The 72,089-nt window shown below is 30.4% G+C and overlaps 3 protein-coding genes and 3 long non-coding RNA genes across 14 annotated transcripts; 1 reads left to right on the forward strand and 5 right to left on the reverse strand.

Moving 5' to 3' along the window:
• Positions 1-18,704: 18,704 nt before the first annotated feature.
• On the reverse strand, positions 18,705-19,930 carry LOC121216265 (uncharacterized). The gene is made up of 2 exons (XR_005912360.1): positions 19,368-19,930; positions 18,705-19,089 (listed from the first exon to the last, which is right to left on the reverse strand). It is a non-coding gene; the product is annotated as an uncharacterized lncRNA (long non-coding RNA).
• Positions 19,931-23,056: 3,126 nt separating this feature from the next.
• LOC121216266 (uncharacterized) lies at positions 23,057-25,509 on the reverse strand. Of its 5 annotated transcripts, XR_005912365.1 has the most exons (6): positions 25,495-25,509; positions 25,379-25,419; positions 24,852-25,164; positions 24,633-24,723; positions 23,408-23,551; positions 23,057-23,338 (listed from the first exon to the last, which is right to left on the reverse strand). It is a non-coding gene; the product is annotated as an uncharacterized lncRNA (long non-coding RNA). The 5 variants fall into 5 exon arrangements; XR_005912364.1 differs by lacking the exon at positions 25,495-25,509 and having other exon boundaries at positions 25,379-25,431; XR_005912363.1 differs by lacking the exons at positions 25,379-25,419; positions 25,495-25,509 and having other exon boundaries at positions 23,057-23,083; positions 23,121-23,338; positions 24,852-25,285.
• Positions 24,653-25,420, forward strand: LOC121216267 (uncharacterized). The gene is made up of 2 exons (XR_005912366.1): positions 24,653-24,779; positions 25,363-25,420. It is a non-coding gene; the product is annotated as an uncharacterized lncRNA (long non-coding RNA).
• Positions 25,510-35,303: 9,794 nt separating the features above from the next.
• Positions 35,304-36,226, reverse strand: LOC121215890 (ABC transporter I family member 10-like). The gene is made up of 3 exons (XM_041090694.1): positions 36,209-36,226; positions 35,993-36,115; positions 35,304-35,510 (listed from the first exon to the last, which is right to left on the reverse strand). Exons 1-3 carry the CDS (start codon positions 36,224-36,226, stop codon positions 35,304-35,306), a joined length of 348 nt encoding a protein of 115 aa, XP_040946628.1.
• Positions 36,227-37,270: 1,044 nt separating this feature from the next.
• LOC121216268 (ABC transporter I family member 10-like) lies at positions 37,271-37,818 on the reverse strand. Its single transcript, XM_041091750.1, has 2 exons — positions 37,720-37,818; positions 37,271-37,581 (listed from the first exon to the last, which is right to left on the reverse strand). Exons 1-2 carry the CDS (start codon positions 37,803-37,805, stop codon positions 37,374-37,376), a joined length of 294 nt encoding a protein of 97 aa, XP_040947684.1. The 5' UTR covers positions 37,806-37,818; the 3' UTR covers positions 37,271-37,373.
• A 2,553-nt stretch (positions 37,819-40,371) lies between these two features.
• On the reverse strand, positions 40,372-43,604 carry LOC121203467 (uncharacterized). 5 transcript variants are annotated; one of them, XM_041091754.1, is made up of 11 exons: positions 43,423-43,565; positions 43,268-43,329; positions 43,044-43,109; positions 42,663-42,971; positions 42,351-42,587; positions 42,230-42,275; positions 42,045-42,143; positions 41,726-41,785; positions 41,435-41,619; positions 41,119-41,327; positions 40,393-40,545 (listed from the first exon to the last, which is right to left on the reverse strand). In XM_041091754.1, the coding sequence occupies exons 4-11, from the start codon at positions 42,674-42,676 to the stop codon at positions 40,436-40,438; spliced, it is 960 nt and encodes a 319-aa protein (XP_040947688.1). In that variant the 5' UTR covers positions 42,677-42,971; positions 43,044-43,109; positions 43,268-43,329; positions 43,423-43,565; the 3' UTR covers positions 40,393-40,435. The 5 variants fall into 5 exon arrangements, with proteins under 5 accessions (XP_040947685.1, XP_040947688.1, XP_040947686.1 ...); XM_041091751.1 differs by having other exon boundaries at positions 40,372-40,545; positions 42,351-42,971; XM_041091752.1 differs by having other exon boundaries at positions 42,351-42,971; positions 43,551-43,604.
• Positions 43,605-72,089: the final 28,485 nt, after the last annotated feature.

Here is a 72,089-nt window from a genome sequence, read left to right on the forward strand (position 1 = left end):
TTTGAGTTCTGTAGCTCAAGATATAAATAATTTAGTGATTATGACTCAAGTGGACAGCTTTGAATGAATATATAAGTAATTGGTGAAATTATAGATAATGTTACCTATAAGCATGTTATATACATTAAGGATGTGGAATGGAGAGGATGAGTAGGAAAATATATGATTATTCAACTAGCATGAGTTTTTATTAAAAATGACCAATTTATATATTTCAGGGACTAAATTGAACAAATGTTAAAATTTAAGGGTAAATTTGTAAAAATGTCAAAAAGTGATCAAATTGCATTAAATGAATTGTTTTATTATTTAAATTAGTAAATTGAAGGAAATCTTAATTTAGATCAAGATTGGATGGAAATTCGAGAAAAAATAGAAAATTTCCAAAATGTCCCTGGATTTTGGTATTTCTGCAATTTAACCTGGTAAGTTTGTATGAACTATATTCTGTATAATTTTAATTAAAGCGAATGTTATTTGATGATGAATACTATATAGATATGTGTTTTATTATTGAAATTGAATTATTATTGGTAATATATACAATTATTAGATGTAGTGAGATGATTATATGAAGCTCGATTCTGGTTGGTAAGAAATGTTGTATTATTTATATTATGAAGAATTATAAAAGCATGTTAATAATTTGAAAGTTTTAATCATTTATGGAATTTTATAACTCGGTTCAATACGTTTACAAGTGTATGTATTCTGGTAATGCCTCGTACTCTATTCCGATGTCGAATATGGGTAAGGGGTGTTACATTGAATCTCTTATTTCCAGTGTCAACATTTTTATATGTAACCAAATAACTGTTCAGAAAGTAAATGAAATGGAAAGTATGCATGGTTGAAGAATTGTCAGAAAATTCCATTGTTTTTCAAAGATGATTAGGCTAAGAAGTATGTGAAGCAAAGATGGATTGAGAAGGTAGCTTTATGGATGGCATTTCATTGCAATTTCTTTCACCTCACCATCAGACATTGCTTTGGTTTTTATTCAAAACATTTTTAATTTTTCCTAACAGTTCTAAACTTTTTATTACAAGCTTTAAAAAAACATATTTTAAAAATAATTCTATGATTTTATTTATGTAAAAACTGTTTGATATTTATATAAGAAAATAGTTGTCAAGTATAATTCAGATTAAGTAAAAATACATTAAAATATTAAAATATTTTTAAAAAAATCATGTTTAGGAAATAAGGGATTATTTGTAAATGTTGGGACTCGCATTTTTATATGTAACCCATTAATTGTTTAGAAAAATAAATTAGAAAAGTATGTGTATATAAAATATTATTAATTAGTTTAAATATTTTGTTATGATTAAAATATTAATGTGAATTTTTACCCAAGTTGAATAAATAGTAGTAAAATAGTGGAAAACACCAGCAAAACTATAATAATTTTTTTTTTTTACAAATTTGGGCCAAGTTGAGACAAAAAAAAATTTCTTACTCAAGACTCGGGCTGTTTTCTAAACGAAGCTTAAATCTCTTCATTTGTTATCGTTTTTATCTATAATATCAAAAAAATTTAAGGTATCAAAGTCATAAAAAATATAAATAAATAAATGAAAAAATATAATATCTTTTGTCAAAGCCGGAATCTAGCTAGGATGTGATGCTTCTGAGGTTAGTCATCAAATTCCGTACGTATCTGAGGCTTATGAGCTTTGAAATTTTAAAAATGTATTGCCAAAGTAGATGTATGTGACATAAAAGTAGAAAAATCAAAAATCAATAGCACCACTTGGTGTTCACCTAAAGCAAAAAAATAATTAAAGAAACAAAAAATGGATTGATAGGGTAGATTTATGTGGAAATTATGGATTGTCACCAGCTCATACCTCATGAGTCAGGTGCCTGTCCATAGTATCTTTGGGATTGGAATCAAGGTTGAGTCATGGACAGGAATGTGGGACTTACTATTCTTATTTATTAAATTATTGATTATTGTCTTAATAAAGAAGGTAATTAAGTAAAAACTATGTCACATAGCCAGTGGATACGTTAGAACAAAATATAATTCCCTCGAGGCCATTTCAAATATAAAAATAACTTTAAAATTATAATTACGTTATTTGAGATAAATATAAAATATTATACTACCAAGGCACAAACGTGGTTTTATTTAGAGGCAAGAATCAGATAGCGCGAGCCAAATTAGGTGGGAATATACAGGAAGTATCAAGACCAGTCATCCAGTGACCAAAAATCTGCTTGGCTAATACAGTATTTGTAACTCATGGTGAGTCAGAACCAAATGATACCGTATTGGGATCATTTTAATGGGTGAGATTCCACCTTTGAGGACAGTTTCACAATCTCTCATAGTTGAGCTTCTCTGACTGAAAGCAAGCAATTTGCTAAATTTTGTAATTGCGACTATCAATAACATGCAGGGATTACAATATCAATTTTTTGTTACATTATTGTTAAGTGAGTTTTTTTTTTTTGCTTAATATATTATTCCATACCGCTATCAAACATGGGTTGTTCTGTGTTTTATAACCCATTAACCGAGTGTCGGGCAGGGGTCGTGTATATCTCTCGAACAACAGTCGCAAGTGCATCATTTGGCAACGTAATATTTCATATATATGTGACTAAAATATAACATGAGGTAAACAAAAGTGACTATTTTGATAGTTTACATTTCTTTTCCAATTTTATTATTAAATTTTAATTATATTTAAAAAGTTAACCTATTAAAATCAACGGTCAAAGGACTTTTTTAATGCATTTTGACGGTTCAAGTACTCAATTGAGTGTAAAAAATAAAAAAAATGCTAAAGCTCAATTGCTTTTTTGAAAAAATTTAAGGGCCTTTTTGATACATTTTGAATGTTTAAGTACTTAGTGAGTAAAAAAAGAAGAAGCTTAATTGGTTTTTTTTTTTTAAATTTGAGAGCTTTTTATATCCTTAAGTCTAAAATTAATTAAATATATATGATATAATAATATAAATTGTTAACTAAATTATATTTATATGCAAGTTAATTTAAAATTTTTTTAAAGAAATAATTTTAGAGGTTAACAATTATTAACATAAATATTTTAATTAAAATATTTTAATTATATAAAATATATCAAATTCTTGTATATTCTGTACTTGGGTTCATTGAGAGTGAAACAATCTTGACATGGGATACCATTGCCAAGTGTCAACCATCCAACCTGTAAAATGGCTGGGCATACACTCATGCTTATCCTTAATCAATCTTCGAACACTAAGCACCCAAATTTCAAAGGAAAAAGAAGCTTCAAATAGATTCACACACGTGACTTGGTCCACTCTTTTCACTTTATTACATCAATAATCAATAATTTAATAAAATAATATACCATTTTTATTGCATCATAGAACCAAGCACGAAGTCTTACATATATATATAAAAAATAAAAAATAAAAAAATAAAAAATAAAAAACCAATCGCAACTTTACTCCTATGACCACAGCTACTGTCCAACCGCCCGACGGGGAGAGATCTGCAGATATTGAAAAAAAAATTAATTTTTATAATAAAAATGAATTAATATTACTGAACAGTAACAACTCATTGAAATTTCATTTAGAGCCTATAATGAGTTTTTGAATGGATGAATATCGAGGCAGATTCAAGAGCTCTGAAGTCTGATAAACCCAACCCAAGCATGAAAAATAAAATCTACACAAATCACAGTGTGTGCTAATTTTAATTAAATGATGATGGGGATGCAGCTACGGCGTGCTTTGGGGAAGATCAAACCCAGTTCCCATCAAGCAATCTTTTTGCAGCGGCGGGTGATGGAATATGGGACAGCGGAGCATCTTGTGGAAGACAATACCTGGTGAGATGCATAAGCTAGAAAGGGAAGAGAAATGAAGGTTTTACCATCAAACTTATTCATTAATCTCGGGAAGTTCTACATCAACTTCGACCTCCCCAGAGATAGTAGCAAGATGAAATCAAGTGTCACTTTTCAATTCTTTAGATTTTGCTTTTTCTTTGTTAACCATTATTAATCCCAAATTTCAAAGGAAAAATAAGATTAAAAAGTATTAGAGTCACACGCGTGGCGTACTGGCGTTGTGAATGAAGCTAACCAATTGCATTATAGGACGAAGCATGAAGTCTTTCATAGAACACGATCAGCTAAAGCAAGAGAAGAAGAAAGACAATTGCAGCAAAAGGACCCAACATTATTCTATCATTTAACATCAACTCCGACGACCAGAGCTACCATACCAACCGCCCGATGGGGAGTGATATACAGATAAATACATTACTGAAAAAACTTATTTTTCTATAATAGAAAACTTACAAGTCATTAAACTCTCCCGACCGAAGCTACATCACCACCCGGCCGACGGCGAGAGATCTGCAAATAAATACAGTATATTGTAAATATTGTGATCATTGTGATTTAACCATCTTAAAATATATTTGATTAAACAGCAACAATTATTGCCTCCCGCAGGCTGCTGTATTGTCCCATATCTCATCAAAGTAAAAAGAAAAAAAAAAAAAGAACAATGCTAAACATGTTCGAGAAATTCGTCTGTTTTATAAAAATAAAAATCCCAAGATTATATGCTTTATACAAAAGCTGGAAGGGAAGAGAAATGAACGTTTTATCACGATACCTAGGGAAGTTCTACATCAACCTCGGCTTCCCCAGAGATGCTAGCAAGATGATTTGAAGCGGTAGTGACACGTCTTCGTCGTTCGATGCAAACTAGCACTAGCTTGAACAGAAAAATAGCAGAGATGCCGGTAATCTGGAACAGTGCCATGATTTTTGTGTCACACTTTATGTTAATGTCCCAGGAGAAACCCAACGAAAATGTTGATGATGAAGAGTTGTGAGAAAATTCCATTGTTTTTCAGAGATTATTAGCCTAAGAAGAAGTTAGCCAAGAAGAAGTATGTCAGGCGTTGATGGAATGGCAACAAATCCTGCTTTTATAATCGTTGTTACTGTTCATTAAAATTATAAAAAACACCAAGTGGAAACTAAAATTCTTTGCCACAGTGGAAAATAAAATACTCTCTCAGACACATATTCGACGAAACACGTCTTCTCAAACATGTTTTTCACTTTCAAAACTAACCGACTTTGCAATTTATATTATTATATCATATTTAAATTTACTTCTTCTTGAGATAAATAAAAGCATCTATTTTGGTAGTTTCCTTTATATAATTAAATTTTAGTTATATTTAAAAAAAGTTTTTTCATTTAATTTAGATTAAATAACTTTTTTTTGATTAAATAATTTAGATTAAATTATTTGGAATGTCATATATTCTGTGATAATTGGGATATAATAAGTCTCTTGTTAAAAAAAAAAAAAAAAGATAATTCCATAGGCTTAAATTTTGTAAAAAAACCCTCCATTTGGTATTTGGCCCCACCCCCCATGCCGCCAAAAAAATAAAATACTCTTTCTGGCTGTGTGGCTTGTGCTTTGCAAATTTTTTCTTTCTTTTTCGGTTGGCACTGCTGTCTTTTTTTTTTTTTTTTTTTGGGCAGAACCACTGCCTTTCTTTTGTTCTTTTTTGGGGGGTTGGGGGGTTGATGAATCAAATGTAGACCGCAACAGTAGCGAGTTAAATCCGAAGAATAAGTATGAGTTTAGATGAGTGATTGGGTGCGGTGTGGTGCGGTATAGTGCGTTTAACTTATTTTTTGTCTCACACTATAGTATCACTACAATATTTAATCTTACGGTTACCGCTATTTTTACACTAACCGCAGGTAAAAACACTGCCCATCCAAACCCACCCTAAAACTATAATTATTCTTTTCTAAATTAACTAGTCTCCTAACTGGGGTGCACAGACTGGGACTATTGGTTCCAAGTTCTTACTGAATTATTTGTAGAACATAAATATTTCCTCAACTTCTGCACAAAATATTTTTTTGTATGCTATAAATATGGGTAAAAAGTAAAAATGAGATTGAGAGATTGAAAGTTCAAGTAGCTACATTACTCTAAATGCAAAAACGAAAACAGAAGTCTAAGTGCAATTTGATATATCAAATAATATTAATTTTAAAAGTTGAAGGAATCTTGGAGGTGAAATTTAATTCCTTCTGTGTACATCCATTTGCCCCACCCTCCAGGCCGCCAAAAAAATGGGAAATGATTGGTATTATTCTGCCCCATAAAGAACATAAATAAAAATTAGTTTTAAATAACAAGACGACAAGGATGGTTCTTTGTGTGACCAAGCAAGGTGTGTGGATGGTATAATCTAACAAAGCTGACTTTATATAGGCAAGGTAATTCACAGAAAAAGACATTTTCTTCAAAGACTGCAGCTTCCTTATATAAATAAAAACTATTACAAAATATCTTTAAAAACCATTTTTGGTATTTATTCTTATTTAACATTTTATTTTTTTCCTGACAATTCTAAGCTTTCTATTACAAGCTTTAAAAAACATATTTTTAAAATTTTTATTTATGTAAGAAAACGGTCGATATTTATTTGAGAAAATAGTTTTGTAAGTATAATTCAAATTAAGTAAATATACATTAATAAATTTTGATTTAAAATTTTTTATTGTTAAAATGTTAGAAAAATAATCGATTATTTGTTAAATTCTTGGAGTCAAATTTTTATATGTTACCAGATGATTGTTTAGAAAATACAAAAAACGAAAAACTGTTTTATGATGTGTGTATATAAATACTTATTTTTATAATATTATTATATAGTTAACTGTTAAAATTTTCTGTTAAATTCATATCCATTACAATATCAATATTTTTTGCTTATATCATTGTTAAGCGAGTTTTTTTTCAAGCTTAATATCTTATTTAGTATCTGAGTTTGACACATTTTCTAATGTCATGCATGTGTTATTTATTGATCCAATCTAGTACTTGTATTTGACAAAATACATTTTACTGAAATAATATTTTCATTAAGACCATATTTATTTTGACCTAGAAGATGTTAGAATTCCCTTCAAAATCAAAGATGATGTCGATGATGTTGATTTCCAGTAAAATGTAATATGAGATGAACAAAAGTGTTTGTTTTAGTAGTTTCATTTTTTTATAATTTATTAAATAATTTAGATTAAATTATTTGGAATCTCATATATTCTGTGATAATTGGGATATAATAAGTCTCTTGTTGAAAAAGAAAAGAAAAGATAATCCCATAGGTTAAAATTTTTGTTTTTCGATCTTTTAAAAAATAAAAGATTTCATTTTATAATGGACGGCTAATTTAAGGCTTAATTACAATCAACCCTTTTTATACAATCTCATTTATATGTATAAATTTTGTTAGAGAAGTGGTTGTCGTACACAAATAACATATTGTTATAAAGAGATAATCATTGTAAATTTATCATAAAATTACATGGTTCTCTTTCAAATAATTAAAGGAATAGATGAATGTATTGTTACTTTTATACATATTTTATTTTATGTTATTTCACATAATTAATTATAAAATTTATAAATATAACAAGTTTAATTAATCAGTATAAACTATTAAATTAAATTAATCAATTTAGTAAATTTATGATATTTCAAATTCATAATAAAATATTTAATTATGGAATTTAATGGTTACGTGAATTCCAGAATTTCAAATTGGCCTCTGCAAAAAGGAAGGATTTACGACTGTCTAGACTTTTTAGTGATAAGCATTAGTATTTGTTGAAGCAATTAAGGAAGCTGGAAGTATATGTATCTATCAGTTTTTTTCTATGTAATTTAGTATATAATAATATCTTTTCATTCGGGCAAAAAAAGAAGAAGAGAGAGAACGAGATTTTGTTTTCTTTTACAATTCAAAGAAAATGGAGTCGGTCATTCTGTTTCGTGTTTTCTTTTATGTAAAAGTTCACAAAAGAGGACAATGGGTGCTTGCACTATCTCTCACACATTGCCTAACATATATAGAGCACTTTACACTTTCAGAAAACTTTTTATTTGTTTTTTTTTTTAATTTTAAATTTTAAATTAGTTAGTAGTAGTAAAATTATATTTTAACCCTCTTAGAAATATAAAAATTAAATTTAATTATTCAAAAATTATAAAAATATAAATTATTAAAATGATAAAATTTAATTTAATTAATTAATTTTTAGTTTTGGTTTTTGTAATAATTGAAGGTTAAATTTTAAAAGTTGAAGGGTACAGATATTTTACAGCATACAAAATATTTTGTGGAAATATTTGGGTTCTACAAATAATTCATTATTATCTAGATCTAGTCACCACCAGTTACCTTTCGTGTCGTCAACCCACTTTATGAGACAATGAGTACAGAAAACAATGATTATCAACTATTCTTCTCAGTCTCCCAAAGAAAGAGATCTAGAAAGAAAAACCGCCGACTTATAATGATTATTTACAGAAGGCAAATGTTTAACAGCATATGCCTTTGGGAATTCATATGCCACCTATGAACGCACCATTAGGCACAGTATAGACTAAAAACACCATATTCCTTTTACTTTTAATTAACTTTCTGTGACTTCATAATCATACGAGGGAAACAACGATGAACCCAAACTCTTCATTTGGTCCCTATCTACATAACTGATTCTAATCTACTCTCATGGTACAATGGGGTCACTGTTGAACAGATATTCTTTCTCTTCAAAATATTAAGGGTGTATTATTTGTGATTATACACTTAAACTTTTATACTACAAGAAATACAAACAAGGGGCAGGGGAAACCATTCATTTTTTCTTAAATTTGGTTTTTATGCTTACCATCTTAAATGCCTTTATTAAAACATTAGAAAATAAATACATACAACTTTTTTATGGTGTGTGATATAAAGACTTATTTTATTATTTTTTATAATATTATTGGTGAGTTTAAATATTTTATTATGATTAAAATATTAATGTGAAGTTTTAGTACCGTTAAAATTCTCTATTAAATTCATTTTCATTACAATATCAATTTTTTGTTACATTATTGTTAAGTGAGTCTTTTTTTTTTTTTGCTTAATATATTATTCAGTGTCCGAGTTTGACACTTTCTAGTCTAGTGCATGTGTTATTTGTTGGTCCAATCTAATACTTGTATATAGCAACAATTATAAATTTTGGTACCCAAAAGTAATGATATTAATTTTTTATTATCTAATTCGAGTATTAATACCGATTTAATAAAATTGGTACCAAATTAATTCTGTAATGTCTTGGTGTCGAAAATTTGAAAAGATTTTAAAAGAAAACTTTTCATTCCATGAATGAATCAAAATAGTAAGACATTCTTATTTCAAAGAAATAAAACACCACACCCAGTGAGTTAGGGCACAATATTTTTAAATCTTCAAAATACCAGAATATTGCATTTTGCTTTTGAAAATTCTTATTTCGAGAAGTCAAAATATCAGGACCAGTAAGTTAGGACCCAACATTTTTGAACTCCAAGAATAAGCTTTTATTTAAAATTTACGAATTTAATGCAAAATGAATACTTAGCGTTCTAAATTCATCGAAGAATAATCACAATCCAGTAAGTTAGGACACGGTCTTTCTCGAGAATCATGAATGCCAAATACTTTGAAAATTTATAAAATATGATGATTTTAATGTTTTGACAAAACCAAAATATATTTCCCGAAAGGTATGTTAAAAGTTAATGTATAATATGAAACAAACTTTAATTTAAGACCAATATGAATAAATATTTACAAATATATATATAAGTACAATATACAAGTAAATTTGCAAACAAAAAGAAGGAACGAAATACATCAAACCAAAAAAACTAATAAAAAAATGTATGTTTATAAATATGAAAATAGTAAAAAAGGAGTATGCATATAAAAATAAAATGCATAAGTATATATGTGAAATAAAAAGTATGTGAAGATTTAAAAAAACTATATATATAAAAAAAATGCGAATGCATGTACTTATAAAGTTTAATATATATTAAATATGCATATATACTATGTAGAATGTGCGTACGTATATATATAGAAAAATATAATAATAGTAATAAATAATAATATAATAATAATAATAATAATGATAATAATAATAATAACAGAAAATCGTCGTAAAAGAATGATTAAAATGGCAAAAAAAACTTAATTTGAACTTTAAAAGAAAAATAATGGGTAAATTCCAAGCTGGAATGAAATCTTCATTTGTTATCGTTTTTATCTATAATATCAAAATAAATTAAAGTATCAAAGTCGTAAAGAATATAAATAAATAAATGAAAAATATAATGAAATCTTTTATCAAAGCTGGAATTTAGTCATCAAATTACGTGGAAATGGTGAGTGAGGCTTATGAGCTTCTTTATGAAATTAAATAATTCCCTCACGAAGGGTGACTCTTCATCGTCATTTTAAAAATGGATTGACAACGTAGATTTATGTGGACATAAAAGTAGGAAAAACAAAAATCAATAGCACCACTTAGTGTTCACCAAAAGCAAAAAAATAATAAAAATGGATTGATGGGGTAGATTTATGTGGAAATGGATTGTCACCGGCTCATAAGCCCCACATACTACGTAATTTGACCAAGCTCAGAAGCCTCACGTGCCTGTCCCGTAGTATCTTCGGGATTCGTAAGTGGGAATCAAGGTAGAGTTACGGAAAGGTATGTGGGATTTTTTGTTATTATTATTAAATTATTGATTATTGTCTTAATAAAGTAATTAAGTAAAAACTCTGCCACATAGGTAGTGGAGGGAAATGGACCAATCGGCTAGGAGAATAGCAATATGTGAAAGATTCTAGCTTTGATAAAACATTATATTATTTCTTTAATTATTAATTTTCTTTTTATGATTTTGATAGTTTAGTTGATTTAGATGTCATACATAACTACGGTCAAATGACTTTTTTAATGCATTTTGACTACGGTAGTTTACATTTTTTTTCTAATTTTATTATTAAATTTTAATTATATTTAAAAAAGTTAACCTATTAAAATCAACGGTCAAAGGACTTTTTCAATGCATTTTGACGGTTCAAGTACTCATTTGAGTGTAAAAAATAAAAAAAAATGCTAGAGCTCAATTGCTTTTTTGAAAACATTTAAGGGCCATTTTTGTACATTTTGAATGTTTAAGTACTTAGTGAGTAAAAAAAGAAGAAGCTTAATTGGTTTTTTTTTTTTAAATTTGAGAGCTTTTTATATCCTTAAGTCTAAAATTAATTAAATATATATGATATAATAATATAAATTGTTAACTAAATTATATTTATATGCAAGTTAATTTTAAATTTTTTTTAAAGAAATAATTTTAGAGGTTAACAATTATTAACATAAATATTTTAATTAAAATATTTTAATTATATAAAATATATCAAATTCTTGAATATTCTGTACTTGGGTTCATTGAGAGTGAAACAATCTTGACATGGGATACCATTGCCAAGTGTCAACCATCCAACCTGTAAAGTGGCTGGGCATACACTCATGCTTATCCTTAATCAATCTTCGAACACTAAGCACCCAAATTTCAAAGGAAAAGAAGCTTCAAATAGATTCACACACGTGACTTGGTCCACTCTTTTCACTTTATTACATCAATAATCAATAATTTAATAAAATAATATACCATTTTCATTGCATCATAGAACCAAGCACGAAGTCTTACATATATATATAAAAAATAAAAAATAAAAAAATAAAAAATAAAAAACCAATCGCAACTTTACTCCTATGACCACAGCTACTGTCCAACCGCCCGACGGGGAGAGATCTGCAGATATTGAAAAAAAAATTAATTTTTATAATAAAAATGAATTAATATTACTGAACAGTAACAACTCATTGAAATTTCATTTAGAGCCTATAATGAGTTTTTGAATGGATGAATATCGAGGCAGATTCAAGAGCTCTGAAGTCTGATAAACCCAACCCAAGCATGAAAAATAAAATCTACACAAATCACAGTGTGTGCTAATTTTAATTAAATGATGATGGGGATGCAGCTACGGCGTGCTTTGGGAAGATCAAACCCAGTTCCCATCAAGCAATCTTTTTGCAGCGGCGGGTGATGGAAGATGGGACAGCGGAGCATCTTGTGGAAGACAATACCTGGTGAGATGCATAAGCTAGAAAGGGAAGAGAAATGAAGGTTTTACCATCAAACTTATTCATTAATCTCGGGAAGTTCTACATCAACTTCGACCTCCCCAGAGATAGTAGCAAGATGAAATCAAGTTGTCACTTTTCAATTCTTTAGATTTTGCTTTTTCTTTGTTAACCATTATTAATCCCAAATTTCGAAGGAAAAATAAGATTAAAAAGTATTAGAGTCACACGCGTGGCGCACTGGCGTTGTGAATGAAGCTAACCAATTGCATTATAGGACGAAGCATGAAGTCTTTCATAGAACACGATCAACTAAAGCAAGAGAAGAAGAAAGACAATTGCAGCAAAAGGACCCGACATTATTCTATCATTTAACATCAACTCCTCCGACCAGAGCTACCATACCAACCGCCCGATGGGGAGTGATATACAGATAAATACATTAGTGAAAAAACTTGTTTTTCTATAATAAAAAACTTATACAATTCATTAAACTCTCCCGACCGAAGCTACATCACCACCCGGCCGACGGCGGGAGATTTGCAAATAAATACAGTATATTGTAAATATTGTGATCATCTTGATTTAACCATCTTAAAATATATTTGATTAAACAGCAACAATTATTGCCTCCCGCAGGCTGCTCCATTGTCCCATATCTCATCAAAGTAAAAAAAAAAAAAAAAAAAAAAAAAAAAACAATGCTAAACATGTTTGAGAAATTCGTTTGTTTTATAAAAATAAAAATCCCAAGATTATATGCTTTATACAAAAGCTAGAAAGGGAAGAGAAATGAACGTTTTACCTTGATACCTAGGGAACGTCTGCATCAACCTCGGCTTCCCCAGAGATGCTAGCAAGATGACTTGAAGCGGTAGTGACACGTATTCGTCGTTTGATGCAAACTAACACGAGCTTGAACAGAAAAATAGCAGAGATGCCGGTAAGCTGGAACAGTGCCATGATTTTTGTGTCACACTTTATGTTAATGTCCCCGGAGAAAACCAAAGAAAATGTTGAGGATGAAGAGTTGCCAGAAAATTCCATTGGTTTTCAGAGATTATTAGCCTAAGAAGAAGTTAGCCAAGAAGAAGTATGTGAAGCAAAGATGGATTGGCAAGTTAGCCAAGAAGCAGTATGCGAAGCAAGGCAAGTTAGCCAAGAAGCAGAATGTGAAGCAAAGATCGATTGGCAAGGCCAGATTTTATAAGTGTGCCCACCGCGTTTCTTTCTTTATCTTTTTTTTGGTGGGGGAGAGGTGGGGGTGGGGGGTTGATGCATCAAATGACGACAGCGACAGTAGCGGGCTAAATCCGAAGAATAAGGGTGGGTTTGGATGGGGGCGATTGGTTGCGGTGCGGTGCTTTTAGTTTATTTTTTGTCTCACACTATAGTATCATTTCAGTATTTAATCTCACCGTCACCGCTGTTTTTACAATAACCGCAGATAAACACACCATCCATCCAAACCCACCCTAAAACTATAATTATTCTTTTCTAAATTAACTAGTCTCCTAACCGGGGTGTACAGACTGGGACTATTGGTTCCAAGTTCTTACTGAATTATTTGTAGAACACAAATATTTCCTCAACTTCTGCACAAAATATTTTGTATGCTAGCTGTAAAATATGGGTAAAATGTAAAAATGAGATTGAGAGATTGAAAGTTCAAGTATCTGCGTTCTGCGTATATTCTAATTGCAATTTGATATATTAATTATATCAGATTGTAGTATATTCTATCAAATAATATTAATTTTAAAGGTTGAAGCATTTTGGGAGGTGGAGTTTAATTCCTTCTGCGTACATCCATTTGGCCCTCAGCCGCGGCCAAAAAAATGGGAAATGATTGGTTAGGATATTTTTATTCTTTCCCAGAAGTTGATGCCAGATGGTAGTAAACTAACAAAGCTGGTTTTAGGTAGGCAAGGTAATGCAGAGAAAAAGGCAACGTCGGATGTAGCTTTTGTTCAAAGGCTGCAGCTTTCTTATATATATAAATAAAAATTATTACGAAATATCTTTAAAAACCATTTTGGGTATTTATTTTTATTTAAAACATTTTAATTTTTTCCTGACAATTCTAAGCTTTCTATTACAAGCTTTTAAAAAACAAATTTTTAAAATTTTTATTTATGTAAAAAAAGGTTCGATATTTATTTGAGAAAATAGTTTTTTAAGTATAATTCAAATTAAGTAAATGTACATTAATAAATTTGATTTAAAAGTTTTTATTGTTATCATCTTAAAAACATGAATTAAAATATTAGAAAAAAAATCGATTATTTGTAAAATTTTTGGAGTCACATTTTTATATGTAACCAGATAATTGTTTAGAAAATACAAAATACAAAAAACGAAAAACTGTTTTATGATGTGTGTATATAAATACTTATTTTTTATAATATCATTATATAGTTAATTTTTTTTTTGTTTACATTATTGTTAAGTGAATTTTTTTTCAAGCTTAATATATTATTTAGTATCTGAGTTTGACACTTTTTCTAATGTCGGGCATGTGTTTTTTATTGATCTAATATAGTACTTTGTATTTGACAAAATACATTTTATTGGAGTAATATTTTCATTTTTGACCTAGAAGATGTTAGAATTCTCTTCAAAATCAAAGATGATGTGGTTGATGTTGATTTCCAGTAAGACTCATTCTTCTTTGCAACTAACTAAATTGCCTTTGTATTTTTCTAACACAAGTGTTAAAGAGGTGTCAGGGGCCATACTGTTGCGAATGGGTTGAATGTTGAGGAAGGAGAAACAATATGAAGAGGAAACGTAAAAAAGAAATGGAAAAGAATAAAAAATGAAACTTGAAGAGTTAAACATGCAGTATCACCGTTCATGTTGATGTCCCCGGAAAACCCCCATGAAAATGATGAGTTGTTTCAAAATTCCACTGTTTTATTAGGTTAAGAAGAAATAGGTGAAGCTTGCAAGGATAAATTTTTACGTAAGCGACGAAGGACTAACAAGGTAGTTTTTTAGGAAAGGTAGTGAACACTGTACACGTCATATATAAATAAAAATTATTACAAAATAGTTTTAAAAAACATTTTTCAGTAATTATTTTTAAATTTTCCTCACAGTTCTAAACTTTTTATTACAAGCTTTTAAAAAAGACAGTTTTAAAATAATTCTATGATTTTATTTATGTAAGAAACGTCGGATATTTATTTAGAATTAAGTAAATATACATTAACAAATTTTGATTTAGAATTTTTTATGCTTAGCATCTTAAAAACATTAATTAAAATATTATAAAAAATTTTAGAAATTAAACACAAAAACTGTTTTATTATATGGAATTTTATAATTTCTTACGATATCATCAGTTATTCTAAATATTTTATTATGATTAAAATATTGATGTGAAATTTTAAGACCGTAAAATTTCAGTTAAATTCATATCCATTACAATATCATTTTCTTGTTACATCATTGTTAAGTGAGTGTTTTTTAAGGCTTAATATATTATTTAGTATCTGAGTTTGATACTTTATTTGTTGGTCCAATCTAGTATTTGTATTTGACAAAAGTTGTAAATTTTGGTACCCAAAGCTAACGAATGTTAACTTTCCAGTATCTAATTTAGGTACTAGTGTTGATTTGATAAAATTTAGTTGCTAATAAAGAAGAAAAAAAAGAAGTTAAAATGTCATAAAAGAAAAAAAATTAAATTCCTAAGAACGAGAAAAATATAGGAACCAATTATAGAATTTAACCAAAAATTTTCGTTTGAAATGATGATTTAATGTGCCGTGTTAGCTTACCGTTTCACCATAATGGCTCGGTGACTAAAATGTTACAACACGATTAGATAAGTGACTAATTAAAATGTAACCTAAGATAAACAAAAGTGTCTATTTTGATAGTTTATTTTTTTATAATTAAAATTTAATTATATTCAAAAAAAGATTTTGCCACGTAATTTAGATTAAATAACTTCTGTTTGTTAAGTGAAAAATATTTTAATGAAAATATTATTTCAATTATTTTTTATTTAGATAGGAAAATATTATTTCTCAAATGCATATTCGACAAAACACTCCTTTCTCAACCACGTGTTTCACTTTTAAAGCTAACCGACATATAAATATAATCTATTTAGCAATTTATATTATTATATCATATTTAAGTTTACTTCTTCTTGAGATAAATAAAAGCATCTATTTTGGTAGTTTCCTTTTTATAATTAATTTTTTTTTCATTTAATTTAGATTAAATAACTTTTTGTTGATTAAATAATTTAGATTAAATTATTTGGAATGTCATATATTCTGTGATAATTGGGATATAATAAGTCTCTTGTTAAAAAAAAAAAGATAATTCCATAGGCTTAAATTTTTTTTGATCTTTTAAAAAATAAAAGATTTTTTTTATAATGGACGGCTAATTTAAGGCTTAATTACAATAAACTCTTTTTATATAATCTCAGATATCTGTATAAATTTTGTTAGAGAATTGGTTGTCGTACACAAATAATATATTGTCATAAAGAGATAATCGTTATAAATTGTCATAAAATTACATGGTTTTCCTTCAAATAAATAAAGTAATAGGTGCATGTATTGTCACTTTTACACATATTTAATTTTACATTATTTCACATGATTAATTATAAAATTCATAAATATAACAAGTTGAATTATTAAATTAAATTAATCAATTTAGTAAATTTATGATGTTTCAAATTTGTAATAAAATATTTAATTATGGAATTTAATGGTTATGTGAATTTCAGAATTTCAAATTGGCCGATGCAAAAAAGAAGGATTTACGACCGTCTGAGACTTTTCCGTGACGCATTAGAATCTCCCGAAGCAATTAAGGAAGGACAAAAAAAGAAGAAGAGAGAGAAAGAGATATTGTTTTCTATTATGAAAAAGTTCACAAGAGGACAATGGTGCTTGCAATATCTCTCACGTTTGAAGTTTCTGTTTAGTTATCTTAGTGGTCTGACTTAGGAAAGCAACAATGAACCCAAACTTTTCATTGCGGTTTAAGTCTTAAGGATATTCCTTCAACTGGATATATCTACATAACTGATTGGAATCCACTATCATGGTACCATGGGGTCACTGTTATTGTCGTTGAACAGATACACTTTAAACTTTTACACTACAAGAAATACAGACAAGGGGCAGGGGAAACCATTCATTTTTTTTCTTAAATTTGGTTTTTATGCTTATTAAAACATTAGAAAATAAATACATAAAACTTTTTTTAATGGTGTGTGATATAAAGAATCATGTCATTATATGAATTTTTTTTTATAATATTATTGGTGAGTTTAAATATTTTATTATGATTAAATTATATTAATGTGAAGTTTTAATACTGTTAAAATTCTCTGTTAAATTCATTTTCATTACAATATCAATTTCTTGTTACATTATTGTGTCCGAGTTTGACACTTTCTAGTTTAGTGCATGTGTTATTTGTTGGTCCAATCTAGTACTTGTACATAGCAACAATTAAAAATTTTGGTACCCAAAAGTAATGATATTAATATTTCATTATCTAATTCGAATATTAATACCGATTTAATAAAATTTAATTGCTAATATTGATTTCATCTTTAACTTATGCTAAATTATAAATAAAAATAATTATGCTAAACTATAAATAAAAATAATTACAAAATAGTTTTAAAAAACATTTTTCGGTAATTATTTTTAAATTTCCCTGACAGTTCTAAACTTTTTATTACAAGCTTTTAAAAAAGACATAGTTTTAAAATAATTCTATGATTTTATTTATGTAAGAAACGTCGGATATTTATTTAGAATTAAGTAAAACATACATTAACAAATTTTGATTTAGGATTTTTTATGCTTAGCATCTTAAAAACATTAATTAAAATATTTTAAAAAGTTTGTTTAGAAATTAAATACAAAAACTGTTTTTTTATATGGAATTTTATAATTTCTTACGATATCATTAGTTATTCTAAATATTTTATTATGATTAAAATATTGATGCGAAATTTTAAGACCGTAAAATTTTACGTTAAATTCATATCCATTACAATATCATTTTTTTGTTACATCATTGTTAAGTGAGTGTTTTTTAAGGCTTAATATATTATTTAGTATCTGAGTTTGATGCTTTATTTGTTGGTCCAATCTAGTATTTGTATTTGACCAAAGTTGTAAATTTTGGTACCCAAAGCTAACGGATGTTAACTTAATATATTATTTATTATCTAAGTATATTATTATTTTTCAAACCCTTCTAAATTTCAAACAGGCCTTCCGACCTAAGCAAGTAACTAATTAATCTATGAATAGGTGTTGATTTTTAAGTTCAAATTCTGATTTTCACAATATGAAATTAAAATCAAAAGATGAAAGGTGGATAAGGCAAATGAGATACCACAACCTACCTATTTTTTACTAACAATTCCAGATTGGGAAAAGGACCATGAAAACCTGTATGTACACACAAGAATAACTTGCAGTGACATTTGATTCTAGTTTCTCTCATTTTGTTGGTCTGTCAAAAGTCGTAGGCCAACGACACCCAGTCAATTCGATTAACCCACTCCAAAAAATAAGCAATTATCATTTGGTGAAAAATACGAGGGGAGGGAAAAATAAAGAGGAAAACTTAAATTGTTTAAAAATATAAAATAAAGAAATTAGTTTCCCAAGAAAACAGTTTTTGATAAATGCAAACTCCTAAACATAGATGGTATTTCATTGAAATTCTTTCACCTCACCATCAGACATTACTTTGGTTTTTATTCAAAACATTTTTAATTTTTCCTAACACTTCTAAACTTTTTACTACAAGCTTTAAAAAAACTATAATAGGGCCCAATCGACCCAGGTCCAAACAAAATTAAAAAACAGTCCAACAACTACAGGCCCAAAACTAACCTAAGCCCAAACAACTAAACCACACTCCAAAACACCCAAACCCTAGCCACATGTCCAGCGCCGTAAGCCCCATCAGCCCCTGCACGTTGTGCCCCACGCCCGATCGCCTCACGTTTCGGCCTCCACGTGCGCCAAACTCTCCACACACCTAGAAACATGGACTCAAAGGAGTCCAAAGGAGAAAAAACAGCAAGCAATGGCATTTTTTGTTTATTTCCTTTTTCTTTTCCAGGCTATAAAAAGCTACTTTTAATCTATAAAAGGGGGATAGGGTGTAAAGAAATACGATTTGAAAAAACACTGAGAATACAAAGTTTTTTCGAAGGTGAATCGACTTTATTTTTTACTTTGTCTATTCTTTTTTTTTTGTTTTATTTTTTTATTTATCTTTCATTTTAAATATAAAGAAAGGAGGAAGAGACTTACCTGGTCGCCGGAGTCGTCAGGCCGGTGTCTTCTCCGGCGAAATCGGGGCGTGGAAGCGTAGGCTGAGCGGCGGCGCAAAGCTGGGTTAAGGAAAACCCTAGCAGAGCACCTTCCCCCCTTTCTCCCTCTATTGTTTTAAGAAAAAGAAAAAATGAAATAGAATGGTGTTTTTTGAAAGGAAATTTTAGTTTTTGTATTGAAGACAAAACGACGCCGTTTGGGTGGCCATGACCCGCGCGGTGACCCGACTCGGGGAGGATCCGTGCGTTTTGAATTTTGGGGAAATTTGTACATTTGGTCCCCCATTTTTTATTTGATTTTAATGCAGCATTTTGTGTATTTTCGATTTGGCCACGAAATTTCTTTCCTGTTCCAATCTGGTCCAGGAACCATGTGCATGTACCCACTGGAACGGCGCCGTTTGGCCAAGCGCGGGGATAATTATTTCTTTGGTCCTCCCCCTTTCATGCACAATTTGATTTAACCCTTTTTTATTTTTAATTTTGACCCTAAAATTTTGTTTAAATTTGATTTAATCCCCATTTATTATTATTATTATTATCATTATTATTATATTATCTATACATATACAGACGCATGTTTTATATATATATTATTATTATTATTCTATTTGCATAGTTTTTACATACGCATATATACGTTTATTTTTATCCACATTTTAATTCAAAAACATACATGCATTTCCATAATATGTACGTACACCTTTTTTTATTTTTAAATTATTATAAATATTTCGTTATTATTTTATATACTCCATTATTTTATATACATATCGTACATATATGAGTATTTTAATATACATATACGTAGTTTCATGATTTACCAATACATATATTTATACATTTTTTATTTTGTAAATATATACACATATACATATTTTTTGTATTTTATCCTTTTTCACGATTTTCAAATACATATACATGCATTTTTTTTAGTTTTTTGATTGATATATTCCATTCTATCTTTTTATATGTATCCTTGTACATGTGTGTCAAATATATGCATGCACGTATTTGTGAATTTACTTGTATATTGTATTTGTATATATATATTTGTAAATATTTATTCGCATATGCTGTAAATTAAAGTATCTGTATCATATTGTATATTAACTTTTTGACATACCCTTTTGAAAATATATTTTGGTTTTAACCATTCATCAAAGTTATTTTCTTGATTCGAAGGTTTTTTTGAATAAAGGCATTATTCGAAGTTTGGGGATTTTCGAAGGAAATTGAGCCCTAACGTATTGGGTTCGGATTTTCTTCGTTAATCTTAAATGACCGAGGATATTCTTTATTCAAAATGCATGAGTATAAAAATCATTTTTGGGAACTTAACTTGTTGTGCCCTAACGTATTGGGTGTGGCATGTTACTTTCTCAAAATTAAGATTTTCACATAAAATAAAAGTGATATTCAAAGTTCGGGGATTATGAGAAATTGTACCCTAACGTATTGGGACTCGATTTCTTTACATGACTTGAACAATTGGTTATCCTTTTGCAAATTTCATCATTCAAGCTTATTTTAAAATCTTTTTAACTTTCGACACTAAGACATCAAATAGTCAATTTGGTACCGATTTTGGGCGTTACGAGGGTGCTAACCCTTCCTCGTACGTAACTGACTCCCGAACTCGTTTTCTCAAAATTCGTAGACCAAAATAATTTTTAAGGTGAGCCGATCACACCTTAATAAAGGATCGGTGGCGACTCCAATTTTTATTTTTTTAAAGTTGACAACTAATTTTTTTGTTTAAAAAAAAGGGGTTTCGACAAAAACATATTTTAAAAATAATTCTATGATTTTATTTATGTAAAAACTGTTTGATATTTATATAAGAAAATAGTTGTCAAGTATAATTCAGATTAAATAAAAATACATTAAAAATTTTTGATTTAGTAATCTTTTATGCTTAGCATCTTAAAAACATTAAAAAAATCATGTTTAGGAAATAATGGATTATTTGTAAATTTTGGGACTCACATTTTTATATGTAACCGATTAATTGTTTAGAAAAATAAATTAGAATACTATGTGTATATAAAATATTATTGATTAGTTTAAATATTTTATTATGATTAAAATATTAATGTGAATTTTTACCCAAGCTGAATAAATAGTAGTAAAATAATGGAAAACACCAGTAAAACAACAAAATTAAATCGTTTATTAAAAACAACCGCTTTGCAAGGTGATCCGATCACACCTCATCAAAAAGGATCGGTGGCGACTCCCATTTTCGTTTTCATTTTCTAAAACCCAAGTCGACCCCGTTTTTCATCATCTAAAAAATGGTGTCAACAATGGTTTTAGAATTTGGAGAATAATTTTTTTTTCTGTCATCTGATCCTTTTCTTTTTTTTCGTGGTTTGGCAGCTTGATGATTCTTTGTTCGTGGGAATTGAAGTAGGGGAATCCATTGTTATCAACGACCCGAATGGGGAATTTCAGGTTACAGCTTTTGATTCTAATCATTGTCCTGGTAATTTATTCAGTTGATTGATTTCTTGGTCTATTTTGTCGTTCTTTTTGTTGATTTATTATTTGGGAATTGTTTGTTGATTACTTCTCAGCATTGGGTTGTTTGAAATTTGAATGTTGTGATATGGCTTTAAGTTGAGAATTTTCTTTTATAGGGTTCATTTATGGCAACAATTATACGATTTTGTCCTTGCTTATGCAAACAAAGTACTGAAGGACTCTGTCTGATTGTTATTTATTTATCTTAATTTTCAAAAGCAGCAAGGCAACAAGTGTGTTTGGATGCTAGAGTGAATTCTATAGTTTTGAGTATTAAAATTTTAATTGTCTTGACATTTATTTGGAAAAAAAGAAAAAAAGAAAAAATGTCGCAATCAGTTTGATCTTGGGGCCATTTTCCTTTTAAATCAATTATCCTGTTGCTTTTGTCTTATAACAAATTATTTTGCAAGTTAAAAGCTAATAACAAAAGGCAAGTAACAAAAGGGAATTTGTAATGGTTTGCATCCTAAATTAATGTATGCTTTTGAAGAGGATCTTGATGTTTGCATTTAGTTCCGTTATTGTTCCCATGTAGTACTGATCTGGATAATACACTACACCAAAATAAGCTTTTAGCGGCGCTTTTTAAGGCCTTTAGCGACGCTTTTTAGCGCCGAAAAGCGCTTTTCCCACAAACACCGCTAAAGACCAAGATCTTTAGCGGCGCTTTTCCCACAACGCCGTTAAAGACCAAGACCTTTAGCGGCGCTTTTTTCACAAACGCCGCTAAAGACAAAGACCTTACCAAGACCTTTAGCGGCACTTTTTCCTGAAACGCCGCTAAAAAACAAGACCTTTAGCGACACTTTCTCCAAAAAGCCACTAAAGGTCACGAAAAATAAAAAAAAATTATAAAAACGCCACTCCATTCTTTAGATTTGCTCCATTCCTATCCTGAATTATTATAAAAACGCCAATCCCTTTACTTGCTTAAACAAATCCTTTAGAACTGTTATCAGTACATACATCATTCTTTGGTTAAAGATTGCAGCAACAGCAAAAGTGAGATTCCACCAATTAAGAAATGTATAATTTAATTTGAAGACGTATTAAAATGGAAATTCATGAACAAGAAGATAAATGTTTTTCACTATATCTCATGCAGCAAGTTAAATTGCCTTTGATTACATAACATTCCTAAAAAAAATTGAAACTAGTTCATATCAACTTGCTCAAGTTGAATCTATAAATTGCAAATCAACACCTTATTTGAACTTACAATTCTAGGAAAGCATAAAATGTAGTTCCATGAGCATGCATTTAAAGTAGCAAAAAAAAAAAAATTACTGATTACAGTGACAGTCCAAGCTCCAAATCTAGCTCTTATGTGTCACTTGATTCTGAATTTTGACTGCTCAATCCCAATGAGTTGTTGAGATGTTTCTTGCTCCTTGAGTGTGAATCCTATAAGAATGTAAGGAACTAAAACAAGTTATATTTTATAACACAATCATCACATAGCACATAAACTAAAAAAAGGAAGGGACTTACTTGTGTGTAGCAACCTCAACATGTAGGTTTAAAAGTTGTGGTCATGTTTGGTTGTGCAAAATGTTGGATGTCTAAGAAGCCACTGCTTGGCTGGGAATCACCATATCTGATGTTTTCCCTTTGATCGTATTCTCCAACCCCCATCTGTAATAATATATAATTGTAGTACTTGATTTCATTAGTATAGTTATTGATGCATAAAGAAATTGGGGAGGTGACAATGGAAAGTAGCACTTTAACACTTCAATTTACAGCGATAAAACATCTCAATTTGCAGCAACTAAACACTTCAATTTGCAGCACTTAAACACTTCAATTTGCAGCACTTAAACATATCAATTAACAACATTTATACACCTCAATTACAACGGTAAAACATCTCAATTTCCAGCAACTAAATACTTCAATTTGCAGCACTTAAACACTTCAATTTACAGCATTTAAACACTTAAATTTGCAGCACTTAAACATATCAATTAACAACATTTATACACCTCAATTACAGCGATAAAACATCTCAATTTCCATCAACTAAACACTTCAATTTGCAGCACTTAAACACTTCAATTTACAGCATTTAAACACTTAAATTTGCAGCACTTAAACATATCAATTAACAACATTTATACACCTCAATTACAACAATAAAACATCTCAATTTCTAGCAACTAAATACTTCAATTTGCAGCACTATCAAATTTCGGCATCAACTGACATTGTCCCAACATCCAAAACAAACTTAAAGAAGTATATAATTATCATGTAAAAGAAAATATTCATCAAAGTATCTACCTCTCTCAACTCCTACCCTTAACAAAATTTTGACTTGGGATGGTGGAGTGATCTGTTTTAATAGTTGAAGAATTTACTAAAATGATTAATTATATAAGGATAATTATTTGTAGTAAAATTTAATAATTTTATAATTATACATTTGATTAAAGAGTGATTTAATAAAAAGTACATAAAAAAACAGCAGAATCTATCAATAATTAAAACTTTTATTCTCTTTATTTGGCATAATACAATATAAAAAGCATATATAAATATATGAATGTAGAGGCATATATAAAAAGCATATATAAATATATGTATGTCACAGAAACTATATTCATTTATGTAGAGGCAAGTCTTTAATATATAACCATGGAATCATCAAGAAATGCTTCTCTTTTCTTGGAAAAAAAATAAGTATCAAACTTCCAGAAGTTAGATAATTGCTTACTCGGGACCACCGAAACCCATATTCTTTCCCAAAGCTCCATTATACTTCACCACAACAAGCTTATCCAAAAGCTGCTTAGATTCAGTAATATCTGCTTCAAGACAGACAGAATCCAAACAAATTATACAAGCTGAACTCTAATGTACTGTTATATTTTTCTTGATGCTATATTTGGAATACAATAAATTCACAAGTAGAAGAATAATGAGAAAATATTACCACAAGACATAGGTGCTAAGTTATCATAAGGAACAACAAGCACTTCATCACTTGCACTGCATTCGCTCTCACTTGTGCTCTCTATTTGGTCCCTTTAATCAAATATCGGATTTCAAGTAAACCAGACAATTGGAAATAGTTCCAATAACAAAACAAAGAACAGAAGAAACAATGCAACAGCAAACCATGAAAACTCAACTCGTATAAAATAGACAAACTTCAGAGCAAGAATTCCAGACAGAGACTACAAAACCCAACTTGTTGTTGTCTTCAATGATCCAAGATACTTGACAATGTTTTTATGATTCAAATTCTACAAATAATTCAAATAAGATACCAAAACCCAACTTGTTACCATCAGCAATGAGACCAGCAGCAGTAACTAACTACCATGAATTTTAAACTAAAATATAAGATTTGTTACCAGTAGATAACAAAGGAAGACAGTCATTCGGTGGTAGGAGTACTATCAGAAAAGCAAAATATCTCTACTTACAAAGAAGTCAATGAGGTTAGATTTCCTAAACTGGATGGTATTGGACCTTCAAAAGAGTTCCCTTGAAATCTCCTATATAAACATTAGGGAGTCTTTCTTACACAGTTCACAGTTCTTTAAGTTTAGCAAATGTTGAGGGGATCTCACCACTTAATGCACAACTGTTAATGTATCTGCCAAATTCATAAACCAATTGTTGTTATAATTTCAAGGGTGACTTGTAAAGACAATCATGACAAAAAAAAAGCTTCACCGAAAATGACAGGAGCCTGATCAGGCCAATGGCATTGGTGGCACCAAAGGTGCCAAAGCCATTGGTGGCACCAATGGTGCCAAAGCCATTGGCAGCACCAATGGTGCCATACTGATTGGCGGCACTACTCGTATTATAAACACGATCTCTGTCCAGCTAAGGGAGAAAAATCATGAGAAAAAGAAAAAGAAGAAGAAGAGGTGCTGCGGAAAAGAAGAGAAAAAGAGAGAAAGAGAAGAGAAAAATAAGGTGTTTTTTTAAAAATAATTGATTATATTGTTGTTATTGTTTTGTATTTTTTGTAATATTTTTTGTTTTAGTTTAGTTATTAAGATTAATAAAACTCAAATTGATAGTATTATTATTATTATTATTATTATTATTATTATTATTATTGTTGTTGTTGTTGTTGTTGTTGTTGTTAGTATTAAGATGTTATTATTGTATTAAGATGTAACTTAGTAGTATTATTGTTGGTAAAAAACTAGTGTTATTATTATAGTTAGTTAGTTATTATTTTTAGTAAAACCCTAATTAATAATTTTAGTGTGTATTATTTTGAGTATAAAATTATTAATATTATTATTGTGTTAGTTATTAGTATTAGTGGTTAAACGGTTTTCATGTACAAAATTGCATATTGAAACATTAAATTTTTTTAAGTAATTTATTTACCGTTCGAGAATTTTAATGAGATTTTGTTTTTTTTTACAGATTAAATATTGAAGATGTATGCTAAGTTTCTTGTATGCGTTAATTTCGATGGAGTCATCTTGACAACAAGTGTTGGATGTGTATTTGAATGTCGACTGTAACAACCCAGTTTTGACTCTAATCGGAATAGTGGTTTCGGGACCACATATCCGAGTCTAAAAAAAAAATTAGTATTTTATTTGGTGTATATTTTGTGTGAATTTGCATGTGTGGAAGTTTCGTGAATTAATATTATGGTTTGAGTGCTTAATTAAAGAAAAAGGACTTGATCGCGTAAAAAAAATAAAAAGGCTAGTTAATGTGTAAAGTGTTAAATTGCTAATGCCTTTTTAATATGGAGTCCTTAATTTTAGGTATTAGGATTAGCAGACTTGTGGAACGTCCCATGAATGCAAAAAGTGGGGATAGCATGGGACATGTTTATGCCGATGCGGTGTTGAGAGGTGTTATTTTAAACCTGGAGGAAGCATGGCATGAGGTGTTCAACAGAAAAAGGCAGCTTCATTTAATGATCTGCCGATATATTTGACTTGGTTTTTTTTTCGTTCCTATGGTCACTTGCTAAACACTACACCCACCACACTAGTATTTTTTTTTTATTTTTTTGGTGCCACCAATGTCATATTTAATATATATACTTTTCCAAATACGTAAGCTCGTAAGCCCATAGCAAGTCTCCATTTTATATTAAAGATAACATATTAAAACAAAATATAATAATGTCTTTGGAAAACTTTCGTATCCCTTTTTATTTCGAAGGTTCATTCAGGAATTTTCCTCTTTTTCTCACTTCTCTTTTTATCGATCAATTTCAATTTCTCATCTTTCTTGATTTATAACAATACATTTAATTTATATAACATTCACACTATTCATTCCAGTCCAAAAACATTACTTTGAAAAATTACATTTTTTCCCCTAAAATTTCACAAAATTATGATTTTACCCCTAGGCTCGTAAAACAATTTTTATTCAATTTCCTTACATTTTAAGACTAGTTGAACCATTTTATGACAATTTCAATTCAAAATATTCACTTATTCACACACTTATGGCATATTTTATGAATTTTCCAAATTAGTTCTTTTAGGTGTTTTTATCGAAAATCACTTAGTTCAAGGCATTTATCACACTCCAAACATTCATATTCTTTCATAAAAACATCAAAATACATGCATATCATTTTTACACTTTTCGCATAAGGCTTTCAATATTATCAAAATTAGCTAAGTTGAAAAGTATCTCCATCTATAAGTAAAACAAATCGCATCAAGGTCGAGAGATATCACACTATCACAGGTTATATAATGACATGTATATTCCAAACTTTACATATGCTACGTTCGGTCCGAGAATCGACTAAACCTTAACTCTGATACCACTAAATGTAACACCCCTAACCCGTATACATCGCCAGAATAGGGTTATAGAGCATTACCAAAGTTTACTAATTAATTTTCAGACTTTTTATTTCATCAAGCATTCATATTTATAACCAATCAAAATCAAAAAATTAATTAGCCAACGTTAACCAATTTAACTTATACTTAACCAATTTAACTTATACATGCCATTATAACCAGAATCAAATCATCCAAAATTATTGATAGAACCAACGGATAATGTGATATATCTCCAACAAGCTTCCAATCCAATCGAGCTTCCGATAATCATTTCAAAACATCTAATAATTATACATATTACCAATAATAATTCAATTCCAATAATAAAACACACATATATATAATATTTATTACCAAATAGCATTCACTTCAATTAAAATTATACAAAATATAGTTCATACGAACTTAACAGGCTACATTGCAGAAATACCAAAATTCAGGGACATTTTGAAAAAAATTTCTATTTTTCTCAAATTTCCACCCAATCATTATCTAAAGAATTCATTTCATGCAATTTGGTCACTTTTTGACATTTTTACAAATTTACCCTTAAAGTTTCACATTTGTTCAATTTAGTCCCTGAACCTAAAACATGTAAATTTGTCATTTTTAATGAAAACTAATGCTAGTTGAATAATCATATATTTTCTTCCTCATCCTCTCCATTCCACATCCTTAATGTATATAACATGCTTATAGGTAACATTATCTATAATTTCACCATTTACTTATATATTCATTCAAAGCTGTCCACTTGAGTCGTAGTCAATAAATTATTTATATCTTGAGCTATAGAACTTAAAATTAAGATCCGCTAATTTTATCTGAAACTAGACTCACATATATTCTTGCCATAAAATTTTCAGAATTTTTGGTTTAGCCAATAAGTATAGTTTATTCTTTAAAGTCATCCCTATTTTGCTGTCTGACAGTTCCGACCCTTCTTCACTTAAAATTAATTATCTCCTCGTATAGAATTTTAATGATGTTACCGTTTGTTTCTATTGAAAATAGACTCATTAAGGATTTAAAAATATAAATTTAAGCCTCTAATTATTTTTATCCAATTTTTGATGATTTTCCAAAATCAGTATAGGGGAACCCGAAATCATTCTGACCTTATCTCACAAAACCTATTATATATCATAATTTACAATTCCATTGCTTACAATGTTTCTTCTATGAGAAACTAGACTCAAAAATATTTAATTTCATATTTTTTTAATCCTCTAATTCAATTTATACGATTTTTGGTAGATTTTCAAAGTCAGACTACTGCTGCTGTCTCAAAATTGTTTTAGTGTAAAATGTTGATATATAACTAAATTTATAACACTTTCCTTCCCTTTCTCTTCAATATTTTCCATCACTTTCTCTTATTTCCCTTTACTAACAAAACAAGAATATAGAACCTTATATAATGAAACTCTACCTTAACATTAATTTCCTACTTTTTCCATAATATCAAACTCAAAAGTACATAAAAATCTTGATGTATTCTTACCTTATGCCATTAATTTTAATCTTTAACTTGATTTTCTCCCTCCTCCAGCTTCTATTTCTTGAATCTAACTTGATATTCTAGCTCCCCATTGTCTCCTTGTTATCTTTCTCTCTTGATGGATATGGAAATTCTTTTGATTTCTAGGTGAAAATGGTGAATTTTTGGTAAAAGGACCAAATTGTAAAGAAAAGAAAGTTTCTCTCTTTCTTTTCTCTTCATACGTGAGTTGCATGGGGAAGAAGATGATGATTCTTCCTCTTTTCTTCCATATATATACACTAAATAAAATAATAATAAAATAATAAAATATCATTAAAAATCAGTTTAAATATAAATAAACCATTATTTATTTATTTAATCTAAAATATCTCCAACATCATCATTATTTTCTAGATTTCTCTTTCTTTTAATTGACCATTTTGCTCTTTAGATATTTTAAAATTCCATCATTGAGTCATCACTTAATTTGGTAAAATTATAATTTATCATAATTTCTTCATCTATTCAATTTGGTCCCAATTCATCCCTCTTCCTTAGTTTCTAGATTATTCCACCTTTAAAATATTTACACTATTGGTCCTTTAATTTTTCATATTTACACTTTAACCTCTCAAATTTTGAGTATTTACTCTTGGGTAACAAAACTTTTCTCACTTTTGCAATTTAATCCTTTCTTTAATTAATCACTAAATCGATAAAATTTTTATATCAGTATTTTCATGCAACCTTCCTATCATAATGCAACCCATGTCATAATTTTAAAATAAATTTTTCCTCGTCGGATTTGTGGTCCCGAAACCACTGTTCCATCTAGACCCAAAATCGGGCTGTTACATTTAAAAATTCCAATAATTATGTCTGTTATAATAATTGAAATAATATTTTCATTTAATAATAGATAATTGAGTTTTTAGGAACTTGACTGTTATAATAAATGGTTAAGTATATAGATTAAAGATAAATCTGGGATAATTGGGATATAATGATGTCTTTTATTAAAACAAAATATAATTCCCTCGAGGCAATTTCAAATATAAAAATAACTTTAAATTTATAATTACGTTATTTGCGAAAAGACATGTATGCCAGCCAAATTAGGTGGGAAATATTATGTGTATAAAATAAAATTTTATTTTGATTTTCAAATCTCTTCATCTATCATTATTATTTTTATTTATGGTATCAAATTCAACTAAACTATCAACGCCATTTAAAAAATTAATATAATTTTTTATCAAGTTTTCACTTTCCAGTTCTTTAGATTTTGCATTTTCTTTTCTTTTCTTTGATAATCTTTATTAATCCCAAATTTCAAAGGGAGAATAAGATTCAAATAGACTACAAACTATTAGAGTCACACACGTGGCGTACTGGCGACCTGAATGAAGCTAACAAATTGCATGAAGTCTTACTCAGAACACTATCACCTCAAGCAAAAGAAGAAGAAAGACAATCGCAGCAAAAGCACCCAACATTATTCTATTATTTAACACCAACTCCTTCGACCAGAGCTACCGTACCAACCGCCCGATGGGGAGTGATCTACAGATAAATACATTACTGAAAAAACTTATTTTTCTATAATAAAAAACTTATACGCCATCAAACTCTTCCGACCGGAGCTACCGTACCACCCGGCCGACGGCGAGAAATCTGCAAATAAATACAGTATATAATAAATATTGTGATCATCATGATTTAACCATCTTAAAATATATTTGATTAAACAGCGACAATTATTGTCTCCTGCAGGCTGCTCCATTGTCCCATATCTCATCAAAGTAAAAAAAAAAAAAAAAAAACAATGCTAAGCATGTTTGAGAAATTTGTTTGTTTTATAAAAATAAAAATTCCAAATGCTTTCTACAAAAGATAGAAAAGGGAAGAGAAATGAACGTTTTACCATGATACCTAGGGAAGTTCTACATCAACCTCGGCTTCCCCAGAGATGCTAGCAAGATGATTTGAAGCGGTAGTGGCACGTCTTCGTCGTTTGATGCAAACAAACACGAGCTTGAACAGAAAAATAGCAGAGATGCCGGTAAGCTGGACTAGTGCCATGATTTTCGTGTCACCCTTCATGTCAATGTCCCCGGAGAAACCCAAGGAAAATGTTGACGATGAAGAGTTGTCAGAAAATTTCATTGTTTCTCAGAGATTATTAGGCTAAGAAGAAGTATGTGAAGAGCTGTTTGAAGAGATGAAACAAAGGCAACGAAGCGCATTTATAATTAGGAGAGATGGTTGATAAGGTATGTATGTATGTATGATGAGTGCATGTTATGTATGATGGTTGACAAATCATTTCCACATAAAAAGTTTTCCACCTAAAATTAACCTACATATAAATATAATTTATTTAGTAATTTTCAAAAAGAAAAAACCCTTTATTAAAGTATATTTACTTAAAAACTATTATCTGAAATAAATATAGAGCCTTTTTAATTTACATAAATAAAATCATAGAATTATTTTTAAAATATGTTTTTTAAAACTTGTAATAAGAAGTTTAGAGGTGTTAGGGAAAAAAATAAAATGTTTTAAAAAAATAACATGTCTAATATAATTAAAGCATATATGATTTTAAACCATACTAATTCCAAAATCATATATGCTTAAAATTAGTTTAAAATTAGAAGGGAATGCTTGTTTGATAAACTAATTTTAAACCATACTAATTCCAAAATCATACATGCTTCATTCACATTAGTGGAAATGCCTAGATTCTTTCCATTTCCCATAATTTAATGCTGGTGTGGAGATGCCTAGTCATCTCATCAGAATATTGGTATGGAATCAAAAAGACATATTCATGACAAGGACTTTGATATTTAAATGATCCGCTTTTCCTTGTCATAAAAATTTGCCTTTTTGAAGTCCACACCAATCTTCTGATCTTTGCCATCAAAGAAAATTATGACCCATTTTTTATTCCACAAAACTTGCCCAAGTAATTGAAAACCAAAACTTTTTCATATCCACTAACTAGTTTGTTACCCAATGCCATGCATAAGTTTGTTATATGTATATATATAATTATATTTAATAATTTTAAATTATGTAATGTTTAAAAAATAAATTGATTAAAAATAAAAAATGATATAAATATAATGCTTGATTTTTTTATTCTTCATTTATAATATTATAATAATTGTAAAAATCATATACGATATTTTTAAACAAAAATAAATATTTATGTATTTTTTAAGATTTTTAATGTATTTCCATATATATTAATACTAATATATACATCTTAAATAAAAATTTGAATCTTTTAAATGGCCTGGAAACCAAAGGTCATCCCCACCCCGATATTGATAATCAGCATCATACAATTTAAATATTTTATATTAAAAGTTATTAATTTTAATAATTTTTAATATTATTTTTTTCACATATCATGTCGTAATTGTGTCGGTTGTGACTTTAATTGAAAAATTAGAGGCAATTAACTTTAACAGTCAACTATTAAATTTAGTGATCAAAGGGACTTTTTGATGCATTTTGACAATTTAAGTATTCAATTAAGTGAAAAAAAATCAGGAGCTTAATTGTTTTTTTTTAGAAAAAGTTTAAGGACTTTTTTTTTTATGTATTTTAGAAGTTCAAGTAACTAACTAAATGCAAAAAAGAAAATAGAAGCTTACTTTTTTAAAAAAATTTAAGGATTTTTTACATCGTTAAGCTTAAATTTAATTAAATATAATATAATAATATAAATTGCTAAATAAATTATATTTAAATGTAAGTTAATTTTAAAGGTTTTTTTTTTGTAAAAATAATTTTAAAGGCTAACAATTATTAACATAAATATATTAATTATATCAAACTATAATATATTATATCAAATAATATTGAATATAATATATTGATTTTAAAAACTCTAATAATTTGTTTTCGTTTAAATTTAATATAATATAATAATATAAATTGCTAAATAAATTATATTTTTATAATATAATAATATAATAATATAAATTTTAAAAGGAAGTGTTCCTTTCCACATCATTGAATGGCAGAGTTCACATCATTGAGAATCAAAAAACAGAAAGTGAGAGTGACCTGGCATAAATATCAAATAAAGCAATAATGGTCAAACTGATGTACGTTGAGAATCAATTAATTCCTTTGCACCCCAAATCAGACAATTGGAAATGATTGGTTGGGATGGTTTCTTCTTTTCCAAGAAGTTGTCGCCAGATCCCAAGAAATATTAACAACAGTGTCCTATAAAGACCATAAATAAAAATTAGTTTTAAATATTTAAAATAAATATTTATTTTATTTTAATATTTAATAATTTTGTATATTTTTTATTTATTGAATTTTTTTATGTAGTATCTTAACATTATGTTAATATTTATATTGAAGTAGTATTGTATACTTAATATAACTTTTTTAAGGTGTTCTAAATTACATAATATAAAATATTATAAACTTAAAAATGGATAAGATTGGACGGAGCTCAAGCCTTGAAGATTTAAACCCATGCCCGACTCATATTTTAAAAGATCCTAATTTTTTTCCCAAACTTTTTTTTTAAATTTATTATTTTTTCCTCATACCCTTCTAAATTTTGAACAAAATTTCTAACCTATGAATAGGTCTTGATTTTTAAGTTCACAATATGAAATTGAAATCAAAAGATGAAAGCAGGATAAGGCAAATGAGATACCACAACCTACCTATTTTTTACTACAAAAGTCTGTTTTAGATGTGAAGTAACAATTCCAGATTGGGAAAAGGACCATGAAAACCTGTATGTACACACAAGGATATCTTGCAGCGGCATTTGCTTCTACTTTCTCTCATTTTGTTGGTCTGTTAAAAGTTGTAGGGCAACAGCACCCAGTCAATTCGATTAACCCACTCCAAGAAAAAGCAATTATCATTCGATGAAAAGTTCGAGGGGAGAGAAAAATAAAGGGAGGAAAAAAATAAAAACGATAAACTAAATTGTTTAAAAATATAAAATAAAGAAATTAGTTTTAAGAATTTTTTTTAACAAATTTGGGCCAAGCTGAGATAAAAAATTCTTACCCAAGACTCGATTTGTTTTGATATGATAAATTTTTATAATTTTTTAATAATTTTATAATTTTTTACATTTTTTTTACGAATTTATAGAATTAATTAAATATGATATAATAATATAAATTGCTAAATAAATTATATTTATATGTAAGTTAATTTTAAAGGTTTTTTTTTTGTAGAAACAATTTTAAAGGTTAACAATTATTAACATAAATATATTAATTATATCAAACTATAATATATTATACCAAATAATATTAAAATATAATATATTAATTTTAAAAACTATAATAATTTGTTGTTGTTATCGGAGAAATGGATGTACGTTGAAAAAAGATTAAGATTCAAAAAGGAATTTAATTCCATATATGAAAAAAGATTAAGATTAAGATTTGAACCTGAGGAACAGGAATTTAATTCCATCTATGAAAAAAGATTAAAATTAAGATTTGAACGCGAGGAACAAATTCCATCTATAAATCTACGTTATCAATAAATTTGAACTCAAGGGAACTTGAATAAAGACTTGGGTGAAAAAAGATTTGAACCCAAGGGAACTTGAAAAAAGATTTGAACCCAAGGGAACAAATTCCATTTATGTAAGACTTTATGCTTCGTTCTATAATTGTGTTTGATGGTGGTACGGTAGCTCCGGTCAGGAGAGTTTGATGTTGTGTTTGGAATGACAATACGGGTTAGTTTCCCCTACCCCTTGTTTGTATTTCTTGTAGTATAAGATTTTAAGTGTATCATCATAACTAATACATCCTTATTATTCTGAAGAGAAAGAATATCTGTACAACAACAATAATGGTGACCCCATGGTACCATGAGAGAAGATTACAATAATATTGAGATGGGAACAGTGAAATTAGATTACAGAAAAACAAAGCATGTTCAAACAGGCTCCAAAATCATCTTCATAAACATACATTTGCTTTACCAAAACACAGTAAGTTGACATGGTAATCGTTGCTCAAACATAGTAAATTTATTATACAAAAGATAATCAACATAGAAAGAGGAGGAACAAAAAGAGGCAATGGACTCAAGAATTTATACGGTGGATATACAAAGATTGCTTGGCTTTGATGAACTTACTTATGCTTGCTGCATCACCATGCGTAATCACTCTTCCATCTTCCATGTATACTGCACCATCGGCATACTCAAGTTCTTCCAAACAATGGGTCACCCACAATGCTGTGACTTCTGATATATCCAAAAGATTCTGAACCGCTTTTATCACCCCCATCTAATCAGATCATACCAAGAGCTTTGATTCAGACAAAAAGCTTGAACTATCGAGGAATAAGTAACTGTTTGCTCATTTATATAATCAGTTATGTAGAAACATCCAATCGAAGGAATATCCAGGATCACATATAGTACACACCACTCTTAAAACTTAAACTGCAACTGTACGGACCAGATGAAGACTATGGGTTCATTGTTGTTTCCCTTTTATTCCCTTGTATAGAATTATGAAAGTAGATCACTAAGTTACTTAAAAGTAAAAGAAATATGCTGTTTAATCTATACAGTGCTTAATGGTGCGTTCATAGGTAAGGCAATAATGCTATTTCAACAATTCCCATGCCAACAGTTGTAACTGTTACTAGGCTTGTCTAACTATATGTTTTTGTTTCTTGTGCATTTTAACATGTTGTACACTTATGCAAAACTTGCTTCAGTAAATATTGGTACACATTCTACCTTGTGTCTACTATTACTCACCTGATCACTTTCATCCAAAAAAGTCGTAAACTCATCCAGAATCAGAGCTTTACATGCTTCAGCTAAAGCACCAGCAATGGCCACCCTTTGCTCTTGACCACCGCTAAGTGTTTGAACTGGCCTCTGGAAGAAATTAAAGATGATAAACCTTGAGTAAGCATACAATATTCAACATCCTGTATTATTCTCCAAAAGCTGTTGCATACAAAATTTTACCTGTAGGTATTCAGACATGCCAACAGCATCCAAAACTTTGGACACCCTGGATCTAACTTCAGAATTAGTTAAGTTTTAATCTCCCAAGGCCAGATGCAACATCTGCTTCAACTGTAGGCATCACAACCTGCATGGTGAGAGATGCCTCTGGTGCTTGTAAACTCAGGTTAGTTCCGTTTAGAAATCCACTACTAGTATAAAAGATTGTTCATATCCGTATTGTTGCTCAGCAAAATCATTAAGAGACAAATTTTCCAATATATTGACATGCCTGAAAAGCCAAAAGACCCAAAAGGGGTCATTAAACAAAATGCAGTCATTAAGATAGCACATACACATTATAAAGGCTGCAGCATAGAAGAATAACTTCAAGGGAAAGGCAGTAGCAGCTACTAAGATGACATTAAAAGTTATTTCTTCTAAAAAGGGAAAATGACCCAGGACATAACCATTGGCATGTATACAACAGAGCACAAGTAGCAGCACTAGAAGTAATAGTGCTGAAGCTGGTGTTGATGGCAGCAAAGAAAATCAATGTAGGCCCGAGAATGGCTCCTTTAGGGATGGGGGGAAAAAGGAGGAAAAAAGGTCATAATTCTTGTAAAAACAGCAGAGGGCTTTCAAACCAATCATATCTTGTCGTACACATTCCTTTCAGTTAGCAGAGTACATTGTGGGTCACTGCAACAATGAGAGAGGAAAAATAAAATATAAAGCTAACATGAAGAAGAAACAAGGAATATACCATTTCAAAAACTAAATCTATCACCATGTTCTAAAAATTCTTTTACAAACGTAAATAAACTTTAAGAAAGGCACTCTAGGGTATCCACAATTTTCTTCCTCAATTCTCGAGTTCTACTTTTATATAGACATTCAATACTTTTAAGGTACATGTCAGATCCACAAAAAGGTAGAATTGGGAGAGGGGGAGATGATCATTCATCATTTCTTAAGCTTTGGTTTTCTGCAAAAAAAACTGTAACAGATGGTGCAGAGGTGCCATGTTTTCAAGGTTACTTGGTCTCCTTATGCCTAGGATAAGAGAACATAGGCACCTTCAACTGGCAAAATAATTAGTTCATGCTCTTCATAAGGAAATTGAAGTTGAACCATTATCCGCGCCAGTTGAGGCAAGTAGCATTCTCTTTTAGATTATCAATGCTTATACTGATATGGGGTAAAACAATAAATTTTGGGGACGTACCTTTAAAGGGGTAGATTTACCACAACCATTAGGTCCAAGAAGCATCCACAACTGTCCGGAAGGAATTGAACAATCCTTGAGAATTGGCACCATTTTGCCTTGCCTCGTATTAACCGAGAAGTTAATATTACGACCCTCGATGGCAACACTTTCAGTTGCATTCTCCCTGCTACCAAACAACACAAACTGAAACACCCACGAGAAGAAAAAGGCCAAAAAAGGGGGGGAAAAGCATGAAGTGTTCGAGAAAATACGTAGCTGAAAAGAATTTGATGGATAAGGGAGCCAATGGGGGGTTTTGAACCTCGTCAAAGAAGTTGAGCGAAGAGGAGATAGATGGAGCAGAGAGGTACGAGCAAGAGTAGACAGATTCATGCTACACTTTGCCATGGTCAAATGAATCAAGCGGACCATCCCAATTATTTAATAATATTTCATCAAATTTTAAAATTTTGACTTGCTTATAATAAAAAATTTGATAAAATATGAAATGAGATATCGTATGGTATCCTATCCTTTACAAATAAATGTAATTAAATAAATAAAATCAAAATAACTAAATGCAATTTAAAATATTTAAAGATAATGTAATTAAATAAATAAAATTAAAATAATCAAAAACTATAACCCATGAAATTTATTGTGGTATGCTCATTAGCAGTGTCGGGGATATTGGGACCAACTAAGATAGCAATTTACTATATAAAATGAAGAAAAATGACAAGCTAAATCTAAATTAATATTTCTTTCACCAAATATATACTCAGGAGAATTCCCATATAAATATATTATTTTTAAAAAAAGTAACTCAGTAAAAAAAAATTTTAGTAAACAATTGTATGAAAAATTGGAACATTGAATTTATTCATTAAATATGTTAATAAAAGTTGTTTGAAAAAAAATCAAAAGTTGATGGCTAAAAAAGATTCAAAAATACAATTAGGATCATTTTGATAAATTAGTGACCAAATTTATCATTAAGCCCAAAATGTATTAATAATTCTAAAAAAATATATTAAGCCCAAAATATATTAACAATTGAGAACAGACATTTATTACAATCCCAGTGTAATAATTTATAACTCATCAAAACACAAATCCTATCCACTTTTGAACTTAAATTTACTATATTATTTCCATTGGCATATTTTTTTTAAAAATAATTCGGATATAAATGTATTTATATCTATATACATATCATTACACATCATATACCAAACATATAATAACTATTTGTCATAAGCTAATTATTAAACTTCTCATTTTATAATCTAAGCATGTTCACATATTAAAATCAATTCACAACCACACAAAAATTAAATTTTGGTTAACTTACAATATGGCCGAATATTTTAATAGTTATTAATAAACATGATACTCATTCATTTCAAAACAACATAACCCATAACTCAATTTGGGTATCACTCATTTATACGGCATGGATTTCATTTAACTACATGATTTGAAACCAAACTTACTTCCTTCCTAATCACCAAAACCATGCGCATATAACCTTGATATCTTAAGTTATTTAAGCACAAATAATTTTTATATACCAAATTAAGCTGAATTGCTTCTTATTCGGTCATTGTATATAACATTCAATACATAATATATATACTTAGATTATCAAAGAAACCAAACTTCAAACATTAATAATCCACACCAACTTCATTTCATCTATATGACATTATAAACCAATTACCAAACTAAACACATATACAATTTAAATCTTACTCCAACTTATCTATTACATTTTCGTTTTATAACAATCAAAACAAATACATTCATGCCTTTACAAACCGACCTTAATTAATTAGACAGTATATCCAAAAATACAACACAACAAATCTATATATTTAACTATTCTAATTCATCTTATGTCCGAATACATAAGTATATTAAAACAAATTTTGCAGCAACTTATAAGACCAAACATATACAAATTATTACATATCATATAACTAAATTAATGACTTAACATCTCACTTATACTTTCAAATCCGCACATCAAGACTTATATCCATTGATCATATATCATTAACTTAATTCAAGTAATAGTCTAATATCTAATATTAACCTTATTGCCGAAACTCATAGCTAAATATTACCTTTTAAATCAATCCATATCTTAAGATTTTAATACCTAACATAAACCAAACTTATCACATACATGAAACTTGAATATTTCACTCGAAAACAAGCTCAAATCATTATCAATCCCATAGCAAAACATACTAAGCTTATCTGACATATATATATCACGCAATTTACACGCTTAAACTATGAAATATAATACCTAACATGAACTCATATCATAACCAAAAATGCATAATCACAAACATCATTTTAAACTAATTCATCAAAAGCATAAAGACTAAACTTACCCTTTTACCTATATGCCATAACTGAATCCATATAATACCAAAACCAAACATATCACACATATATATAACATAATCATAAACTTCATTCTTGACCACACTACACCAAAACAGGTTTTTAGCGGCGCTTTTGAAAGCGCCGCAAAAAATGCCGCTGATGTCAATGCCGCTAACGTTTGTGGCGTTTATAGAAATAAATGCCGCTAAAGGCCATGTTCTTTAGTGGCGCTTTTCCCGAAAACGCCGCTAAAGGCCATGTTCTTTAGCGACGCTTCTCTCACAAACGCTGCTATAGGCCATGTTCTTTAGCGGCGCTTTTCCCACAAACGTCGCTAAAGGCCATGTTCTTTAGCGGCGCTTTTCCCACAAATGCCGTTAAAGGTCATGTTTTTTAGCGGCACTTTTCCCACAAACGCCGCTATTGTTTGGTGGCCTTTAGCGGCGCTTTTTTTAAAAACGCCACTAATTTTGGGATTTTTGTGAAATTTAATTTTTCATATTTTCAGCCATCCTGTAGCAACAAATCAAAAGCAACCCAATCTAAACCAGCCAAAAGCAATAAATCTATATAATATTTCAAATTAAACGAATAAAATAATATTAATATCAATAAATAAAATATAATTCATATTATTTTTACAAAAATGTTAAAATGATAAAAATATTTATACAATACACTATGACGACGGATGTTGCGATTGTTGAAACATCTTCATCATATTCGTATGTTCTTCTAGACATTTTATCTGCAATACACATAAGATAGTTGAAAAGTTAGTAACTAATTACAACAATAACATCACATATAAAGTAGTTGAAATAAAACAGCACATGTAAAATAGTTGAAAAGTTATGTATTATGTATGTTATTAATTATTGTATTTAATTTGTAAGTTATGGAATGATATATTTTACAATGATTAAGTTATGTAAATAATATGAGTTATTAAGTTATGCATATATATAAGTTACTAAGTTATGTAAGTTATTATGTGAGTTATGATATAACATGTATAACTTATTAAGTTATGTGAGTTGTTAATTATTGTATTTAATTTGTAAGTTATGGAATGGTATATTTTAAAATTATTAAGTTATGTAAATTATGTGAGTTGTTAAGTTATGTAAGTTATTATGTGAATTATATAAGTTATGAAGTTATATGGTATGACATATATATATGTATTATGTAAATTATGTGAGTTGTTAAGTTGTTATGTAAGTTATTATGTGAATTATATAAGTTATTTGGACATTTTTTGCCCCTAATATATTTGAAAACTATCACATACAACTTGCAGCGAAGGAAATCCACTCACCAAGCTCAGGCAACATTGCATTGATAGTCTCTGAATTTACAGGGATTGGAGGATCATACATAAGTTGATTTCGAAAAGAATACATCAAGGGAGAATTAATTGCTGATCTTTTTGGATCCAACAATGAGATGCAAACCGAGAGTGAGTTTACAAGGCCAGATTTGGAATGTGAATCTTCCAATGCATGACCAAATATCCTTGCAACAAAGCTGTTCATGAGCATATTCAAAATTACATGTCAAATCACATAAACAATAGAGAATCGAAATGGTGATGCAGGTAGCAAGGAGACAGGAAGGAAGTAGATCTCACAAACCTTGGACTAGAGAGTTTTGTGGCTAATGCTGATGGCACATTCTGAGTTATTGCACATAATGTTTCTGCCGCATTAGCATGAACTTCAGGAGCACGCTGGTTATCATAACGATTAGCTAACCATTGCATTACATCCGAAAAATTTGGATATACATGATCATCAGCAGCTACTAACCGAACCAAAACCTGTGAAAAGGTAAATCTCATATCAATGTTCAACCCAAACATATTAAATTCCAAACCATTTAAATCCATTATTGCAATAAAACAATGAAAAGAAAATCTATAGTACCTCCATGATGGATGTGATTCCTATCAAATCAACCAGTTGGCAGAACACATCTTGATGCACCTGCTAATAGTCCATCTCAGTAAATTCATATGAATAAATAAACACATCTATACTTTGTAGTTCATAGATCATAAACAAGAGTAACTCTCAATCAGATTATACAAACACTGAGCCATATTTAGTTACAGTTTGTTGTTGGCGAATTAAAATGCATTCCATTTTGTGGAATTAAATATAAATCATGCTGCACAAAAGTCACAATCAGTCCCAAAACCAATAAAATGTATCATTCACAGTTTAAATAAATATAAATTTCCACCTCAAATTGTTGCAGACTTGTATACATTCCTTCATGAAGTTTAGCTCTCATTGTGCCAAAATCCATAGGTTCTTTAATGATTTCATAGTAACCCTCAACCTTGTCATGGTTGTAGTATCCATCAGCAGGGTTATATGAAAAAAGAGATCAAATCCAAATGCATATGGAAACTACCAATTACATACCTTTTCAGGGTCAACAGGTTCAGCAAATATTTCATAGGTGTCTCTCCTAACATTAGAAAGATAAAGGTTCAAATATGAATATCTTATTTATGCAAAAAATATATATAAAAATTGACCAAACCTCTGTAATATGTCAAGAAAATGCTCTAGTATAGGTTTCTCTGGCATACTTGAGGGTTGATCTTGTATTAGAGTATAACCAATGGAGGGTGCTGCTTTATCATCATATGGTCCCTTGGTGATGTTTTCATATAAAGCCATTTTCTGTGATTGCTGTGCCTTGCAAGCATCCAATACACCAGATAAACGTGAGCTCCTCCTCTTCCCTTGTTTCCACTTAGACATTCCTATTTTTCTACTGCAAAATGCACCCATATATAAAATCAAACACACTTATTGTTTTGTATCTTTGCTATGAGAAAGAGAAACCCACATTGAGCTGGCCATTCCGAACACTGGCAATCAATAGGGGATTTGTTTGTGATCACCAATCACATAACTAATATATATTAAGAGGTACATAAAGCTATGACTGTATTACTAATACAACCAAAGCAAATCCACTTAGAAAATGGTTCATCTAATCCCGTTAATGCAATTATAAACTGGTTTCACATATATGCGCCTAAAAGAACTACTATTTAAGCAAATATAATTAAGAAATACGGCCAGAATCCCCTTTCAGAACAGTTATCTGGCGTGCTGATGCCAGTTGCCTGATCTCCGTTGACAAACGACGCACCTACAAATTGATAGAAAAAGATCAATATTACAGCCAAAAGATTTAAACTTTAAGCTCTATTTCCTCATATACCTAAGCTAGAAGTGCATCTGAATCATCAGCTTGCTCCCCCGATTTTTCGAGTCCCTTCACCAGCGACTGCCAGGAAAAAAGGAGTTAAAAGCTAAAATTAATAGACGAAAAAGAATTAAAAGTAGAAACCTAGTCAATCAACACAAAATCCAAAGGACAAATATTTGAATCATACGGCAGGGAGAAACTAGCAAATCAAAACAAACAAAACGATCAAAACTAACCTGCAATTCGCCTAATATGTCCGATAATTTACCTTTTTTCAGGAGGACAGTACCCGTATAACCTGAAAACGAAATTAACAAGTTGAAGTCAAAATTAAAACAGTAAGAAAAATAAAAAAGAAGAATTGAAGTAAGAAATTCAGTTGGAACGGTACCGGCGCTGGCTAAGATCAAGATCTTCGACAAACCTACTCCGGTTTGCATAGCCATGACAGTGTTTTCGAAAAAATTAATCATATAAAAAACAGAATATGTTGCATTAGTGAGGAACAAGAAAAAGAACCTGCAAGGGTATGTAATCTGAACATTGGTAACATCTTCAACAAAATGATGCCGTTTTGCTATGCTAAAAATTTTTTATTTCATTTGTTTTATAAATTGATTTATTTTTTGCGGTGTTTTTTAAACGCCGCAAAATTTTTTCATTTTGAACAAAATGACGCCGTTTTGCTCTGCTAAAAATTCTTTATTTTATTTTTTTTATAAATTGATTTATTTTTTGCGGTGTTTTTTAAAAACGCCGCTATTCCATTTTCAACAAAATGATGCCGTTTTGCTATGCTAAAATTTTTTTGTTTTATTTGTTTTATAAATTGATTTATTTTTTGCAGCGTTTTTTTATAAAAACGCCGCTATTGCTTACCTTTAGCAGCGATTTTCATAAAAACGCCGCAAAATTTTTTTCATTTTGAACAAAATGACGCCGTTTTGCTATGCTAAAAATTTTTTATTTTATTTTTTTATAAATTGATTAATTTTTTGAGGCGTTTTTTATAAAAACGCCGCTATTTCATTTTCAACAAAATGACGCCGTTTTGCTATACTAATTTTTTTTTATTTGTTTTATAAATTGATTTATTTTTTGCGGCGTTTTTTATAAATCAATATATTTGATTTATTATTATCTATTTTACAATTATATAAGAACATATTTAAAATATAAATTAAAAAAAATAATTAATCTAAACTCGACCCCTGAATCCCTAAACCTTAAATCTCTAACTCTTGACCCCTAACATCTAACCCCTAACCCCTAAACCTTAAATCCCAACCCTTAAACTATAATCCCTAATTCATAATTCCTAAATCCATACTCCGTAAACCTTAAAATATGAACTCCTAAACCGGCCTTAAATATTAAATTAATCATATACCCTAGACTAAAAACCCTAAACAAATTTATTATTATCTCTTTTACAATTATATAAGAACATATTTAAAATATAAATTAAAAAATAATTAATCTAAACCCAAAACCCTAACTCGACTCTTGAATCCCTAACTTTTGACCCCTAACACATCTAACCCCTAAACCCCTAACCCTCTAACCCCTAAACCTTAAATCCCAACCCCTAATCCATAATCCCTAATCCATAATCCCTAAACCCATACTTCCCTAAACCTTAAAATATGAACTCCTAAACTGACCTTAAATCTTAAATAAATCATATACCCTAAACCAAAAACCCTAAACAAATTTATTATTATCTCTTTTACAATTATTTTAAATAATAGCATTTTAATTTTTCCATGTGTTTTATTTCAAATTATTTCTATGTGTCATTATTTTTTTCTGAAGATTTTAAATATTCAATTAGAAATAAATTGAATTTTATTTAATATGAATAAACCAATTAAGGTAAAATATTTTTAGCGGCGCTTTTCCAAAAACGCCGCCAAAGCCCCCCAGCATTTTTGGCCTCTAAATCCCCAAAAGCTCAAAAAACGGCGTCGTTAGGCTTATAATTTTTGCGGCGCTTTCTCAAAAACGCCGCTAAAGCCCTGAACATTAGTGGCGCTTTCTTAAAAACGCAGCTAAATCCCCGAAAGCTCAGAAAACGGCGTCGTTGGGCTTAGGTTTTTTTGGGGCGCTTTCCCAAAAACGCCGTTAAAGCCCAAACCATTAGCGGCGCTTTCTTACAAACGCCGCTAAATCCCTGAAAGCTCACAAAACGGCGTCGTTGGGCTTAGGTTTTTTTGCGGCGTTTTTGAGAAAGCACTGTTGAAGCCCTGAGCATCAGCGGCACTTCCTTAAAAACGCTGCTAAATCCCCGAAACTCACAAAACGGCGTCGTTGGGCTTAGGTTTTTTTGCGGTGCTTTCTCAAAAACGCCGCTAAAGCCCTGAGCATTAGCGGCACTTTCTTAAAAACGCTTCTAAATCCCCGAAAGCTCACAAAACGACGTCGTTGGGTTTATGTTTTTTTGCGGCGCTTTCTTAGAAACGCCGCTAAATCTCCGAAAGCTCGGGAAACGACGTCGTTCGGCTTAGGTTTTTTGCGGTGCTTTCTTAAAAACGCCGCTAATGATTATTTTCAGCGGCGTTTTCCGTAAAGCGCCGCTAATGGTTGATCTTTAGCGACGTTTTTTATCCAAACGCCACTGAAAATGCCGCTAAAAGCCTGTTTTGGTGTAGTGCCATTCAAACCCTATGCATCGATACCAAACTCAAACAAATGAAATAAGCCATTTTCGCATGGCTATTAATTATATATACATACTTGTTCCAAAATCAACATTTTAATTATGCTATACATGCCATAAACTCAAAATCAACTTAGTAAAGTACCGAAAGAAACTGTCAATAGTGTGATAGGATTTGCTGACGATCCCCGAGCTCTTAACGACTTCAAAAGCTATAAAACAGAGATAAACGAGTGCAAACACACAGAGTAAGCTATTTAAAGCTTAGAAAGTCATAAGCAAATTTATATATATCATCTATTGTATATTATTACAAGTTAACAAGGCCGAATATACATGTTCCCAATACAAGGTTATCATTTAAATCTCTCATACACATACCATATGGCTAATTGTACAAATATACATGGACTTATCCAAATCTCAGTATTAAAATCACACATACCACATTTAGCCGAATATGCACAATCACATATGTATACACATAGTTCACATTTATATTTTAACATTTATACAATCAATACAACAACTGACTTGCCTTATTTTCACAACTTGGTATAAATACATACCTGAGCCATTTTAATTCGATTTCACATTTAATCTTCATTTAACATTGCCCGTTGAATCGTTCGGAATTAAAAAAGATATGTGGATAGTCAGAAGCTCGTACAATGCCAACGTCCCAGACATGGTCTTATACGTAATCACATATCGATGCCACTGTCCCAGACAGGGTCTTACACGTAAACACAAGTCGATGGCAACGTCCCAGACGTGGTCTTACACGATAACACATATCGAAAATCCTATGTCATGACATATGTATCCTAACTATTCCTAGGGTTCATAGGGCTTTCGGACATTGAATCTCGATCGAATCGAACATTATAATCAGGCTCCCAAATAACATTTGCATTCGGCAATACACATTAAGATTCATAAATTTTCATTCATCATGTAACATAAATATTTTATCAAATTTAACAACATTTATATGCCTATAGACTTACCTCGGATATCGACGGACACAATTAATTACTCGACTACTTTTGACTTCCCCCGATTTAATGTCGTTTTCTTCGGTTCTTAATCTAAACATATTCAAATCTAACCCTTTCATTCATCAAATCATTCAATTTAATCCAAAAACACATTAATGGGAAAATTACTATTTTACCCCTGACATTTTACACTTTTTACAATTTAGTCCTTATTGAATAAAACACAAAATACAGAAAATTTCCTTATATTATGCTAGGGACGAGTATTCAATAACTTTATACAAGTCCACACTTTTCATTTATTTTTCATTTTAGTCCCTCAAAAATTTATTTTTATAATTTAACCCTAATTACTCAATTTCATCAAAAATTCAAAAACAAACTATGTTAATCTAACACATATATTTCATATTTCACCTTCAAACATCACAGAACTCATAAATTCATCAATGGAATATTTCAAAATCATCACAAATTCACAAATTTGAAGTACGGGCTTTAAAGAACACAAAGCAACGATCTCAAAAACGTAAAAATTAACAAAAACCGAAATCGAAACATACCTTAATTAAGACATGTAAGTGTCGAATACTCAAAGCTTTTTCTTCTTTTTATTTCTTTGGTGGTTTCGGTTATAGATGATGAACATTTGCATGATAATTTTATTTAATGTTTTACTTTATTAACATATATTAACATTACTATCATTTTACTAAATTAACCTTTACTAATATATTTATATAAAACATATAATAAGGTTACATTAGTCCTTTGCCACCCACTAACTTACATAATGGACTAATTGCATTATAAAACCTGCAAATTTTAAAGACAACAACAATTAGGCACTTTCATATTTAACCATTAAATTTTTATTTTTCACGATTTAATCCTTTTATTTAATCGGATACTCAAACGATGAAATTAAAGCACGAAATTATCACACAAGTAAATTCATACATAATAAACACATAAAATAATATTAAAATATTTTTGGACTCAAATTTGTAGTCCTGAAACCACTGTTCCGATTAGGTTCAAAATCGAGCTGTTACAGTGTCGAAAGGGAACGATGGGGCCTTTTAAATCCAAGAAGAATGGATGACGAAACAGGCCCATCAACAGTGCCCACACAATCACCGAGCCCAACGCCTCAAGCGATGACGCCCACACCATAGCCCCTTCAGATTATGCTAGGTGCGTATCCTAGCCCTTATATGTATCCTAACCCTTATATTTTTCCTTTTCTCGGTCCTATGCCAAGTTGGAATGTAACACTCCAAGCCCGTGTCCGTCGCCAAATTAGGGTTACGAGGCATTACCTATCCAAACCCAACTCAGAACAGTCTTTCATTTTAAAATTTATGCATAAATTAGACTAACTCAATCACGAAATTTCATTTCATATTTTTTTTGATCAAATTCAAATAGCAATCATTCACTCGCTCGAATAAGTCATCTTATATATATATAAATATATATAAGCACATAACCAATTAAAATCAAATATGCATCATTAATCAATTTACATATACCAACCATGTTTCAAAATTCAACCATATCATTATCATTTACCTAATCAAAATTTGATATCATTCAAATTCTTAAAACATTTTCAAACATATATGATTACATATCATAGACCAAGCATATATCAAAACATCTATTTGTACACATTTATTCATTTGAATTTACTAACTATACTACATATTACAAACATAGGTAATCTACCTTGTTTGGACAGCTTTTATACATCAAATCGGACAGCAGATATATATACCAAATTGGGCAACATATAAACACCAAATTGGACAGCATTTATACACCAAATTGGACAGCATATATACACTAAATTAGACAGCATTTATACACCAAATTGGACAGCATATATACACTAAATTGGACAACATTTATACACCAAATTGGACAGCATTTATACACCAAATTGGACAGCATATATACACTAGATTGAACAACATTTATACACCAAATTGGACAACATATATATATACCCAATCAATTAATTTACCAATAATTCATTCATTGATCACATCATTTATCACTTCTAAACCTATTCATAATACTAATTATACATTTCATTAATAAGCCAACAATAATCACAACTAAAACACATTCATCAATCATACCAAATTCACTTGAACCGAGTCATAAAAATTTACACGACAACGATCAAAGAGGGGTAGCTGTAACAAGCCAAATTGGCCCGGGCCTATACAAAACAAAAATAGAGCAACCCAGTCTTTTTTACAAGCCCAATAAACCTAAAACTAGACCAAAACCTAGCCTAACACCAAACAATAGCCCAAAATCAATAACAGAGACAGGATCAGGAAACCCTAGTGACGGCCTCCAGCATTCTAGCCGCTGCACGAGTCGGGGCTAGAGTCTCTCTCCGCGCGAGTTGCGCCTCCATGTACGTGCACACCGAACTTGAGAAAAAGAGGCGTACAGCGCAGCAAAAACAAAATAATAGCAAAAACACAACAAAGATTGAGAGAGGAAATAGATTTTTTTTCTATTATTTTCTTTCAGCTATAAAAGGTCGTTATCGAATTTGTAAAAAAGGGGGGGGAAGGGGAGACAAGATTAAATCCAAAATATTTTGAAAAGAAATCAGAGATTATATTTTTAGAGGTGGTTCATTTTTTTCTTTTCGTTTTTTTATTTCATTTTGTTATGATATTTAAAAAAAAAAAGAAATCTGTGATACTTACCCGGTGCCGTTGAAGTCCTCGCCATCGCAGTGAAGGACCGAAGCAACGTCGGTGGCCGTAGTATGGCCCAGTTACTAGCGGTGGCATAGTGGATGAGTTTTGAAAACCCTAGCAGAGAAAGCTAGGGTTGTTTTGTGTTTTTTTAAATGGAAACTGGTTATGATATTTTCTGGGTTTTATAACAGGTTAAAAACGACTCGTTTAGGGCCTATTTCGGTGGCCCCAAAACGGCGCCGTATAAACCTGTACCCGAGCGCTTGACCTGACCCGCTAGTAGGATCCGAGTGTTTTGAAGCGGAAGGTTTATTTGCACTTTTAGCCCTTCCGCTTTTTACTGGTTTTTCAATCAAGTACTTTTAGTTTTTTTTTAAATTTTACCCTGTAATTTTGTTGCGATTTTTTATTTGATCCTTTCTGAAACGTAACCGTTTCGGGGAGAAAGAAAAATTGCCCTCCCAGTCCTTCAATGTTTTTCGCGCATTCAAATTAGTCCTATCTTTTAATTTATTTCGAATTTGCCCCCATTTTTCGTTTTTAGTTCACTTTAGTCCATTTTTTTAGCTATTTTATTATTTAATTTTTTTAATGTCATTATCATTATTATATTATACCATTATTTATTATTATAATTATTATTTCCATGTACATACATACATTTCTATAATATATATATATGTGCATATATGTTTTAAATTTTTGTAGAAGATACACATGTTTATATTTTTATTATCATTTTATCTTCACAATTTTTATATACATGTATATACATATACATTTATATTTTATATACATACACATTTTATAGTACACATATATTTCTCACATTTTATAATTCAAAATATACATTCATTTTCTATAGTATATATATATGTACCTTTTTATATTTTTAAATTATTATAATTTTTTTATTATTCTATATATTCCATTATTTTATATACATATTGTACATATATATAAGGATTTAAATATATACATATACGTATTTTCATGATTTACCCATATATATACTTATACATTTTTTTACTTTGTAAATATATACACATATACATACTTTTGTACTTTTTTTATTTTCATAATTTTCATATACATATATATACATACATATTTTTTAGAAATTATTATAAGTTTTTTTTGTTTTATATATTTCATTCCTTTTCCTTTTTTATATGTATACTTATATATATATGCTTTAATATATGCATACACATATTTTCAAATTTACTTATATATTATAGTTATATATATACATATTTTGTAAATACATATACATATTTAATTTAAATTAAAGCATTTGTTTCATGTTATACATTAACATTTTATCATACTTTTAAAGAAAACATGATAATACTCTAGAATAACGTATTTTTATGTATTAATTATGTATTTATTCTGAGTATGATCCTGCTAATTTGAGCTATTTATGATCTTTTATCTCATAGGGACTAAATTTGAAGCAAAAGCAAAATTAAGGGCCAAAAGCGTGAATTTAGAGATAAAATGGGCCAATGTGCGACACAAGGAAAAGTTGGTGCCAAAAGTGCAAGCATGGAGGACACAAGGGTTGAAATGCAAAAAGAAGAGATTTTATTTTATTAAACTCTATTTTAATTATATTAGGATAATTAATATTGAGATAATTATTAAGGATTATTTTTAGGATTTTATTTTATCTTTATTTATCTTCAATTAAATGTATTTATCTTTTAGGAATTTAAGTAGAATTAGAATATCTCCCCTAGCACTATAAATAAGGGGTGAAGTGACTCAAAAGGGGAGCCCATCTTTTCTTTTTCTGTAAACACTCTCTCCCCAAAAGTCTAGGCTTTTGTTCTTTTCATATTTCTTTTCAATAAAATCTTTTTTATTTATTTATTTTCTTTTCTACCACAACCATGAGCCACTAAGCTCATCTAAAAGCCGAGGATTTAACCCAAGGCGGAACGAGACAACTGGAGGCTGGAATCTCCCATAAGAATTTTCTTTCTCTCAATTCTATTTTTTATTTTTTTTCTAATTTTCAATTCAATATTCTTAATTCTGTTTTTATTTTATTTTTCGTTTCTAGATCCAACAATTTAATTCTTCTATTGTTTTTATTTTTTTTAGGAACGCAGGTTGTCTTGGGCAAGACTCTGCCTGGGATATCACGAAACAAGATATTTTGCAAGTCCAGTCCCTGAGGATTTGACCCTACTTTCCTTTTACTATTCTTTTCATTATTTATTAGGGATAGGATATTTTTGGTGCTTTCAACGACCGCATCAAATTTTGGCGCCGTTGCCGGGGACTGGCAACGTACTAATCTTGTTTTTTTGTTTCTTATGACCAGATCTGCTCCAGGTACTCTTGCGTTCGATTCAGAAATTGGGAAGACTGCTAGAGCCAATCGCAAGGAGAAAAAGTTACGAAAAAAGCAGTCAACGGTGGTTGGAACTCAAAGTAACCCACCGCCACAAATAGAAGTCGACGACGAAGCTGAGTCTAGGGTTAACGAAAACCCTACTCAAACAATTGAAAGTGAAAAAGTAGAAGTCGACTCACCAGAAGAAGTGCTTAACGCTAGGGTTAACGAAAACCCAAATTTAGCACACGATCCAATGGCTCAAACGATTCGGCAACTGGCCGAAGCTCCAACAGAACAACCGCCATTATGCATCGCGTATCCTACTATGGATACTGATTTTGAATTGAAGTCAGGTTTAATCCAATTATTGCCAACTTTTCGTGGGTTACAAAATGAAAATCCCCACAAGCATCTGAAAGAATTTCATATAGTTTGTCTTAGCATGAAACCTCAGGGGGTAACTGAGGATCAGATTAAATTGCGTGCTTTCCCTTTCTCCCTAGCAGATTCCGCTAAGGAATGGTTATTTTATTTACCCCCTGGATCTATTACAACTTGGGCTGATCTATCTCGTTTGTTTCTGAACAGGTTTTTTCCAGCATCTCGAGCAGCTGAGCTAAGAAGAGAGATCGTTGGAATAAGACAAAAAGAAGCTGAGTCCCTTTACAATTATTGGGAGCGATTTAAAAAGTTGTGTGCAAGCTGTCCACAACATGGTATAACAGAGCAATCTCTCCTCCAATACTTTTACGAAGGTTTGAAGCCCATGGAGATGAATATGGTAGACGCTGCTAGTGGAGGAGCATTGGTCAACATGACTCCCCAACAAGCGAGAGACTTGATCTCCACGATGGCTGCAAATTCTCAGCAGTTCCGAGCCAATACTGAACCCCCTAGAAGGGTTCATCAGCTAAGTAATTCAACCTTAGAGGATAAAGTTGATAGACTTACTAATATGATGAACTCTCTTATTACAGAAAAAACAAAGATAGCTCGGTTATGTGGAATATGTGCTACACCAGATCATGCAACTGATGCATGTCCCAGTTTGTATGATGATACCACGGCCCATCTGGGTGCTGTGGGAAATTTCCCTCGGCCACCATAAAGGCAGTACGACCCCTACGCTAATACCTACAACCCAGGGTGGAGGGACCATCCTAACTTAAGCTATGGGACCAATCCACGAAATAACCAGCCATACCAAAATTGATTTCCGCAACAGCCACAAGGTTCAGGTAATTTTCTAGAAACCATGGTCAATAAGTTAGCAGCTAATGTTCTTGATTTCCAACAGCAAACTCTTAATTTCCAAAAAGAGACGAAAGATTTCCAACAGAAAACCGAGGCGTCCATAAGAGAGTTGACCACATCGATTGAGAAATTGACTTCTCAAGGGAAGCTACCGTCACAAACAGAACCAAACCTTAGAAAAAATGCAAATGCAGTGACGTTGCGAAGCGGAAAGGTACTGGAACCAATTCCTGACAGGAATCTTGCCCAATAAATTACCCAGGAAAAACCCGAAAAAGATGAACAGGTCCGATCGAAGCCTCCATTGCCTAAAATTCAACCTCCATTTCCAGAACGATTCAACCAGTGTCGAAGAGGTAAAGAGGATAAAGAAATTCTTGAAACATTTAGGAATGTCGAGATCAATATTCCGCTGTTGGATGCCATCAAGCAAATACCGCGGTATGCTAAATTTCTTAAAGAGCTTTGTACCAACAAACGAAAATTAACAGGTAATGAAAAGGTGAATGTTGGTGAGAATGTATCCGCAGTGTTACAGCGAAAAATGCCGGCAAAATGTAAGGATAGGGGCATGTTTGCAATACCATGCAAAATAGGCCATTTGGGAATTAAAAAGGCTATGTGTGATCTAGGGGCTTCTATAAATGTAATGCCGTATTCTATTTATGAATCACTTAACGCGGGTTTTTTGACAAAAACAGGTGTTATCATTCAATTGGCGGACAGGTCTGTTGTGCATCCAGAAGGAGTACTCGAGGATGTTCTGGTAAAAGTTAACGATCTTATTTTCCCTGCAGATTTTTATGTGATCAAAATGGAGGAGGATAGCACTCCTGGATCTTCAGATCTCCTGCTAGGTCGACCGTTCCTTAGTACAGCTAGTACTAAAATTGATGTTCGAAGTGGAACTCTCACGATGGAGTTTGATGGGGAGATCGTAAAGTTTAATGTCTACGACGCCATTAGCCATCCAAGTGAAATATTGAGCGTAAATCGTATCGACATAATTGATTCTTTGGTGGAAGAGAATTTCGAGTCAATTTATGGAGATAATTCTGAACTTGATGAAATTGAATTTGTTAATGAGTTATTATCTCCAAATACTAAACTATTACCTTCTGTTATACAGGTGCCAGAGTTGGAGTTGAAACCACTTCCTGAGCATCTGAAATATGCATTTTTGGGGAAGGGTAATACCCTACCAGTCATAATCTCCAATAGACTCTCCACACATGAAGAGGAAAGTTTGGTTCATATACTAAAAAGTCATAAGGAGGCGATTGGCTGGACCATTGCAGACTTAAAAGGGATAAGCCCTTTGACGTGCACACACAGAATCTACTTGGAGGAAGACACGAAGCCGAGGCGAGAGGCGCAAAGACGGCTAAATCCAAATATGATGGAGGTAGTAAAAAATGAAATAATCAAGCTTTTAGATGCTGACGTAATTTACCCTATTTCTGACAGTAGGTGGGTAAGTCCGGTTCAGGTCGTGCCCAAGAAAACGGGTGTGACAGTAAAGAAAAATGCCGAAGGTGACTTGGTACCTACCCGAGTACAAAATGGGTGGCGCGTCTGCATTGATTACAGGAAGTTGAATTCATACACTAGAAAAGATCATTTCCCTCTTCCTTTTATAGATCAAATGCTTGAAAGATTAGCCGGAAAAACTCATTTTTGTTGTCTTGATGGATACTCAGGTTTCTTTCAAATTCCAGTCGCACCGGAGGACCAAGAAAAGACCACTTTTACATGCCCATTCGGTACATTTGCATATAGAATGATGCCATTCGGTCTTTGCAATGCGCCGGCCACCTTCCAAAGATGTATGATGAGTATATTTTCTGAATATGTGGAAAAAATTATCGAAGTTTTTATGGATGATTTTACTGTATATGGGAATTGTTTTGATGAATGCCTTAAAAATCTAACGATAATTTTAAGTAGGTGCATAGAATTTAATCTTGTCTTGAATTATGAAAAGTGTCATTTTATGGTAGACAAGGGTTTAATTCTAGGTCATGTTGTTTCATCTAAAGGAATTGAGGTCGATAAGGCCAAAATTGATATTATAAATTCTTTGCCTTATCCCTCCACTGTGAGGGAAATTCGTTCTTTTCTTGGCCATGCAGGGTTTTACAGGCGCTTCATAAAAAACTTCTCGAAGGTAGCTGAACCACTGTGTGAGTTGTTGTAGAAGGATAAGAAATTTGAGTTTGGCCCAAAATGTAAGGAGGCATTTGATACACTTAAGAAAAAGTTAGTCTCCGCTCCTATAGTATAACCACCAGATTGGAAATACCCATTTGAAATTATGTGCGACGCTAGCGAGCGCAGTGTAGGAGCCGTGTTGGGGCAAAGGATAGACAAAGAACCACATGTCATATGTTATGCCTCGAAAACCCTAGATGCTGCGCAGAGCAACTACACCACTACGGAAAAAGAACTCTTAGCCGTTGTATTTGCTTTAGATAAATTTCGACCTTATTTATTGGGAACTAAAGTGATTATTTTTCTGATCATGCAGCTCTCAGGTATTTGATCGCGAAGAAAGAAGCAAAACCGAGGCTCATTAGGTGGATTTTGCTGCTCCAAGAATTTGACATTGAGATTCGAGACAAAAGAGGATGCGAGAATTTAGTGGCTGACCACTTAAGCAGAATAAAAGTACCTTTTGACGACATCCCTATTAAAGAAGAATTCCCTGATGAGAGCCTATTCTCGACCGAGGTACGTCTCCCATGGTATGCAGATTTAGTAAACTTTCTAGCCACAGGATTATTACCCACTAAGGTAGCACGTTCCGTAAGGGACAAGCTTAGACGCAACGCTCGATATTACATTTGGGATGACCCATACTTATGGAAACACTGTTCAGACCAGATAATACGAAGATGTGTTCCAGAAACTGAGGTAACTTCTATCCTTAATTTTTGTCATGCTGAAGCTTGTGGAGGTCACTTTGGCCCTAAGCGGACCGCTCATAAGGTGTTAGAATGTGGGCTATATTGGCCCACAATTTTTCGAGATGCATATAACTTCTGTAAGTCTTGCGATAGGTGCCAACATACAGGTAACATCACTAAACGAAATCAAATGCCCCTTTTCCCGATTCATGTATGCGAAATCTTTGATGTATGGGGTATCGATTTCATGGGCCCATTTATTTCTTCATTTAGCAATGTATACATAATTCTTGCAGTAGACTATGTTTCTAAGTGGATAGAAGCAAAGCCTACTCATAATGATAATGCCAAAACTGCTATGGAGTTTTTAAAACAAACTATCTTTTCCAGGTTTGGCACACCTCGAGCCCTAATCAGTGATCGTGGCACCCACTTTTGTAATAAGGTCATGGAGGCACTGTTGGCAAAATATGGAGTCCACCACCGTATAGCTACGGCTTACCATCCCCAAACGAACGGTCAAGCCGAGGTCTCAAACAGGGAAATCAAGACTATTTTGGAGAAAACAGTTCGTCCTAACCGAAAGGATTGGAGCCTTCGGCTAAATGATGCACTTTGGGCCTATAGGACTGCATATAAGGGACCGATTGGTATGACCCCGTATCGACTTGTTTTTGGTAAAGCCTGCCACCTTCCAGTTGAATTGGAACATAAAGCCTATTGGGCCATTCGACAGTGTAACTTGGAGTTAGAACCTGCAGGAAAGGCAAGGAAATTAGACATCCAAGAGTTAGAAGAAATTCGTAATGATGCCTACGAAAATGCTCACATTTATAAAGACAAGACAAAGTTGTTTCACGATAAGAGAATAGCTCAGAAGCATTTTTCAGTAGGACAAAAAGTTTTACTTTATAACTCTGTGTTAAAGTTATTCCCAGGTAAGCTTCGATCACGATGGCAAGGACCTTTCGTTGTTACTAAAGTGTTCACACATGGAGCGGTTGAAATAGAGAGTGAAGAATCTGGAAAGCAGTTCGTAGTCAATGGCCAGCGGTTGAAGCCATTTTAGAGAATTTTCAAGCCCACACGGTTGAGGAAATCCATTTGGAACCACCATAGAACCAATAAAAGCGTCGAGCTAACGACGTCAAACAAGCGTTTGTCGGGAGGCAACCCAAATTTTATTTTTATTTATTATTTTTCTTTACTTTATTTATTACTTTATTTTATTATTTATTACTTATTTGGATATTAATCAATTTTTCTTCTTTTGCTTAGAAAAAAAATGAAGCAAACCGTTAAGCAACACTTAAAGCGCATTGAGGCCTGATTTGAAACCTTTGGCCAGCAACTGACCAAGCTCATTGCCATCATTTGTGATCACACGGGGAGTTTTTCTAAACTTTTTCTACCTATTTATTTCTTTTCGTCCACATTGAGGACAATGTGCTTTCAGTAGGGGGGAGGTACTCTTCGTTATTATTTTCATGCCCAAGATTTTTACCAAGAATTGCCTACTGTTTGTCCTACAAGCATGATTCTTGTTTTCTGAGAAAATTACGAATTTTTCATAATTGATGCCATCTCCACTGTTTTATTTTTATTAGAGTAAAAATAATTGTGACTCATAAAGTTAACTCTATCTTACTTTTCGTAAAATTGATCAAGTTTAAATACAAAGTGGACACTTAATATGATTGCATGCTAAAATATGTTGATGACTATTAAGGTAATTACTGAAACTTATTTTTGACACTTGATTATTATTATTTCTCTAAAGTCCTCATAAAAAAAGTTATTATTAATATCATTTAATGTTCCGTGGTTATGAGTGCAGCTTAAAAACGTGACTGACTGAGTAACCGGGGTAGGGTGCTTGGGTTGTCATCCTATTTCGCGTCAAAAGGTTGTGTGACGTGTTAGATAAAACTCCGCTAACCGGAATTAATTTTTAAGAACATGTTGGGCTGAGTAACCGGGGTGGGGTGCTTGGCTGTCATCTGTCTTCGCGTCAAAAGGTTTGATGTGTTCTTAAGAAAAATTATAATAAATTAGGAGTTTGCTGGGCTGAGTAACCGGGGTGGGGTGCTTGGCTGTCATCTCTCTTCGCGTCAAAAGGTTCAGTATATTCCTAAAGCATAAAAAAAAGAGAGAAAAAAACAAAAAGAAAAAGAAAAAGAAAAAAATTTGGGACTAAAGGAGGAAACAAATAGAGTGTCTTGGTAGGTTTGGTAATTTATCTAATTTTCATTAAATAATTCAAGTTGATTCTAATTTTTGTGTGTATTAATTAGAAAACTTTTTCTATTTTACTTAAAGCAAGCCTAGGGTTCTCTTTATTTTTCATATGCATTTTTGACTGATTTTTATAAAACTTTGGAATTGTATTTCTTTTATGGCAGAATCTAACTTTCACAGTAGATAGGAACCATACTTGAGGGCAAGCATGGGCTAAGTAGGGGGGATTTGATAACACTCTAGAATAACATATTTTTATGTATTAATTATGTATTTATTCTGAGTATGATCCTGCTAATTTGAGCTATTTATGATCTTTTATCTCATAGGGACTAAATTTGAAGCAAAAGCAAAATTAAGGGCCAAAAGCGTGAATTTAGAGATAAAATGGGCCAATGTGCGACACAAGGAAAAGTTGATGCCAAAAGTGCAAGCATGGAGGACACAAGGGTTGAAATGCAAAAAGAAGAGATTTTATTTTATTAAACTCTATTTTAATTATATTAGGATAATTAATATTGAGATAATTATTAAGGATTATTTTTAGGATTTTATTTTATCTTTATTTATCTTCAATTAAATGTATTTATCTTTTAGGAATTTAAGTAGAATTAGAATATCTCCCCTAGCACTATAAATAGGGGTGAAGTGACTCAAAAGGGGAGCCCATCTTTTCTTTTTCTGTAAACACTCTCTCCCCAAAAGTCTAGGCTTTTGTTCTTTTCATATTTCTTTTCAATAAAATCTTTATTTTTATTTTACTTATTTTCTTTTCTACCACAACCATGAGCCACTAAACTCATCTAAAAGCCGAGGATTTAACCCAAGGCAGAACGAGACAACTGGAGGCTGGAATCTCCCATAAGAATTTTCTTTCTCTCAACTCTATTTTTTATTTTTTTTCTAATTTTCAATTCAATATTCTTAATTCTGTTTTTATTTTATTTTTCGTTTCTAGATCCAACAATTTAATTCTTCTATTGTTTTATTTTTTTTAGGAACGCAGGTTGTCTTGGGCAAGACTCTGCCTGGGATATCACGAAACAAGATATTTTGCAAGTCCAGTCCCTGAGGATTTGACCCTACTTCCCTTTTACTATTCTTTTCATTATTTATTAGGGATAGGATATTTTTGGTGCTTTCAACGACCGCATCAAAACATATTTGGTTTCATCAAAGCATTGAAACCGTTTTTCTTCAAAGGCTTTCAAGATCATGTAATATTCGATATTTGGGATTTTCGAGAAAATTGAGCCCTAACGTATTGGGTTTCAATTTTCCTTGTTAACCCTAAATAATCAAGAATATTTTAAAAAAAAACGCATAAATAAAAATCATTTTCGGAAATACAACATGTTTTGTCCTAATGTATTGGGTATGACATATTGTTTTCTTGAGATGAAAGTTTTCCTATAAAAAGAGGTAATATTCAAAGTTTGGGAGTTTTGAGAAATTGTGCTCTAACGTATTGAGTTTCGATTTTTTCATCTAACTTAAACAATTGAATATTTCCTCAATAAGGAGATTTCAATATGTATACAAGTTTTTAAATACAAGGATCATATTTTAAAATCTTTTCAAGCTTTTGACATCACGGCATTAATAATCAATTTGGTACCGATTTTGGGCGTTACGAGGGTTCTAACCCTTCCTCGTGCGTAACCGACTCCCAAACCTGTTTTCTCAAATTTCGCAGACCAAAATCACTTTTTAAGGTGAGCCGATCACACCTCAATAAAGGATCGATGGCGACTCCAATTCTTGTTTTTTAAAGTTGACAACTAAAATTTTTGTTTTCAAAAAGGTAGTTTCAGCAGCTAATATTGATTTCATCTTTAACTTATGCTAAATTTAAATAATAAAACATTTTAATATATTTTTATTATAACTTGATATATTAAATTTGCTTTAAAATATTTTATATTAACATACATAAAATTAATTAAATATTTATATGGTAATATAAATTGCTAAATAACTTATATTAAAAATTATGTAGGTTAATTTTAAAGGGGTTTTTTTTTTTGAAAAAATAAATTTAAAGGTTAACAATTTTTAAGATAAATATATTAATTAATTTTTTTAATTATATCAAATAATATTAAAATATAATATATTAAACTATATGTCGAAACCTTTTTTGAAATCGACTTTTTATTTTAAAACAAATGAAAATGGAGTCGCTACTAACATTTTTATGAGATATGATCGGATAACCTCGTAATTTGATCATTTTAATAAAAGGTTTTGCTTACTAAAATAATGTTTTTCGGTCTAGAAAATCCAGAAAATGGGTTCGAGAGTCGGTTACGCACAAGGAAGGGTTAACACCCTCGAGACGCCCAAAATTGGTACCTAATTAATTACTTGATGTCTTGGTGTTAAGAATTGAAAATTTGAAGAGAAGTTAAAACACGATCCCTCTTTGTATTAAGATATTATTTAACTAAATTAAATTAAATAGAAATGGCTTTATTCCAAATTAATCAAGAAGAAGGATCACGTCCCGTGAGTTAGGACACAAATTCTCTAATTCTCAAAAATCAAAATAATCGTCATTTGATCATTACCTAAATCTTGGTTTTTTTTTTTGCTATTTTAAATAGGACATTCAATTACTTTGGTTTTAAGAAGATGTCATACTCCGTAAGTTAGGAGCACAACTCCTCGAATTTCAAAAATAATGAACATTACCTCGATTTTAAGTATTTTCTATTCGTTACATAAAACGAAGGTAAATTTTAAATGATATATATTTAATTTATTTAAGTATGGTGTAAAAACGGATAAATGGATTTTAATAGCATAGTGATTAACAAAATAAGGTAAAATGGTAGAGAGTAAAAAAGGATGAAATAATAAACAAACAGTCAAAGTCTGTGGACCTCAACTACGAGACAATAAATCTATTCGGAGAAATTCATGGTTTTGTGCAGAATTTTGTCAAATTCTTCATTTCTGGACTTAGATCTTCTTGGACACATCAGATATCCATGACTTGACAGTACCATATATAATTTTTAAAGTTAAAGGCAATAATGGTGAAGTGGATGTGCGTTGACATTCAAAAAGGAGTTTAATGAAAATGGGAAATGATTGGTTGGGATCGTTTTCTTCTTTTCCAAGAAGTTGCTGCCAGATCCCAAGGAACATTGTCCTATAAAGACCATAAATAAATATTAGTTTTAAATATTTAAAATTCATTCATATTTGTAAAATAATTTTAGATCTATACATTATTATTTTTAATTTTTAAAAATATTTATTTTATTTTATTTTATTTTAATATTTAATATTTTTTATTTTTTATTTTTTATTTTTTATTTATTAAATTTTTTTATATAGTATCTTAACATTATTTTAATATTTATATTGAAGTAGTATTGTATACTTAATATAAGTTTTTTATTTAAGGTGTTCTAAATTATATAATATAAAATATTATAAGCTTAAAAATAGATAGGCTCAGGCTGAGATCAAGCCTTGAAGATTTAAACCCATGCCCGACTCATATTTTAGACGGTCCTAATTTTTTTTAGCCAAACCTTTTTTTCAAGTTTATTATTTTTTTTCTCAAACCCTTCTAAATTTCGAACAAAACTTCCGCGAGTAACCGAACCTATGAATAGGTCTTGATTTTTAAGTTCAAATTCTGAAATTAAAATCAAAAGATGAAAGGTGGATAAGGCAAATGAGATACCACAACCTACCTATTTTTTACTACAAAAGTCTGGTTTTAGAACAATTCCAGATTGGGAAAAGGACCATGAAAACCTGTATCCGTACGTACACACAAGGATAATGCAGTGACATTTGCTTCTAGTTTCTCTCATTTTGTCGGTCTGTTAAAGGTTGTAGGGCCAACAGCACTCAGCCAATTCGATTAACCCACTCCAAAAAGAAGCAATTATCATTTGCTGAAAAATAAAGGGAGGAAAAAAATAAAAAAGGAAAAATTAAATTGTTTAAAAATATAAATTAAAGAAATTAGTTTTAAGAAAAACTTTTCAAGAAATTAAAAATAAATTAAAATAATTTATACTTAAATAACATTAAGATAAGTGTAACTTAACAATCAAATACCTCTAAAATAGTAACAAAATTAATAATAAAATAAGATTTTTATAATATCCAAACAATAATAAAAAAATAATAGTAAAATAGTAAAAAACACTAGCAAAACAATAAAATGTTTTTTTTTTACAAATTGAGGCCAACAAAAACTTATTATCCAAGACTCGGTTTATTTTTTAAACGAGGCTTAAATCTCTTCATTTGTTATCGTTTTCATCTATAATATCAAAATAAATTAAAGTGTCAAAGTCATAAAAAATATAAATATATAAATAAAAAAATAAAAAAATCTTTTATCAAAGCTGGAATCAAGTTTTCACTTCTTTCAGATCTTACTAATCTCTTAACACTAAGCACCTAAGTTTGAATTATAGATTGAAAATACTAGAGTCACATACCCTCCACTGGCTATGTGACATAGTTTTTACTTAATTACCTTCCTTATTAAGACAATAATCAACAATTTAATAATAATAAACAAAATTAAGGAGTACACCACAATTAAAAATCATATTTAAAGCCAAATAAGTTCAATCCATTTTTGCACCATACAATGTACGTACCTCAAAGTCTTACGTAAAACCTAGTTACTCTTCACCAAAAGCAAAAAAATAAAATAAAAATCAATATAGAAGCAGCCAGCATAAGCTCACAACTTTATTCTAAACGCCATCAAACTTTCCCGAATGGAGCTACCGTACCACCGGCCCGACGGCGAGAAATCTGCAAATAAATACAGTATATTATAAATATTGTGGTCATCATGATTGAACCATCTTAAAATATATTTGATTAAACGGCAACAACTATTGCCTCCCGCAGGCTGCTCCATTGTCCCGTATCTCATCAAAGTAAAAAAAAACAATGCTAAACATGTTTGAGAAATTCGTTTGTTTTATAAAAATAAAAATTCCAAGATTATATGCTTTATACAAAAGCTAGAAAGGGAAGAGAAATGAATGTTTTATACCATGATAACTAGGGAAGTTCTACATCAACCTCGGCTTCCCCAGAGATGCTAGCAAGACGATTTGAAGCGGTAGTGGCACGTCTTCGTCGTTTGATGCAAACAAACACGAGCTTTAACAGAAAAATAGCAGAGATACCTGTAAGCTGGATCAGTGCCATGATTTTTGTGTCACCCTTCATGTTAATGTCCCCGGAGAAACCCAAGGAAAATGTTGATGAGGAAGAGTTGTCAGAAAATTCCATTGTTTTTCAGAGATTATAAGGCTAAGAAGAAGTATGTGAAGCAAAAACGGAGGACATTACAATGTAGATTTATAGTTGTCGTTCGTAAATGCTATGACTGCAATCCGACTGGCTATGGCACCCTACGTACTGTCCATAAAATTACATAAAAACCAAAGTTTAAATAAAAAGTCGTCTCTCACTCTCACACTGGGCCACTGCAAACTCTTGCTTGGCAAGCATGCTGATAATTTCCTAAGAAAACACATTTTGATAAATGAACTCCTAAACATGCATATTAGAGCCAAGTCCAAAGTCCTAATTAAAGTTAAAGAAATAATATTTTCATTTAATAATTGATAATTGATATTTTTAGGAACTTGACGGTTATAATAAGTGGTTAAGTATATATGTTAAAGATAAATGTGTGATAATTGGGATATGATAATGTCTTTTATTTAAACAAAATATAATTCCCTCGAGGCCATTTCAAATATAAAAATAACTTTAAATTTATAATTACGTTATTTTATATTACCAAGGCTTTGATACTTTATTCCTAAACTAACAAAGGTAGTTTTATTTAAGCAAGGTAGTCAATTAGGGTCATGTTGAGGAAGTAAATTGGTTGTATGTGGCCCCGGCCCATTAGTCTAACACTAGAAAATGAGCTCTAAAAAAAAAAATTTGTTTGTGGATACAATATGAAGCTGCCAAGAAGTTGCTTGCATATGAATTCCCACACACATTATATTTTCTAAACAACTTGTTGCTCTTAAGTTGGCTTTTCCTCTCCTTTTTTCTTGGGTTGGGAATGAAAGAGGAGAGTTCAGCTTGCTTGGGTTGAGAGAGGAAAAAGGAAACATAAAGCTAACATGAAGAAGAAACAAATGAGAAACCGAATCATATAAAATTTAGAATTCACATATCAAAATATAATTTAGATTGACTAAAATAAAATATAAAATAACATCATAATTAAAATCTACATTTAAAACTTAAAATTAAAAACTAAAGTATTTTAAAATAAAAATAAATAGAATTAAAATTAATATAAAACATGTAAACTAACTTTTTCTTTTTTAGAGTTTAAGGGTTTGAAAAAATAAAATACACAGTCAGCAAAAGTATTGAGTTTTAAAAGAATATTTCACTCCATCTTACGTAATAAAAACAAAATCTACTCTTTCTCTCGCCGGTATCAAATTTAAATGAGTACTCCATTTTTATTTTTGGTGAACAGTACCTTGTCAATCCATTTTTAAAATGACGATGAAGAGTCGTAAGCTCATAGCAAGTCTCTGGCATATGGACGTAAGCTCATAGGATAGCAGGTCTTTTTCCAATAATCTATTTATCCCAGCTAAGCATCCACCGCCCATCCTTCCTCCTAACGCCCCATTCATTTGCTTCCCTAATTTTCGTGCCACCTTTATTGCCTCCATTTTATGTCATGTTTTATATTAATTTTAATTCTATTTATTTTTTATTTTAAAATACTTTAGTTTTTAATTTTAAGCTTTAAATGTAGATTTTAATTATGATGCTATTTTATATTTTATTTTAGTCAATCTAAATTATATTTTGAATGATTTGCAATTTTATATGATTTAGTTTTTGAAATGGTTTCTTATTTGTTTCTTTTTCCACTCTCTATTAATTGTTCCACCAACCCAAGCAAGCTGAACTCTCCTCTTTCATTCCCAACCCAAGAAAAAAGAAGAGGAAAAGCCAACTTAAGAGAGCAACAAGCTGTTGTTTAGAAAGTAATGATTATTTGTAGAAGAGAAATATTATGTGTGTCGGATCCCCCCCCCAACACCCTCAAAAAAAAAAAAAACAGAGCAAGGTATCAAAGTATATGATTTTGAACCATTCTTGCTTTTTAGTTTATTGTTTTTAATATTGAATTAAAGCTTCAAACAAATTAAGCTTAATTTTACTTGGGCTCATTGCCTGTGAAGAATTTTGTTAAGATGTGTACTATCGGTGCAACGTGCCAATCATCCAACCTGTAAAATAGTTGGCTATGCACTCATGCTTATTAAGCACCCAATTTAATTCAAAAAAGAAAAATCTTCATGGCAGCTGTCGACACCATTTTCTTAAAAACGGGGTCGACTTGGATTTTGAAAATAAAAACGAACATGAGAGTCGTCACCAATCTTTTTGATGAGGTGTGATCGGGTCACCTTTAAAACGGTTGTTTTTAATAAACGGTTTAGATTTATTAAAACAACGCTTTTGGTCTGCGAAATTTAGAAAAACAGGTTCGGGAGTCGATTACGTACGAGGAAGGATTAGCACCCTCGTAACGCCTAAAAATTGGTACCTAGTTGATTAATTAGTGTCTTAGTGTCGAAGATTGAAAAATTTGAAGAGTTTTAAAAATACGATCTATAATACCCAAAAAAATTTTACAGTAAGATATTATCTTTGATGTAATAAAGTAAGGAAATAAAGAGACAAAAAGGGAAAATTTTGGAGTTATGTCAACATTGGGAAGTATATTGTCGAAACTATTTTTTTATTAACAAAAATTTAGTTGTCGATTAAAAAAAGAAAAAAAATAAAAATTGGAGTCACCACTGATCCTTTATTGAGGTGTGATCGGCTCACCTTAAAACGATTTTGGTCTGCGAGATAGGTTCGGGAGTCGATGATGCACGAGGAAGGATTAGCACCCTCGTAACATCCAAAATTGGTATCGAATCGATTGTTTAATGTCTTAATGTCGAAATTTTGAAAAGATTTTAAAATACGATTCTTTTATCCTGAATAAAATGAATTGGGTGACAAGGCTCACTTATCTCAAAGAAATAAATTGTCACACTCAGTAAATTAGAGTGCAACATTTTAAATCCTCAAAACTAAATTTATCTTTTGACTTTTAAAATTTATGCATTTTGAGAAGGATATCTGATTATTTGGGTCAAATGAGAAAATCAAAACCCAGTAAGTTAGGGTTTGATTTCACAAAATTCATAAATATCGAATATTGTCTTCATTTTTATTCGTTAGAAGAATCCTCGCCTCGAGAAAATAATATGTCATATCTAATGAGTTAGGACACAACGTATCGAATTCTCGAGAATGAGTTCTTTATTTATGTTTTAATAAAAAAAAGGGATATTCGGTTTCTTAGATCTCGAGAAAGACTGGAATCCAGTAATTTAGGACACAATCTTTTAAAGGATCCCAAATTCCGAGTGTCGCGCTATTTTGAAAGTTTTCGAATAAATTGGTTTTGATACTTCAACGATATTAGACGTGACCTTTTAAACAAATAAAGTGTGATGGAGTGATAACATATAATGCGAAAAGATAATTCGAGATTAAAATGTAAACTAATGAATAATGAATAATCAATAAATAAATTTAAACAAGCATAGCAATAATTATCTCAACCATATATCATACAAATACCAACATTGGCAAGTAATAGGAAGCTAATTGAAACCAAGGAATTTTACATAAACATAAATAAAACATACAAATTTAAAAATAATTTAAGAAATAAATAACATGAAAGAATGGGAATGATCATTAATAAACCGTATGGAAAATAAATTTAAAGCAAATAATATATATATGTATATATGAGAGTTTCAAAAGGAAATTCAAAAATAGAGTTAAAAACATATAAAATATAGCCTACAAAATAATATATACTTAACCTAAGTATTACGTACTAAATAAAAAATAATATGAAACCAACAACATATTAATGTATGTGAGGTAAAAATAATTTTTTTAATGAAAGTTATATATGTATAAAATATATATGTATATAGTTTAAAAATTAAATAATATATATTACATATGTACATATATATATAATAAAAACAGTCTAAAATAATAGTAAATAATAAAGTAACACATATATATATAGATAAATAGAAATAGTGATAAAAAATAACAATACCAAGTAATAATAAAAATAATTAAGTGATTAGAAAAGGTAAGAGGGACTAAATTGCAGTCAAAACAGAATTAACGGGCCACAAATGTAGTTTAAAAAAACGGAGGGTCCAAACTGCAATTTGCGAATTACAAGGGGGCCAAATTGGAAATTATTCCATTCCCCCAAAACGCAGCGCAGTGATGCAGACCGAAATGAGACAATATCAAAATGACGGGCAAAAAATTAAAAAATAAAAAGGACCAATTGAAAAATCGTGCAAAAGTAGAAGGACCTTTTGCGCAATATACCCAAGCATTGCAAAGCGCGCGGATCCTTCCCCGGGTCGGTCACCGCTCGGGTTGCTGGGGTTAATCGACCGATACGGCACTGTTTTGAATGATATATAAATGCCACAAAAAAACCCTAAGTTATTAGCCCCCTAGCCACTTTAAACAGATCTAAAAGATTGAATCTTTCCCCTCTGCCGCCTCCGAATGTGGAACCCCCTCCGGCTCCGATTTGAACGGAGTAACCAGGGCTCCGTAGGCGTGCCTTTGCAAAGGTAAGATTCTCGTCTTTTTCTTTTTTATTTTAAGTATATAAAAGGAGCAAGAACAAAACAATAGAGAAAGAAAAAACTTTGGAAAGAAATCACCTTCAAAAAACACAGTCTCTTTTTATTTTTGATTTTTTGTATTGATATTGTTTTTTTGATACAGTCTCCGTGTGTTCTTTTTTCTTTTGCAATCGGTCTATATATCGAAAAAAATACAGAATAAAAGAAAAGGAAAAAAAAGAAAAAAATCTCCTTCGATATTTTATTTTCTTCTTTTTTGTTGTTGTCTTGTTGTTTGCTGCAGGTACGAATACGGAGATGCGTGACATGGCTCGGCGCGTACGAAGCCAGAGGTTGGGTCCTGGTTGCTGCGGCACTGGGATCTCCTAGGGTTTCTGTGTGCTGCTTTGGTGTTGGGCCGTCGGGCTAGGGTTGGCTAATGGGTTTGATTTTGGGCTGGTAATTTGGGGCTGGAGGGTTAGGTATTGGGTTAACAGTTTAGGCTTGGGAATTTGGATTTTGTAGTCGGGTTTGGGCTTAATTTATTTTGGTTTGTAATCTGGACTGATGTTATTGGACTTTTATTAATTTTGTTTTTTCATTTGGTTTATTTTACTAACAGGCCGAGCAAATTGGGCCTATTACATATATTATGACATATTAGTTCAAGAAAGGATTAAATCGTAAAAGTGAGAAAAATTTTGTTGCCCAAGAGTAAATACTCAAAAAATTAAGGGGTTAAAGTGTAAATATGAAAAAGTTGAAGGACCAATGGTGTAAATATTTTAAGAGTGGAATGATCTAGAAACTAAGGAAAATGGATGGATTAGGACCAAATTGAAGAAGGTGAATAATTTTGAGGGACTAAATCGTAATTTTACCAAATTAAGTGATGACTCAATGATGGAATTTTAAAAGATCATAAAGGGCAAAATTGTCAATTAGAAGAGAGAGAAATCTAGAAGATAATGATGATGTTGGAGATATTTTAGATTAATTAATTAAATAAATATTAGTTTATTAGTATTTTAATTTAATTTTTAAATGATATTTTATTATTTTATTATAATTTTATTTAGTATATATATAAGAAAATGAAGATGAAGAATCATGCAAAAAAATGCAACCCACCATTTTTATGCACCAACGTGAGAAAAAGAGAGAAAGAAAGAAAGTTTTGCTTTCTTTACAATTTGGTCCTTCCACCAAAAATTCACCATTTTCATCTAGAAATCAAAAGAATTTCCATATCCATCAAGAGAGAAAGATAACAAGGAGACTATGGGGAGCTAGAATATCAAGTTGGATTCAAGAAATAGAAGCTGTAGGAGAGAGAAAATCAAGTTAAAGATTGAAATCAATATGACAAGGTAAGAACATCAAGATTTTAATATATTTTTAGGTTTGATATTATTGAAAAAGTATGGAAATGATGTTAATGTAAAGTTTTTGTATATATGGTCCTATGTTCTTGATATGTTAGTGAAGAGAAAATAAGAGAAAGTGATCAGAAATAGTGTAGAGAAAGAAAATAATGGTGTTATAAACATGGTAATAAACATTTTGCACTAAAACAGTTTTGGACAACAATAGTAGGCTCACTTTGAAAAATCACCATAAATTATGAAAATCGAACTAGAGTATGAATAAAATATGGAATTAAATCTTATTGAGTTTAGTTTCTCATAAAAGAAACGGTGTAAGTAATGGAATTGTAAATTATGAGATATAATAAATTATGTGAGACAAGGTCAGAATGAATCCGGGTTCCCCTATTCTAAATGGAAAAATCATTAAAAATTGTAAAAAAATAATTATGGGTTAGAATTTATATGTTTAAAATCCTTAATGAGTCAATTTTCAATAGAAATAAATTGGGACATCATCCAAATTCTGTAAAAAGAGATAATTAATTTTTAGTGAAGAATGGTTGAAACTGTCAGACAGCAGAACAAAGGTGAATTTAAAGAATAAACTGTATTTATTGGCTAAACCAAAAATTCTGAAAATTTTATGGTAAGAAGATATATGAGTCTAGTTTTAGAGAAAATTTTCGGATCTTAATTCAGAGTTTCGTAGCTCAAGATATAAATAATTTAGTGACTATGACTCGAGTGGACAACTTTAAATGAACATATAAATAAATGGTGGAATTATAGATAATGTTACATATAAGCAAATTATACATTAAGGATGTGAAATGGAGAGGACGAGGAGGAAAAAATATATATGATTATTCAACTAGCATGAGTTTTCATTAAAAATGGCTAATTTACATGTTTTAGGTTCAGGGACTAAATTGAATAAAAGTAATATTTTAAGGGTAAATTTGTAAAAATGTCAAAAAGTGACCAAATTGCATGAAATGAATTGTTTTATTATTTAAATTAGTAAATTGAATGAAATATTAATTTATATCAAGATTGGGTGGAAATTCGAGGAAAATAAAAAATTACTAAAATGTCCCTGAATTTTGGTATTTCTGTAATTTAGCCTGGTAAGTTCGTGTAACTTGAATTATATTCTTAGATGATTGAAATATATATATTGGATTGACAAATTGAATTGAATTGTGAACATGAGAAATTGTGAATTGAATGAAATGAAAATAAAGCTTTGAATTACATGAGTAAATATAGGGTCTCGTAGGCCCTATTTGTTATGAATATAATATTTCAAGGATATGTTATAAAAAATTATAAAAGCACGTTAATAATTTAAAAGTTTTAATTTGAATGAAAATTTTGTAACTCGATTTAATACGTATGCAAATGTATATCTTCTAGTAATGCCTCGCACCCTATTATGGCGTCGAATACGGGTAAGGGGTGTTACAATGTGACATCGCCAGATTCGGTAATAATGTTTAGACCGGCTTTGGGGTGTTACACGATCCTTAAAAAAACTCGAATAACATGGATTGAAATTTAAGATTCTCTTTTTCCGAAGGGATATCACATCTAGCACGTTAGGACACGATACTTTAAACCATCGAAGCCAAGATCGCCTTATGGTTTAAAAAAACATACTTTGAAGTTTTAAGAGGATATTTGGTCAAACGAGAAATCGAAACCCAGCATGTTAAGGCACGCTTTCTTGAATTTCCAAATGCAAAATATTGCTTTATTATTTTTTAGAAAAAATCCTCATATCGAGAAAATAACATGTCACATTCAATGCATTAGGATACGACGTATCGAATTCGCGATACGAGAATACATGTCGAAAAATTTACTTATTTGAAAGACATTCGATTATCTCGATTTTAGAAAAGACCATATTCCGCAAGTTAAAACACGATCTTTTATTAATTCTCGAGATTAAAAAAACTTATGTTTAAAATGATTTACGTATTTGGATTTATCGAGGAAAAATCGAAACCCCGTAAGTTAGGGCATGACTTTCTCAAATCTTAAAAAACGAAGTTTTACTTATTTTAAAACCATGATTCATGCATCGAATAAAATTAATCTAACACGAAATGGTAGAAATGAAACTAGGTGTTAATATGCATAATAAAACAATATTAAATACGATGGTGTAAAAAATAATACAAGCAATAGCAACAAGATAAGATAAATAAAAGGACAAATCAATAACATACAAAATAACAAGTATATAAGGGAATAAAATTAAAACATTCTTCCAAAATGATAATGAAAACGTAAATAAATAAATAAAGAAAGAAAGAAAGAAAGAAAGAAGAATAAAATTATAAAAATGTAAAAAGATATATATGTATGTATATATATATAAATTATAAAATATAAAAAAATATAAGTATGTATATATATTTATGAAAATAAAATAAAATATGTATATATATATATAGATATGTATATAAATTACAAAATAAATAAAAATATATATATGAGTTTCTATGTATATATAAATAAGTTATAAAAAATATCTAAGTGTACATATATATATTATGAAAATGTATGTATGTACATATGTATTTTAGAAGTATAAAACCAAAGATAAATATGTATGTATGTATGTATGTATGTATGTATGTATGTATGTATGTATGTATGTATGTATGCGAGTTATAAAATAAAAAAAATCTATGTATATAGATATATTCATTTCACATATGTAACAAAGTTTGAAAAATAAGAAGGATATAAATAATATCAATATAATATAAATATAGTAATATCAATATAAAGAAAAATATCTTTGATATTTAAATA

This window comes from Gossypium hirsutum, chromosome D04 (assembly GCF_007990345.1).
Source record: "Gossypium hirsutum isolate 1008001.06 chromosome D04, Gossypium_hirsutum_v2.1, whole genome shotgun sequence".
Taxonomy (NCBI): domain Eukaryota; kingdom Viridiplantae; phylum Streptophyta; class Magnoliopsida; order Malvales; family Malvaceae; genus Gossypium; species Gossypium hirsutum.

What these genes read in the sequence shown, in the direction of transcription:
- LOC121203467 (XM_041091751.1), bottom strand. Translation starts at nt 42,604, where the DNA reads ATGGGTGCATTTTGCAGTAGAAAAATAGGAATGTCTAAGTGGAAACAA. An exon ending in TTTCTTGACATATTACAGAG is followed by an intron (nt 42,276 to 42,350) that starts GTTTGGTCAATT and finishes TTCTAATGTTAG; the next exon opens with GAGAGACACCTATGAAATAT. An exon ending in CAAGTCTGCAACAATTTGAG is followed by an intron (nt 41,786 to 42,044) that starts GTGGAAATTTAT and finishes GACTATTAGCAG; the next exon opens with GTGCATCAAGATGTGTTCTG.
- LOC121216268 (XM_041091750.1), bottom strand. Translation starts at nt 37,805, where the DNA reads ATGGCAAAGTGTAGCATGAATCTGTCTACTCTTGCTCGTACCTCTCTG. An exon ending in CGCTCAACTTCTTTGACGAG is followed by an intron (nt 37,582 to 37,719) that starts GTTCAAAACCCC and finishes GTTTGGTAGCAG; the next exon opens with GGAGAATGCAACTGAAAGTG.
- LOC121215890 (XM_041090694.1), bottom strand. An exon ending in TTTTGGATGAAAGTGATCAG is followed by an intron (nt 35,511 to 35,992) that starts GTGAGTAATAGT and finishes TGATCTGATTAG; the next exon opens with ATGGGGGTGATAAAAGCGGT.